This window comes from Bos mutus, chromosome 3 (genome assembly GCF_027580195.1).
Source record: "Bos mutus isolate GX-2022 chromosome 3, NWIPB_WYAK_1.1, whole genome shotgun sequence".
Classification (NCBI taxonomy): Eukaryota; Metazoa; Chordata; class Mammalia; order Artiodactyla; family Bovidae; genus Bos; species Bos mutus.
The window spans coordinates 30,954,676-31,026,764 of NC_091619.1; the positions used below are offsets into that span (position 1 = coordinate 30,954,676).

A 72,089-nucleotide genomic window follows, 5' to 3' on the forward strand; every position below is an offset into this window, starting at 1 on the left:
ATAGCTGAATTTCATTGAAAATTTCCTCTTTTAGATTCATGGAGATCTGGTATTATGTGTGTTCCTCCAGAAATTGTGTGTATTTTTCATCTGCGAAGGCTCTAGATAACTGTTCATTTGGAACTATGTTAAACTAAATTTTTAGTTTGTGAGTCTGGATTTGGACAGTATAAATTTTTACCTTAAGTCAATATGATAACCAGACTGTGAATTCAGGTTTTTTTGTTGTTTGTTTAGAGTGTGATTTTTTGTTTTGTTTTATTTTAATTTTATCTACTTATTTATTTTTTGCTGTGCTGGGTCTTTGTTGATGCTGAGGCTTTTCTCTAACTGTTGCAAGTGCAGCTAGTCGCTTGTTGTGGAGCCTGGGCTCTAGAGTGTGAGGGCTTCAATAGTTTTGGCTCCAAAGCACTAGAGAACAGATTCAATAGTTGTGACGCTCAGGCTTATTCATTCCAAGGCATGTGGGATCTTTCCTGGATCTGGGATCGAACCCAAGTCTCCTGAATTGGCAGGTGAATTTTTTTTTTTAAGCACTGAGCCACCAGAGAAGCCCCTGAATTCAGTTTTTAGGGCTGTTGCCTTCCTCTGTTATACTGCCAAGTTTCAGGCAAATTTCATATAAACTTTGGTGAAAGTGAACAGTATTTCTAGTTCTCTGTCACACTAAAGTGGAACCCTTTGGGGTCTTTGACTTAAAGGAGGAAAGGTCTCTTCTTATACTCTCCACCATGAGCAGATCCCCAAGTTTTCCTCCTGTACTCCATGTGCCATGAGACTATGAAACTGATACCCAAGTTCACCTAATTTGGCAAAGGCCCTCAAATTCCTCTTATTTCTCTGATTCATACCATCACTATGTCTCTGACTTGAGAATTCTTGCTTTCTTTGCAGCTCAACAGTGTTTGTTTTCTGTCTTTCTTTCTTTTTTTTTAAATGAAAGTCTTCATTAATTTTCATATCATCCTTACACAGAGGGCATGCTAACCTTCTCTGTATCATTCCAATTCTAGCATTTGTGCTGCTGAAGAGAGCACTCAAAATGCTCTTAATAAAACATTTTAAAGTTTTTATCTAGCATTTTAGTTATTTAAAATGGAAAGTTTAGTAATATTGCTATTGTCTTATCAGAAACAGAAATCCTCTTTTTATTTTTGAATCAATTTGGATAATTTCTGCTATTTTAGAAACTCATCTCTACCACCTACATTTTAAAAGTTGTTTGACCTATTTTTTTTTAACCGTATTCCCTCAAGGGTTTTGTATCTGTGGTTATGGCCCAATTTTTATGTGTAGTTAATCTGTACCTTTTCCATCTCTTTTTCTAATATGATCAGGCCAATATAATTAATAAAGACAAATAATTGATTAAAAAAGAGAAATAGGTGATAAAAGGAAATGTGATAAGATCTATGAAATTTCTATGTGTGTTATGGAGGTACACACAAGAGACATTTTGGCAAGATTTAAATGGGAAGAATTTAAATGTATGTAAAACTCTCATGCTTGGTAAAGCCTCAAATAGACTGTGATGCCAAAAGCTCGGCCTCTGTCTATCAGTGTCAACTAGAATCTCAAAGATAGAGCTTTGAATGAAGTAGAAAATACATATCATGTAAGGCCTCATAAGCGTAATAAGGTGCAAAAGGGGACACAGCAGATATAGTTTTTGTTGCCAAAAAAACTATATGTCCCAACATGGGATGATTTGTTGAGGAGTTTTATAGCAAGGGTGCAGACTGAAGGCTGCTGATAAGCTAAGAGCAGGGGAGTGCAGGGCCTCCACTCCTCTAATCTGGTCTCAGGTAATCTTGATCAACTTTTCTGCTTCTTTTAATAGAAGCTCAGGTGATCTTTCTCAGGTGAATCAGTTCAGTTCAGTCGCTCAGTGACTCTTTGAGAACCCATGGACTGCAGTACTTCAGGCTTTCCTGTCCATCCCCAACTCCCTTAGCTTGCTCAAACTTATGTCTATTGCATTGGTGATGCCATCCAGCCATCTCATCCTCTGTTGTTGTTGGGAAGCGTAGTGCAAAATAGCCGTAAAAGGAGAAAGTCCTTGGGAAAATGGAGAAGGGCCAGAAGTACCCGGCTTTGCACTGCGGACAGAAAAACATCTCCTGCCTTTGATTATGCTCAGCGCCAAGAGTTAATAGGGATGTTACTTGTGAAAGTGGGTTATGGGATAAGCCCATGAGTCATTTAGAGCGTGCTGTCCTTGAAATGTTTTTACTGATTATGTGTTAACTCCGTATGCACTCTGCTGGCCCTATACTTTAAGCTCTTTGTTCCTGCTTCTATAAAAAAGCTTGACTGCAGAAATAAACTTGTCAGTCCTTGCAAGAGACTGTCCAAGTGTCATTCTTTCAGATTCGTTGCTTCCAAGTCCCAGGGAGAAAATCCCCAACAGTTGTCCCCTTCTCCTGCCTTCAATCTTTCCCAGCATCAGGGTCTTTTCCAGTGAGTGGGATCTGCCTATCAGGTGGCCAAAGCTTCAGCTTCAGCATAAGTCCTTCCAATGAATATTCAGGACTGATTTCCTTTAGGATTGACTTATTTGATCTCCTTGCAGTTCAAAGGACTCTCAAGAGTCTTCTCCAACACCACAGTTCAAAAGCATCATTCTTTGGTGCTCAGCTTTCTTTATGGTAAGAAGAATGCTGACATGTAAAAGAGCTTAGAGACATTGTTACCTGTATACTTTAAGGTGGAATCAGAACCCTGCCTTAAGTCTGCACTATTGTTTCCTGGCTGCCCCTCCCTTTTCTTTGCCTCACTTCCCTTCCCAGATTCAGTCAGTCAGTCAGTCCAGTCACTCAGTCATGTCCGACTCTTTGCAACCCCATGGACTGCAGCATGCCAGCCCTCCCTGTCCATCACCAACTCCCAGAGCCTACTCAAACTCATGTCCATTTGAGTTGGTGATGCCATTCAACCATCTCATCCTCTGTCATCTCCTTCTCCTGCTGCCTTCAATCTTTCCCAGCATCAGGGTCTTTTCAAATGAGTCAGTTCTTCACGTCAGGTGGCCAAAGTATTGGAGTTTCATCTTCAACATCACTCCTTCAGATGAATATTCAGGACTGATTTCCTTTAGAATTGACTAGTTGGATCTCCTTGCAGTGCAAGGGACTCTCAAGAGTCTTCTCCAACACTACAGTTCAGAAGCATCAATTCTTCAGACTCAGCTTTCTTTACAGTCTAATTCTCACATCCATACATGACTACTGGAAAAACCATAGCCTTGACTAGGTGGACCTTTGTTGACAAAGTAATGTCTCTGCTTTTTAATATGCTGTCTATGTTGGTCATAACTTTTCTTTCAAGGAGTAAGCGACTTTTAATTTCATGGCTGAAGTCACCATCTGCAGTGATTTTGGAGCCCCCCAAAATAAAGTCTGACACTGTTTCTACTGTTTCCCCATCTATTTCCCATGAAGTGATGGGGACAGGATGCTATGTTCTTAGTTTTCTGAATGTTGAGTTATAAGCCAACTTTTCCACTCTCCTCTTTCACTTTCATCAAGAGGATCTTTAGTTATTTGCTTTCTGCCATAAGAGTGGTGTCATCTGCATATCTGAGGTTATTGATATTTCTCTGGGCAACCTTGATTCCACCTTGTGCTTCTTCCAGCCCAGAGTTTCTCATGATGTACTCTGCATATAAGTTAAATAAGCAGGGTGACAATATACAGCCTTGACGTACTCGTTTCCTGATTTGGAACCAGTCTGTTGTTCCATGTCCAGTTCTAACTGTTGCTTCCTGACCTGCATACAGATTTCTCAGGAGGCAGGTCAGATGGTCTGGTATTCCCATCTCTTTCAGAATTTTCCACAGTTTTTTTGTGATCCACACAGTCAAAGGCTTTGACATAGTCAATAAAGCAGAAGTAGATGTTTTTCTGGAACTCGCTTGCTTTTTCGATGATCCAACAGATGTTGGCAATTTGATCTCTGATTCCTTTGCCTTTTCTAAATCCAGTTTGAACATTTGGAAGTTCACAGTTCACGTATTGTTGAAGCCTGGCTTGGAGAATTTTGAGCATTCCTTTGCAACTGTGTGAGATGAGTGCAATTGTGCGGTAGTTTGAGCATTCTTTGGCATTGCCTTTCTTTGGGGTTGGAATGAAAACTGACCTTTTCCAGTCCTGTGGCCACTGCTGAGTTTTCCAAATTAGCTGGCATATTGAGTGCAGTACTTTAACAGCATCATCTTTCAGGATTTGAAATAGCTCAACTGGAATTCTATCACCTCCACTAGCTTTGTTCATAGTGATGCTTGCTAAGGCCCACTTGACTTCACATTCCAGGATGTCTGGCTCTAGGTGAGTGATCACGCCATCATGGTTATCTGGGTCGTGAAGATCTCTTTTGTTTAGTTCTTCTGTGTATTCTTGCCACCTCTTCTTAATGTTTTCTGCTTCTGTTAGGTCCATACCATTTCTGTCCTTTATTGTGCCCATCTTTGCATGAAATGTTCCCCTGGTATCTCTAATTTTCTTGAAGAGATCTCTAGTCTTTCCCATTCTATTATTTTCCTCTATTTCTTTGCACTGATCACTATGGAAGGCTTTCTTATCTCTCCTTGCTATTGTTTGGAACTCTGCATTCAAATGGGTATATCTTTCCTTTTCTCCTTTGCTTTTCACTTCTCTTCTTTCCAGAGCTATTTGTAAGTCCTCCTCAGACAGCCATTTTGCTGTTTTCCATTTCTTTTTCTTGGGAATGGTCTTGATCATTGCCTCCTGTACGTCATGAATTATCATCCATGATTCATCAAGCACTCTATCAGATCTAGCTTGTTAAATCTATTTCTCACTTCCACTGTATAATTGTAAGGGATTTGACTTTGGTCATAGCTGAATGGCCTAGTGGTTTTTGCTACATTCTTCAATTTAATTCTGAATTTGGCAATAAGGAGTTCATGATCTGAGCCACAGTCAGCTCTCCATCTTTTTTTTTGCTGACTGTATAGAGCTTCTCCATCTTTGGCTGCAAAGAATATAATCAATCTGATTTCAGTGTCAACCATCTGGTGAAGTCCATGTGTAGAGTCTTCTCTTGTGATGTTGGAAGACTGTGTTTGCTATTACCAGTGTGGTCTCTTGGCAAAACTCTGTTAGCCTTTGGCCTACTTCTTTCCGTACTCCAAGGCCAAATTTGCCTGTTATTCCAGGTATCTCTTGACTTCCTACTTTTGCATTCCAGTCCCCTATAATGAAAAGGTCAACTTTTTGGGGTGTTAGTTCAAGAAGACCTTGTAGGTCTTCATAGAACCATTCAACTTCAGCTTCTTCAGCATTGCTGGTTGAGGCATAGACTTGGATTACCATTATATTGAATGGTTTACCTTGGAAACGAACAGAGATCATTCTGTTTTTTGAGATTATATCCCAAGTACTACATTTCGGACTCTTTTGTTGACTATGATGGCTACTCCATTTCTTCTAAGGAATTCTTGCCCACAGTAGTAGATATAATGGTCGTCTGAGTTAAATTCACCCATTCCAGTCCATTATAGTTCACTGATCCCTAAATGTCGACGTTCACTCTTGCCATCTCCTCTTTCACCACTTTCAATTTGCCTTGATTCACGGACTTAGCATTCCAGGTTCTTATGCAGTATTGTTCTTTACTATACAATATTGTTCTTTACAATTGGACCTTGCTTCCATCATCAGTCACATCCACAATTGGGTATTGTTTTTGCTTTGGCTCTATCTCTTCATTCTTTCTGGAGTTGTTTCTCCACTGATCTCCAGTAGCATATTGGGCACCTACTGACCTGGGGAGTTCATCTTTCTGTGTCCTATCTTTTTGTCTTTTCATACTGTTCATGGGGTTCTCAAGGCAAGAATACTGAAGTGGTTTTCCATTCCCTTCTCCAGGTGACCACATTTTGTCAGAACTCTCCACCATGACCCATCCGTCTTGGGCGGCCCTACATAGCATGGCTTATACTTTCATTGAGTTAGACAAGGCTGTGGTCCATGTGATTAGATTGGCTAGTTTTCTAGGATTGTGGTTTTCATTCTTTCTGCCCTCTGATGGAGAAGGATAAGAGGCTTATGGAAACTTCCTGATGGGAGAGACTGACTGGGGGTGAAAACTGGGTCTTATTCTGATGGGCCAGTCCATAATTAGTAAATCTTTAATCCAATTTTCTGTTGATGGGTGGAGCTGTGTTCCCTCCCTGTTATTTACCTGGTGGAAAATTCTGAAAGAGATGGGAATACCAGCCCAACTGACCTGCCTCTTGAGAAACCTATATGCAGGTCAGGAAGCAACAGTTAGAACTGGACATGGAACAACAGACTGGTTCCAAATAGGAAAAGGAGTACGTTAAGGCTGTATATTGTCACCCTGCTTATTTAACTTATATGCAGAGTACATCATGAGAAACGCTGGGCTGGACGAAGCACAAGCTGGAATCAAGATTGCCGGGAGAAATATCAATAACCTCAGATATGCAGATGACACCACCCTTATGGCAAAAAGTGAAGAAGAACTAAAAAGCCTCCTGATGAAAGTGAAAGAGGAGAGTGGAAAAAGTTGGCTTAAAGCTCAACATTCAGAAAATGAAGATCATGGCATCTGTCCCATCACTTCATGGGAAATAGATGAGGAAACAGTGGAAACAATGTCAGACTTTATTTTGGGGGGCTCCAAAATCACTGCAGATGGTGACTTCAGCCATGAAATTAAAAGATGCTTACTCCTTGGAAGAAAAGTTATGACCAACCTAGATAGCATATTGAAAGGCAGAGACATTACTTTGCCAGCAAAGGTCCACCTAGTCAAGGCTATGGTTTTTCCATTGGTCATGTATGGATGCGAGAGTTGGACTGTGAAGAAAGATGAGCGCTGAAGAATTGATGCTTTTGAACTGTGATGTTGGAGAAGACTCTTGAGAGTCCCTTGGACTACAAGGAGATCCAACCAGTCCATTCTGAAGGAGATCAACCTGGGTGTTCTTTGGAAGGAATGATGCTAAAGCTGAAACTCCAATACTTTGACCACCTCATGCAAAGAGTTGACTCATTGGAAAAGACTCTGATGCTGGGAGGGATTGGGGACAGGAGGATAAGGGGACGACAGAGGATGAGATGGCTGGATGGCATTACCGACTCGATGGACGTGAGTTTGAGTGAACTCCGGGAGATGATGATGGACAGGGAGGCCTGACATGCTGGGATTCATGGGGTCGCAAAATGTCGGACATGACTGAGCGACTAGATTGAACTGAACTGAACTGAACTGAAACTATGGTGGAGGTAATGAAGATAATGGCGACCTCTTTCAAAAGTTGCCATGTATGTGCTACTACACTCAGTGCCCCCAACCCTGCAGCAGGCCACCACCAACCTATGCCTCTGCTGGAGACTCCTGGACACTCACAGGCAAGTCTGGGTCACTCTCTTGTGGGGTCACTCCTCCTTTCTCTTGGGTCATGGTGCACACAAAGTTCTGTTTGTGCCCTCCAAGAGTCTGTCTCCCAGTCCTGTGTAAGTTCTGGCAGCTCTGTGGTGGGGTTAATGGCGACCTCCTCCAAGAGGGCTTATGCCATACCTAAGATTAGCAACTATTCCCAGATTAGCAACTATTTGAATCTTCCCTTTGGAACTCAGGGCTTCCCTGGTGGCTTAGATGGTAAAGAATCTGCCTGCAGTGTGGTAGACCTGGGTTCGATCCTTGGATTGGGAAGATCCCCTCGAGAAAGAAATGGCAACCCATTCCAGTATTCTTGCCTGGGAAATCCCATGGACAGAGCAGCCTGATGGGCTGTAGTCTATGGGGTCACAAAGAGTCAGACACCTCCAAGTGAGTGACACTTTGGAACTCAGGGAAGATCATAGAGGCAGGAATCAAGAAACGGGGACAATTTTGTTCCTTTTTATGGATGAGTAATAGTCCATTGTGTGTGTGTGTGTACATATATACCACATTTTCTTTATTCATTCCTCTGCTAATGGACATTTAGGTTGCTTCCATGTCCTGGCTATCATAAAAGTGCTGCAATAAACATTAGGGTGCGTATATCTTTTGCAATTATGTTTTTCTCTGGATATATGCCAGTAGTGGGATTGGTGTGTCATACAGTACTTCTATTTTTAGTTGTTTAAAGGAACCTCCGTACTGTTCTCTATAGACTGTAGTCTACCAGGCTCATCTGCCCATGGGATTTTTCAAGAATACTGGAGTAGGTTGCCATTTCCTCCTCAAGGGGATCCTCCCAACCCAGGGATTGAACCGTGTGTGTCTTGCATGTCTCCTGCATTGGCAGACAGGTTCTTTACTACTAGCGCCACCTGGGAAGCCCACTGTTCTCTATAGTGGTTGTAAAAGGAATGAAATTGTTCCATTTGCAAAGGTGTGGATGGACCTAGAAGCTGTCATACAAAGTGAAGTCAGAAGGAGAAAAATAAATATCATATATTGACACATATATGTGGAATCTAGAAAAATGGTACAGATGAGCCTATTTACAAAGCAGAGTTCCTTGGACAGCAAGGAGATCAAACCTGTCAATGCTAAAGGAAATCAACCCTGAATATTCATTGGAAGGACTGATGCTAAAGCTGAAGCTCAAGCTCCAATACTTTGGCCACCTGATGCAAAGGGCCAACTCATTGGAAAAGACCCTGATTCTGGGAAAGATTGAGGACAGGAGGAGAAGGGGATGACAGAGGATGAAATAGTTGGATGGCACCATTGACTCAAAGGAAATGAGTTTAGCAAACTCCGCGAGATAGTGAAGGACAGGGAAGCCTGGTGTGCTGCAGTCCATTGGGTCACAAAGAGTTGGATATGACTTAGTGACTGAACAACAACAACAAAGACAATTAAATTTAGCTTCTCCTAACCCAAAAAATCATGGTGTGGCTGGTCACCTCTAAGACAGCTCCCAGTGGTCTCTACCCCATAGTTTCTATATGCTGTATAATTTCCTCCCTTCAAGTGTAAACTTTTCAACTTACTTCTAAGGAATAGTGTACAGCAGGACAGTTTGATGGCACTTCTGAGTTAGCTTATAAAAGGATTTAATGGCTTGTTTTTGGTGCTGTATTTCATGCTGTCTCTTGAATGTCTTGCTCTGGGGAGAATCAGTTGCCATGTCATAAGACAGTGCTGTGGATAGGTACATGTGGCAAAGAACTGATGCCTACCAGGAGCCATAATGAAATTGTGTAACTCAGACTGAGATTTGAATTCAATATTTTAACTGAAATCCACACCTGGTTTCAGGAGTTAATGAAGTTCGGGTTCTTGATGTCTCATCACAGAAAGAATTCAGTGAGAGACAAAGTGATAGGTAAGAAGTGGATTTATTTAGATAGAAACACACTCCACAGACAGAGTGTGGGCCACCTCAGAAGGCAAGAGTGGCCTCACAATGTTGTGTGGTTAGTTTTCATGGGATGGGAAATTTTTTAGGCTGATGAGTGGGAGGATTATTCCAATTATATTGGAGAAAGGGCAGAGATTTCCAGGAATCAAGTCACCTCTAACTGTTTGATCTTTGATACTCAGGCTCAGAACTGTCATGGCACTGTTGAATGTGTCACTTAGCTTATGTTAATGTATTACAATAAATGTATAATGAAGCTCAAAGTCCACTGGAAATCAAATACTCCACCATCTTGGACCTAGTTGGTTCTAACCAGTTTTTGTCATATCATATGTTTATGTCATTCTTTTAAAGGCTGTGTCCTGCCCCCTTCCCTCCGGTTTCAATATGACAACTTAGAAGTGTGTCCTCTTCTAGTTGAGACTTGAGATGACTGCAGCTGACATCTTGACTGTAGTCTTGAGGGAGATCACAAGCCAGAATCAGCCAGTTAAGCTGCTCTCAGATTTATGATCCACAAAAAACTGCGAGATAATAAGTATTTGTTGTTGTCAGTGACAAATTTTGTAGTAATTCATTATTTAGCAATAGATAACTAATATCCCTAACTTGCAGGCAGGACAATCAGGCTGGGTCATGAAAACTATACTTGAGACAAAGAAATAAGAATGTAGTGATTGAGAGATCATAAGCTATTTTATTTATTGAAGAATTAAAATATTACATTAAGAAAAAACTTATCTAAAAAAGAATTAACACCAGAACTCTTTTGAATGTGATTATTACCTCAACCACCAGAAATAATAACCCTGCTGAATTAGTTCCTTGATAGTTATGTAAATCAAAATCTAAGCAATTGGCTGAAATCAGAATGTGAGTCATTGGACAGTTCCTCTTAGGAAGACTTAGATGAATCAATAAAGAAATTGAAATGAAACCTAACCTTTGGAGAAAGAGTATTTTTGTCATTCCTGTAGCCAAGGCCCCTAGTCAAAAGGAAACAGAGGATTGTGATAATGATCCAGTGAATCTGCCCCTGGAGCTCCCTTAAGCTTATCTCTTGTTTGACTTTGGAGAGTGGACTCTGTGTGATTTAGAGGCCAGAGACTTTTTGGCAATGGAAAGATGCAGAAAGCCAAGCTATAGACCCATCCTTTGATTTTGAGCCATTAGTACCACAGGTTCTCTTGCCCTTTCATGTCTGACAAATGCTCAGGTATTAAAGAATGATAAGGCTACCGCCATGAATGAGTAAAGGAATTTCTTGCTGTCTGTCAGGGAAGTGCCTGACCAACACCCTCTTCTCTGGTTGTATAAGACAGGGACCCCATAAGGAAGAGATGGGAGGGAGAACAAAGACACCAATTCAAGAGGTGGTCATTTAGGACTTCATGATACAAGTTGTTTTGGATTTCCAGCGATGAAAGAAGTCTCTCCAGCACATGGCAGCAGCAGGTCAGAGTCCTAGGACCTGACTGGTTTTGTCAATCTGGCAGTTCAAGGTCAGTGCAAAGGACATCCCTAATACCTGAAGAAAGAGTTGGTAAAAAGTGAGGTCTTTACAGGTAAAACATCTCACCCACAGACCCTAGGATGAGTCCCAGAGGAAAAGAAAGTGTCCATCACACTGAAACTACCCTTTCTACTATCACTTCTAATTCCTTCTCAAGAGTTTTCTCCTTTAGCTTTAGAATGGCAGTGGGGAGAGAAATGAGGGTGATGATGGCAAGATAGTGGAATATTAAGAACTGGAACATCTTTTTGTCTTTTTAAGAAACCACAGAAATCCTGCTGCTGGTATAATCAAGTTCTGCACAGGTCAATACTTTGTGCAATGAGTCTTCTCTACCCATGCCTTAAGCCTCTTTGGTTTCCAAGCAGAGAAAAATCATTTCTCTTTGAGCTTCCTAAGTAGATTTTAGCTAATCTGTGATACACTCAAGACACTTGGGTATAAAAATAGTAGGAATATAACATAATAAAAAAGAACAAGAAATTATCCCCATTTACCCCTGACTTGTCAAGATAAGCAGAGAAGCAATGAGGAAATTGATTATAGTTTCATCATCAGCTCCTCCTTAGCACACAAGGCCAATTTTTCAAGTGAAATGTTTTATTTAACAGGCTTTTCCAGATGAGCTGAATGAGGAATCAAAGTAAGGTTCCACTTAGTGGCTTTTAATTTGACCATGATACACTCATTTCTATCAGGAATAAATTGACCAGATAGATCTTACAGCATTATTTTCTGTATGCCTTAAACTGGTAATACATAACTTTCTACTTGAATAGGGGAGCTCATATTTATCAAGAACATACTTTAAAAATTACATGACTTAATTCATTTAATTCTCAAAATAGTCCTCTGATTAAGCTCTTACCTGGATTACACATACACAGATAGTGGTGATTCCAATATACAGGAAATTAGAGTGAAACCACTGTTTTGCTTGTATATAGCAACCCTAGAAAAAATTACATGTACAAATGACACTACTATATTACTCAACTTTATCAAGAGGCTTATTTGGGATAATAGTTTGTCTCTTGCCAAGACACTTAGGACAGGCATTATATATATATATATTATATGGATGAAGAAATGAGCATGAAGTAGAGAACATTAAACTAGAGACTTTTCCAGTATTATTATAATTACAGTGGAAGTAAACAAACTAGAAGTCTTATATATTTACACAGTGCATTAAACTAACTCCCAAGAGGCAGGTCAACAACATATGTCCTTGTATTGTTTGAACATTCACTACTGTCTTGGTATTGACAAATAGGAATATAGGCTATGCAATCCTATGACTGGTTGCATTTCAGCTTCTGCTTCAAAAGCCAGTAATCATATCATAGCCCTACCAAGCTGCAGGGCAGTTGCTGGTTGGTGGGTGTCCCAGTCTTTCTTCACAGACTGCCCACCCACCCAAATTCCAGAGATTTCCAAACAATATCAAGTGGGTGACATGGGTAACAGGACCTTAGGGACTTGGTCTAGTTGGAAGATGATTTGGGCTTCTTCCCTGGGTCTAGTCAGAAGTTCCATCAACTTTCTCACCCTCAGCTCCTCACTCTTCACTTATAATTAATTCTGCTAAGGGATTGGATGCTGCCATCTCCAAGGAATAGAAAGAGAAGCTTTTCTGCTTCTACCTTGCAAATTTCAACCATAAGAAGACCTAATTATTACTCAAGAAAAATCTAGACATAGTCTTCTGCCACTATCACATAAACTTTTCCCCTCTAATATAATAGTTCAGAGTAGCAAGATTCTTAATGGCATCTCTAGTCTAGATAAACTTGTTCTTTTTTTTTTTTTTGCTTATTTTTCTTTTTTGTTTTTCTTATTTTCTAGTTATATGTTTCCCTAGTCTCTCTTTTGTTTGAGGTTTCCTGTTTATGGATGGGATCCAGTCCTGTATGACTGGATTTCTAAGGGAATTAAAGGTTTAATCACAGTGGCCAATAGCAGAAACGTTTCCAAAAATAAATTACCTTAACAGCTGAGCCTTTGGGGCAAGATGCTGGTGGTCCAGATGTCCAGTCACTCGTGCCATTTACACCACAACATTGCAGCTGAAAGCCAAAGCCCCAAAAAGCAATGGTTAGTCAGATAACAGAAAGAAAACATGGGCCTTGGAGAAAAGGTGAACCTTTCTGATTTGACTCTATAGCAGAAAATACAGAACTGACTTGTTTACTATGGCTCCATAGAACTGAGTACTTTCAAACCTGTTATACCATTTTACTCACAAACCTGTTATACCATTTTATTCACATAAAACTTCTTGAAGTGGAGAGGGCATATTTAACTTATTCACATTTAATAGATCAAAAATTAGGCACACAGGGGACTTTATAATGGAGGGATCAGGCTGACCACACCTAGACCCACTGTATGTCTGTTAGCATAGCTGATGCCATCTTGGGCCCTTACAGTTTCTCCCTGTCCTACACAGACCCTACCCCTGTGCAGTGAATCACCTCTATGTCATTAAGGGTTTTATAAATAATAGGTATTGTGGCCTTTATGCTCCATTAGTTCCCAAACAATGATGAAAACTTTTGCTGATGTATTTTTGGCACCCAGACGACTAGTTACCATTCATCTTGACTAGGAGTGCGTGTCCTGTTTCCAAGCATCTACCTCCATACCCTAAGTTAACTATCAAATCCTCCTAATAGCCCCTTGGCAATATGGAGTGTACATGTGAATGCTTCCAGATTGTTGTCCACCTGATCCTGATACCACCCTATGAGTAAGCTACTCTTTAATAAACTCACCCAGTGATTATATGGAGCTACCCAGCTTGTTTTTGTCTCAAGATGCCTTCTCAGTTCACTGGGCATTTTCTGTTCCTTCCATCCTTAGACAATTGGCAAGCTAGGCAGGAGACTGAAAATGATGCAAGAATGGGTGAAGGGGCCAAGCAGGGAAAAGCTTGCTGTTGTGGGAGAAATCCCAGGTTGGCCAGCCATTTCCACGTGGGGTGATCTGGCTAAATTTATGGAACAATTCAGGCTGATGCAAGTGTACAGGGACACAATGGAAACACCAAAGGACTTACTAAATACATTAACCAAAGAGGTAGCAAAGCAAAAGTGGAGGGGGGGGGGCAAAAGTGAGCGATCTATTGCAGCTGTTGCATGGCCTTTGTTATGCACTCTAAAATTTAGCACAGAAAAGGAATTACAGCTCAGTTGGGCACTAGAGAGAGATGTATGGATGGCATGTTCTGCAACTTAGGACATTATGTCAAAGAAAGTACAACAGGAAGAACCTACTGAAATGATAGAATGTAAGATGGCTAGATGTAGGGCCCTAGGCTACCCCATTCAAAGGTGAGGACTATTATTTCACAGGACAACTGGGACCCCAAGAAGTGGAATTCTTGGGCTCATGACTCCTCAGAAGATGAGGACATAATTATAGAAGAAGAAGAGGACCTGCAGTCACAACCTCTGATTCAAACTAAAGCACAGGATGCTAGAGAACCGAGAGATAATAGGAAGGAAATGGCAACCCACTCCAGTATTCTTGCCTGGAGAATCCCATGGACAGAGGAGCCTGGCAGGCTACAGTCCATGCGGTCATAAGAGTCAGATATGACTTAGCAATTAAACCACCGCAAGAGCTGAAAAACAACCCCATGAGATTTTTCCCTCCCTGAACTAGTAGAAATAACCAGAATATTTAAACAAAAAGTAGAAAGGGCATTGCAGCCTAGGTTCTCCATTTGTGGGATACTGGGGACAATGGCATTGTGTTAAATGGGCCACAAATGTGTAAAATGGCTTCTGTTATAGCACCAACTGCCTTCTGGCAATGTTTGTATGGGGCTGGGGTGGGAGAAAAATGAGGGCACCCAGCCAACTTAATTAAAAGGATATTTGCAGGTATACCCTGGATTCCTAAGGATTAGAGGTGGGGTTAAGGGTGCTCCTTGGTATGCAGGTCCCAGGTTGAACAGACTATTTATTGGTCCTGCACCAATAAACAGATTGTTCTAGCAAATACTGTACAAATGCACCATGATTTATTGACATCCATCTAAGTTCCAAAGGGAAGTAGCAACCATTGATGGGATATGAGGTCAAACATTCTAAGGTGAAACAAGTGAGCTTGTATTTACAAATCAGAAGATTGCCTCTCCCTCCTTTTCTGGTTTATCTTCACCCATATCTGAGTATATTTTGGGTGTGTATGTCCTATAGGACCTGGACCTCAAACCACCATGGGTGAGTTCGACTTATGGATCAGACACTCAAGTTTATGATGGTTAGTCATGCTAAATTGGAGTTGTAAAGTTGCCTATCTCCCCAGAGAGTAGTAGCAATAAAAAACAATAATGGGTACCTGAGGGATAAGAAAAAATAACTTCTACCATTAAAGAATTAGAGAAAGTGGTGGTTATAATACCAGCACAAAGCCTGTTCAGTAACCCCATGAAGCCAGTGAAAAAAACCAAATGGTACCTGGTGTATGGCAGTAGACTGTAGAGAATTAATCAAGGTAATACCCTCTATCTATGCAGCAGTTACAAAAACTCTTGGATAAAATTGCCACTTCTCTCAAGGCATAGCCTCCTCTCAAGACAGTGTCTTAGATTTGTCTAATGCCTTTTCTTAGCAAACACTTAGATAAGGGGTCCCAAGACCAGTGCACCTTCATGTGGGAAGTGGGGGGGGGGGTGCGGAGGACAATGGTCTTTTACCATCCTACCCCAATGTCATCTCACTATATGTCATGGGATGGTGGCCCTGGACTTGAAGAAATGGACTCTCTTTCTTTCTGTAGTTCTCTATCATTACATTACACTGACAATACTAGGTTAACCTGTTATGACTTGTTTTCTCTTTCCCAAGCCTCTTCTGGAACATTTAAGCATAAAGATGGGAGTTCAACACCAATAAGCTACAAGGACCTGGACAGTCAGTAAAGTTGCTAGGAGTTATCTAGTCTGCCAAGACTGAAGGGATGCCCAAAGCTGCTGTTGATAGAATATAGATAAACCATGTCCTACAATAGAAAAGAACTACAATCCCTTATAGGTGTGCTAGGGTATGGGCGGCCTTTTATTCTCCACCTTGTCCAAATATTGAGACCCCTATATTCTTTGGGGCTTCCCAGGTGACTCAGCAGCAAAGACTTTGCCTGCAGTATAGGAGCCATGCGAGTTGTGAACTTGGGTTCGATCCCTGCTTTGGGAAGATCCCTTTGAGGAAGAAATGGCAACCCACTCCAGTATTCTTGCTGGGAAAATCCCATTGGACAGAGGAGCCTGACAGGCTGCCATCCACAGGGTTGCAGAGTAAAAACACTACTGAGCACACAGCACATATGATTTAGTGAAAAAGGGAAATACCTGGGTTAGGAATACCCCACCCCACAAGCCCACAAGAGGCTTTTGAAAAGGCAAAACTGATTGTCAAATAAGTCCAAGGACTGGAGGTGTTAATGCCAGACACAAGTTGTGAGTTGGATGTAAGTCTGTACCCAGGAGGGTTTGAATAAGGACTATGGTAGCGACAAAATGGGAAATGAGTCCTACTAGGATTTTGGTCTCAGTTTTGGGAAGGGGCAAAGAATTGATATAGTACTATGAAAAAACAATTGTCAGCAATATATCTAGACTTACAACAAACTGAGTGTCTAGCCACTGACTTACCTGTCAGTGTACAGACATCCCTGCCTGTGGGGGGATGGATTAAGTAGTAGTAGTAGTAGTAGTAGTAGTAGTAGTAGTAGTTAAGTCGCCAAGTTGTGTCTGACTCTTGTGACCCCACAGACCCTGCCAGGCTCCTCTGTCCATGGGATTCTCCAGGCAGGAATACTAGAGTGGGTTGCCATTTGCTTAGGATGGATTAAAGACATGTTTTTAAAGCCTATGAATGCCTGTGCACAACTGAGTACCTTACAAAAGTGGCATGCATACCTTCAAGAGAGAAGCACTTATAACACTGGTCCACTTATGCAGGAGTTGCATATAGTGACCTATATCTACCCACCAGAGACCCCAGTGACATCACCTGTTGGACCCGATTTACTTCAAGTACAGGAAGGTACCTGGATGCCCCTTGTGGATACATGGTACCCCGAGGACAGCTGTAAGGGTGATCTACCTTGGTGATCACCATAGCTGTTCTTCTGGATTCACATGTCATCTGATTCAAGGAAGGGACTGGACATAATAGTCATTGGGCAGAACTCAGAGCAGGATGGCTGGTGATTGCTTACAATCCCATGCCCCTCAACCTTGCCACTGACATTTGGGCAGTATGGAAAGGCTTGACAATATGGATGTCTCAATGGCATCAAGATAATTGGAAACAGTAAATGAACCTCTGTGGGAGTCTGAGTTATGGGCTGATATCTGAACTGCTTGCACATAACCTTGTGCCAATGTGACCATATGGCATGCTTTCGCTCACTCACCCTCAACTCTGCCAGGAAATTGCAAAGCAGATACATTAGCAGGGACAAGAGGCTTGTGTCTGCAAGAATTACAGACCTCCTCCAATGCAGCAGAACGACTCCACCGAAAGTCAGACATAGAATTCCTGAAACAACTTGGGAAATAGTAAAAAGGCTTCATTTGCCTCTCAAATCTATGGGCCTCCAAGTTACAGATAAGGACTGCATTATGCATCATTTGAGGTGGTGCCCTCTTCTGGTTACCAGATGGCAAGTGGACCACATAGGCTTTTGCCTGTGTCAGAAGGGTATAAATATGCCCTTACCTGTGCTGATACAGCCTCTGGGTTGGTGCTAGCCTTTGCTAGTAGGAAAGCCAATCAGACTGCTATTAATACAATCAAAGGCAAAATTGTCAAACTACCAAAACTGGAAGTTATGTGTGGAACACCAGCCCAAATTGGCAGTGATCAGGTGACTGGACATGAAAGATAAGAGTGAGCAGAAGCCCAAGAAATTCCCTGGACTTTCAATCTGCCATATAACCCCACCATTGTTCAGTCACTCAGTTGTGTCTGACTCTTTATGACCCCATGGACTGCAGCATGCCAGGCTTCCCTGTCCTTCACTATCTCTGAGGGTTTGCTCAAACTCATGTCATCCAGCCATCTCATCCTCTGTCGTCCCCTTCTCTGCCTGCCCTCAATCTTTCCCAGCATCAGGATATTTTCAAATGAGTCAGCTCTTCACAGCAGGTGGCCAACGTATTGGAGTTTCAGCTTCAGCATCAGTCCTTCCAATGAATATTCAGGATTGATTTCCTTTAGGATTGACTGGTTTGATCTCTTTGCTGTTCAAGGGACTCTCAAGAATCTTCTCCAACACCTTAGTTCAAAAGCATCAATTCTTTGTCATTCAGCCGTCTTATAGTACAACTCTCATATTTGTACATGACTACCAGAAAAATCATAGCTTTGACTATAGCTTTGTCTGCAGAATGATGTCTCTGCTTCTTAATATGCCAAGTTTGTCACAGCTTTTCTTCCAAGGAGCAAGAGTCTTTTAATTTCATGGCTGCAGTCACTGTAGCTGGCTTTATAAAATGTGTCAACCAGATAGATGTTAAAAGCCTTATTTCCTGCTGCTGCTGCTAAGCTGCTAAGCCGCTTCAGTGTCCAACTCTGTGCGACCCCATAGATGGCAGCCCACGAGGCTCCGTCATCCCTGGGATTCTCCAGGCAAGAACACTGGAGTGGGTTGCCATTTCCTTCTCCTATTTCCTGAGGGCACATTAAAAGTTTGGTCCTGAGGGCTGTCTGAAGCTATCAGACTATTAAATGCCTCGGGCCAACAATCTGCATATGAATGGCTGGCTGGATGGACAATAAAACGGAGGCTGAGAGTGCAGGTTCAAAAGGGAGGTCTTGTCCTAACATATAGCACAGGGACTCTGCTCAATGTTATGTGGCAGCCTGGGTAGGAGGGGAGTTTGGGAGAGATTGAATATGTGTATATGTATGGTTGAATCTCTTTGCTGTTCACCTGAAATTATCACAACATTGTTAATCAGCCATGTTGTTATTCAGTCATTAAGGCATATCTGACTCTTTGCAACCCCTTGGACTGCAGCATGCCAGACTTCACTGTCTCCACTGTCTCCTGGAGTTTGCTTGAATTCATGTCCATTTGAGTCAGTGATGCTATCTAACAATTTCATCCTCTGCCACCCCCTTCTCTTTTGCCTTCAATCTTTCCCAACATCAGAGTATACACCCCAAAATAAATTTAAAAGTTTAAAAAAAAGGAAGCCTTGGGCCTGTCAGGTGGGATGAAGATCTTGTGGGTTTTTTTGTTTGTTTGTTTGCTTTTTAGGGGGAAGCTACGGGACATCCCACCTGGTGTTACTAAAATTCATTGGTGTTTAAATTGTTCTCTCCATTCCAAGTGGCTTGGTATCCTAACCCCTTGGGAGACAGGATTTGCTTCCAGTATCACCTTCAGTCCAGATGGACAATAAAAAAGTTTTATAGAAAATATTTATATAGAAAGTTTATATAGAAATGGGACCCCTTCGGGCCCAAATCACCTCTCCAGAAGCATTAGTACAGTGAGCTAAACCCACAAGAAGTAGGTTTACTCAGGTGGATTCCCACTGAGCCCCTATCTGCAAATGGTGGCGGCCGGGAGGAGCTACCCCACGCCCCCACGCCCCCATGCCCAAGGCCAGGGGTGGCGGCCGGGAGGAGCAATCCCCACGTCCAAGGAGCGGTGGCTGCCCGGGCACGGGAGGGCCTAGAGGAGCTATCCCACGTTGAACGTCAAAAAGGGCGGTGGTGAGGAGATACCCCTTGTGCAAGGTAAGAGAAACCCAAGTAAGATGGTAGATGTTGCAAGAGGGCATCAGAGAGCAGACACACTGAAACCATATTCAAACTAGTCAATCTAATCACACTAGGACCACAGCCTTGTCTAACTCAATGAAACTAAGCCATGCCCATGGGGCAACCAAAGACAGGCGGGTCATGGTGGAGCGATCTGACAGAATGTGGCCCACTGGAGAAGGGAATGTCAACCACTTCAGTATTCTTGCCTTGAGAACCCCATGAACAGTATGAAAAGGCAAAATGATAGGATACTGAAAGAGGAACTCCCCAGGTCAGTAGGTGCCCAATATGCTACTGAAGATCAGTGGAGAAATAACTCCAGAAAGAATGAAGGAATGGAGCCAAAGCAAAAACAATACCCAGCTGTGGGTGTGACTGGTGATAGAAGCAAGGCCCGATGCTGTAAAGAGCAATACTGTATAGGAACCTGGAATGTCAGGTCCATGAATCAAGGCGAATAGGAAGTGGTCAAAGGAGAGATGGCAAGAGTGAATGTCGACATTCTAAGAATCAGAGAACTAATATGGACTGGAATGGGTGAATTTAACTCAGATGACCATTATATCTACTACTGTGGGCAGGAATCCCTCAGAAGAAATGGAGTAGCCATCGTGGTTAGCAACAGAGTCCGAAATGCAGTACTTGGATGCAATCTCAAAAACGACAGAATGATCTCTGTTCGTTTCCAAGGCAAACCATTCAATATCACAGTAATCCAAGTCTATGCCCCAACCAGTAATGCTGAAGAAGCTGAAGTTGAACGGTTCTATGAAGACCTACAAGACCTTTTAGAACTAACACCCCCAAAAGATGTCCTTTTCATTATAGGGGACTGGAATGCAAAAGTAGGAAGTCAAGAAACATCAGGCAAATTTGGCCTTGGAATACGGAATGAAACAGGGCAAAGGCTAATAGAGTTTTGCCAAGAAAATGCACTGGTCATAGCAAACACCCTCTTCCAACAACACAAGAGAAGACTCTACACATGGACATCACCAGATGGTCAACACCAAAATCAGATTGATTATATTCTTTGCAGCCAAAGATGGAGAAGCTCTATACAGTCAACAAAAACAAGACCAGGAGCTGACTGTGGCTCAGATCATGAACTCCATATTACCAAATTCAGACTTAAATTGAAGAAAGCAGGGGAAACCATTAGACCATTCAGGTATGACTTAAATCAAATCCCTTATGATTATACAGTGGAAGTGAGAAATAGATTTAAGGGCCTAGATCTGATAGACAGAGTGCCTGATGAACTATGGACAGAGGTTCGTGACATTGCACAGGAGACAGGGATCAAGACCATCCTCATGGAAAAGAAATGCAAAAAAGCAAAATGGCTGTCTGGGGAGGCTTTACAAATAGCTGTGAAAAGAAGAGAAGCGAAAAGCAAAGGAGAAAAGGCAAGATATAAGCATTTGAATGCAGAGTTCCAAACAATAGCAAGAAGAGATAAGAAAGCCTTCCTCAGCGATCAATGCAAAGAAATAGAGGAAAACAACAGAATGGAAAAGACTAGAGATCTCTTCAAGAAAATTACAGATACCAAGGGAACATTTCATGCAAAGATGGGCTCGATAAAGGACAGAAATGGTGTGGACCTAACAGAAGCAGAAGATATTAAGAAGAGATGGCAAGAATACACAGAAAAACCGTACAAAAAAAATCTTCACAACGCAGATAATCACGAAGGTGTGATCACTCATCTAGAGTCAGACATCCTGGAATGTGAAGTCAAGTGTGCTTTAGAAAGCATCACTATGAACAAAGCTAGTGGAGGTGATAGAATTCCAGTGTAGCTATTTCAAATCCTGAAAGATGATGCTGTTAAAGTACTGCACTCGATATGCCAGCAAATTTGAAAAACTCAGCAGTGGCCACAGGACTGGAAAGGGTCAGTTTTCATTCCAATCCCAAAGAAAGGCAATGCCAAAGAATGTTCAAACTACCACACAATTGCACTCATCTCACATGCTAGTAAAGGAATGCTCAAAATTCTCCAAGCCAGGCTTCACCAATTCGTGAACCGTGAACTTCCTGATGTTCAAGCTGGTTTTAGAAAAGGCAGAGGAACCAGAGATCAAATTGCCAATATCTGCTGGATCATGGAAAAAGCAAGAGAGTTCCAGAAAAACATCTATTTCTGCTTTATTGACTATGCCAAAGCCTTTGACTGTGTGGATCACAATAAACTGTGGAAAATTCTTTAAGAGATGGGAATACCAGACCACCTGACCTGCCTCCTGAGAAATCTGTGTGCAGGTCAGGAAGCAACAGTTAGAACTGGACAAGGAACAACAGACTGGTTCCAAATAGGAAAAGGAGTATGTCAAGGCTGTATATTGTCACCCTGCTTATTTAACTTATATGCAGAGTGCATCATGAGAAATGCTGGACTGGGAGAAACACAAGCTGGAATCAAGATTGCTGGGAGAAATATCAATAACCTCAGATATGCAGATGACACCACCCTTATGGCAGAAAGTGAAGAGGAACTAAAAAGCCTCTTGATGAAAGTGAAAGTGGAGAGTGAAAAAGTTGGCTTAAAACTCAACATTCAGAAAACGAAGATCATGGCATCTGGTCCCATCACTTCGTGGGAAATAGATGGGGAAACAGTGGAAACAGTGTCAGACTTTATTTTTGGGGGCTCCAAAATCACTGCAGATGGTGACTGCAGCCATGAAATTAAAAGGCGCTTACTCCTTGGAAGGAAAGTTATGACCAACCTAGATAGCATATTCAAAAGCAGAGACATTACTTTGCCAACAAAGGTCCGGCTAGTCAAGGCTATGGTTTTTCCATTGGTCATGTATGGATGTGAGAGTTGGACTGTGAAGAAGGCTGAGTGCCAAAGAATTGATGTTTTTGAACTGTGGTGTTGGAGAAGACTCTTGAGAGTCCCTTGGACTGCAAGGAGATCCAACCAGTCCATTCTGAAGGAGATCAGCCGTGGGATATCTTTGGAAGGAATAATGCTAAAGCTGAAACTCCAATACTTTGGCCACCTGATGCGAAGAGTTGACTCATTGGAAAAGACTCTGATGCTGGGAGGGATTGGAGGCAGGAGGAGAAGGGGACGACAGAGGATGAGATGGCTGGATGGCATCACTGACTCGATGGACGTGAGTCTGAGTGAACTCGGGAAGTTGGTGATGACAGGGAGGCCTGGCGTGCTGCGATCATGAGGTCGCAAAGAGTTGGACACAACTGAGCAACTGAACTGAACCTGGAGATATTAAAGGACAATTTGTGTAGTGTTGTTAGGTAGTTAGAATAGGAAAAAAGAGTCCAAAATGGCAGTAGCTAAAAGACAAAGAAAGGGAGAAGCCTGAGAAAATGGAACAAAAGAAAATCCGAGGACTGGCGTGAGAACCTGAGGTGAAACAAACAGCCTTCCTGGCTATCCCAGTTTACATACGGCAGGTTCATGGGGAGGAGACAAAACATACAAAAAGAGGAGCCAGGATTGATCCTCCCTTTTTGGGTTGGCCCCTCCTCATGCCTCAAGGATGTACTATCCTTCGCTTGCCAAATAAAACTAAACTGTAACAGAGCTGTAACACTCGTCCATTGTTTCAAATCTTTGCTGCAATGAGACAGAACCAAGGAAATTACACACTCCCCTGACAGTATCACCCACTGGGAAAAAAGCCAAAATTGGGGATAGTTTTCTCCAATGCTACTCATGAATGAGATTTTGTCTTATCTTTTACCCCTAAAACATCTCTGTTGTCACCCACAGTGTTTGCCTCATGGACTATTTGGCTCTAGTTACTGGAAATATGTTCCTCTCCTGTGGCCCAAACATACGCAGAGGTCCACAACTATCCTTACTTCTGGGTCTGTGGCCTATCTCCAGTACCAAGGGGATTCTGTGAAAACTTCAGCCACTCATCTGCACCAAATGTATACAGTGGCTTGGGCTGGTGACCAAAAATCCCCTTGCTATGTGACTCCTGTTTATGGAACCTCTATGTTTAACTATAGTGACTCTAAATAGTATGTTTTTCCCCTGCTGTGAAGTAGATCAAATAATCTCCAGATTCCCAAGGTTTGTCAAATTTGGGATGGCTTAGGGTAGATGAGAGGTGAGTATGGAGTCTTGATGTCCATAGCCCCCATCTATATAGAAAGGAGCAATCATACCCAAACAAGGGCTTCCCTAGTGGCTCAGATGGCAAAGAGTCTGCCTACAATGCAGGAGACCTGGGTTCAATCTCTGGATTAGGAAGATCACCTGGAGAAGAGAATGGGAACCCACTCCAGTATTCTTGCCTGGAGAATCCCATGGACAGAGGAGCCTGGTGGGCCATGGGCCATGGGGTCACAAAGAGCTGGACACAACTGAGTGACTTTCACTTTCAAACTTTCATACCCAAGCAAATCATAGACACATGGAGGTGGCGGGGGTGGGCAGCTTCCCTACTGTCTGTCAAGTAACTCACAAGATATTGCATTCTAAATGGACAGGAAAAGAAGAAGCTCCCTACAGAGCAGGTGCCTCTCTGGTTCACAAACAAGAGATCTGAATATGTGGAGTCTCTGTGGGCTTTTCCGCCCTATGAGTGGACAGGTTGATGCACCTTGAGATTTCTTTCCCTCTGGGCTGGTATATATACCCCTTTACTGGAAGTTCCCCATAACCTTCTTGCTATTAAGTTCAAGTGGTAGGCCTGTGGTAGTATGTCATGGTGGGAATGGCCAACATTTGTTTTCCTTCCCTAAAATGTAGGTATAAGTGCTAAACTAGAAATCCAGGAGTTAGCATACCTCACCTCCCCTCAGAAACACATCAAAATTACATCTACATGTGGAACAATTCTCACTGAAAACTAACTTAAAAAGCGCAGAAGGACTCCTGTACAACTAAGGCTGTAAGAAAGATACACATGTAATCAGGAGGTCAGGACCTGTGACCCTGGGAGGGGACTCAGAGTAAAAAGGAGTGTACATGGGTGGGACACCACCCACTCTGGGGAGTGAGAAGTTGAGAGCCACAAATCTGGAGCCCCAGTCCTGGGGTCCTACACTGGGGAGACAGGGTCCCTTTGTTGATTGGCGGACTGTTTGAATTAACAAGAGAGCTGTAGAAACCTGGACTCCACCATGAGGAGCACAGGCATGCTGGCTTTCCTCTAAGGCAAGGTGGAGAGAGGTCTGCTTTAGTGGGTGCCAGGTTGCTTGCAACTACCTGTGGGCATGCCCCAACCCGAGTCGAGCAAATGCTCTTTCCCCACTCATTCCATGTCACACTGCAGCAAGTGATCTGGGGTGGCCATGACCAAAGAAATGATTCAAACCTTAGAATACAAAGGTGACCCAGGGCCTGGGTGGGGCAGCAGGTATTGGTGAAAGAACAGACAAATAGATATAGAGAGCCCAGAAGCAGGCCTGCGTAAATACAGTCAACTGATCTTTGACAAAGAAGCAATACAATGCAAAAAAGATAACTCAACAAATGGTGCTGGAAAAATTAGACATTCATATACCAAAAACAAAAACACAAAAACGAACAAACAAAAATAAACAAACAGAGACAGAGAACCCAAACCACTCACAAAAGTTAACTCAAAATAGATTATAGATCTAAGAGTAAAATACAACACTACAAAAATCTTAGAAGATAATACGGGAGAAAACCTACATGACCTTGGTTATGATGATATCTTTTTAGAAATCACACCAAAAGTATGATTCATGAAAGAAATAATGGATAAGTTGGACTTGGCTAAAATTAAAAACTTCTATTCTGCAAGAGACAGTATCTGGAGAAATAGAAGACAAGCCACAGACTTGGAGAAAATATTTGCAAAAGACACATATGATAAATGACTGTTAGCTAAAAATCTATATATAAAAGAGAGAGACAACCCTCTTAAAACTGAGCAATAAGATAACAACTAACCTGATTAAAAAATGAACCAACAAACTTAACAGACACCTCACCAAAGAAGATATAGAAATGCAAAATAAACATATGAAAATCTACATCATATGTCATCAAGGAAATGAAAATTAAAGTAATGAGCTACCAGTACACACTTATGAGGATGGTCAAAATCTGGAACACTGACGCTAAATACTGGTGAGGATGTGGAGCGACAGGAACTTTCATACATTGCTGGTGGGAATGAGAAGTGGTACAGATGCTTCAGAAGACCATTTGGAGGTTTCTTACAAATTATGCATACTTTTACTAAATGATCCATCAACCACACTCTGGTATTTATGCAAAGAAGTATAAAACTTATGTCCACAAACAAAAATGCTGCTTATTAATGATTATGGAAGCTTTATTCTTAATTGCCAAAACTTGGACACTATCAAGATGTCCTTCAATAAGTGAATGAGTAAGTAAGCTGTGGTATATACAGACAATGGAATATTAACACTAAAAAGAATGAAGCTATCAAGTCATGAAAAGACAAGGAGGAATCTTAAATGCATATTACTAAGTGGAAGAAGCCAATTTGAAAAGCTTATAAACAGTATGACTTCAACTATATGACATTCTGAAAGAGGCAAAACTATTGAAAAATAACAAGATCAGTGGCTGTGAAGGATGAGGGGAGGAGGAGGAGGGAACACAGAGGGTTTTCAGGAGGGCAAAGCTATTCTGCATGATATTATAATGATGCATATATGTCATTATAAATTTTTTCAAACGCATAGAATGTGTAACACCAAGAGTGAACCCTAATGTAAACTATGGACCTTGGGTGATAATTATGTGTCAATGTAGGCTCAGCCTTTATTTTAAAAAAGTACCATTCTGGTGAGTGATGTGGATAATGGGGGAGACTATACATGTGTGGAAGTATATGGGATATCTCTGTACCTCCCTTTCAGATTTGTTGTAAACCTAAGACTGCTCTTGGACAATGGACATGAGTTTGAGCAGGCTCCAGGAGATGTTGAAGGACAGAGAGTCCTGGCATCCTGCAGTCCATGGGGTTGCAAAGAATCAGACACAACTGAGCAACTGAACAACAACAAGACTGCTCTTTAAAAATTGTTTTTTTTTTTTAATTTATTTATTTTAATTGGAGGCTAATTACCTTACAATATTGTATTGGTTTTGCCATGCATTGACCTGAATCTGCCACGGGTGTACATGCATGCAAATAAAGCTGCTAACTAAGCCACTAATCTCATTAGGTAAGAATTAAATCTTTACCATTATTTACGGTTTCAACAACTTAAGTCACTATTGGAAATTTGTCTTTTGACCAAAAATGATCAGTAAAGAGCTTACTTGTTATTATATTATTTTAAAAATGGATATACATATGTTTGTTAAATTCCATTTGCTAAATGTGTACTTAAATGCTATGTAACTTTTATTAAACCAGAGAAAAGGGAAAACATTTTTAAAATGCAAGGAGAAATGTGAGTTTAAGATAACAAAATGTTCTGTCTTATTTCAACACAGTTTCAAATTCTCACCTTCTTGAAAAAAATTGATTTTGATTACTTTGACTAGAATGCCAAAGTTGCTCTTTCCATATATGGAATCACCTAGGTGATTTTGCATCACTTTATGGTTTCTCAGAGCTTAAACACACACACACACACACACACACACACACACAAATTGTTTTTTTTAAACAAAGTTATTATCTTCATATTTAATTTTGAAATGATATATCTATTATTTGCTTTAAAAAGTTCTAGCAAAAAATGCACAGAGGATTAGCTAAAATAATATTGCCAAAATGTTAACTGTTGAAGCTGGGTGATATGTACCCACAGATTCATTTTACTATTATTTGCTTTTCTCTTATATCAGCCTAGAAATTCTATAATAAAAGGTTTATAAACTGGATCTTTAAAAGAAAGAAGAATAGGGATCCAGAAAGTTAAGTGACTTTCCCAAAGCCACCCAATCCCGGTCTCTGGACTTTAATTCCTGTGCTATTTCTTTTACCCCACGCTAAGCAGGCATGGCAGGGCCACAGGTGGCTCCAAATGGTCATAATGGTATTGTCTGAGACACAAACTATGCCATTGTCAGACTGGCTCCCTGACCCCAGCACACCAAGGAAGGAATGCTGAGTTAAAATATATGTTTGTGGCGGGGAGGGGCATGAGAAATGGGGTTCTGGTGAGCTAGGTAAAAAGAATGTGTTGGGCTACTCAGGAATTCAAAAGAGATTTTCTATATTAAATAATTTCTGTTTTCAGAAAAAAAAATTGGAAAATACATAAACTAATCTAGTATGACATGTTTGGGTCTTTCTTACATCTTACTAGGGCTGAAACAATGAGCCAGAGTGGGTAAAGGGTAAAAGAGAGAATGTATTAATAGACACCTTTGTACCAACCAGGCTGATTCTCATGCTCTCCTGTTTCTGACAGCCAAGCATTATTCTGAACTTAGAGGCTGTGGACCTTAGATTTTGAAGGTTTCATGAAAGAGAGACCCTTCCAGTGCCCAGGGACTGGGGCTGGGAAATTACATCTGGGCTGAGCTAAGGAGGATTTTGTACTCACAAATGACTGGATGGAGTCCCACGCTGCCTTGGTGCTGTTGTCTGAGTTGTATCGCTGGATGCTTTCGGTCAAACCCTCAGCCACGTATTCTTTCAACTGTATGGGGCACATTCCAGCAGAGGAGGCATTGTAAAAAGCAGGTGAGTTCAAGGAACAGGGAATTTCTAATGCAGGCTAATAAAATAGTTCCATTTGCTCATCCCTTCCAAATGATCTCTTCAGAACTAAGTCAGGGGAGGGAGCTTATATATAGGAAGAAATGCTGAGGATGGGATGGCAATGAAGGAAGAAACATACAGCATTTTCTTGACCTTCCAAAACCCTGGGTTTACAAAGGATGCAAAGGGGCAAACCAAACATGGGTTCTCTTAGGCACTTAGACACTTTAGACACTTAGACACTGAGGCACTGGAGACTTTACTTCCAGATAGATGGAGAAAAGTAAATAGGTAAATAAGGGGAAGATAAACTTGATTTTTACTGTTCTTCCCATTCATCCTTCAAAGCACCACTCAAATACAATCACCTTCATAATTTTTTTTTCTCCCCAATTACAATCTCTTTTTCCTTCATCCTTCCACTTTGACTCTAGCTCTATCATAGGACTTACTTGTGCCAACTTCTCCTCCCCACACCCCCTGTCCCCTCTTAGCAATCCAACATGAATTGTGTTTTTTATAACTTACCTTCTGTTCGTACACAAACAGCAGGATGGCCAAGGTCACCTCAGCAAGGAGGATAATCAGCAGCAGGACAAAGAACTGGGGCAAAGCAAAGAGATGCTCACAGCACTGAGCCCAGCTACTCCCCCACTCCCACTCTACCCTGGGAGCATAAAGGCAGATCTCTGTACATGGGCAGAAGTTCCCACCTACTCGAGCTTTCATAGGCTTTTTCATGTTTTGTGAGGAATATCTGTTCTTTTCCTACAACCAGACTTCAAGACTCTAGAGGGCAGATCAGCTGTCTTCCAGCTTCTCTCTCTTCTTCCCATTGCATCTACTGAGTTCCAGGTGCATAGTGAATATGGATTACCATTTGTTGAATCAGTGAAGCAGTTTTGACATTAGCTAACTGAAACAGTTGAGCAAAAGACTAGTAAACTAAATCCTGTGTCTTCTGCACATGGGACCTGGTTCTTTCTGCAAGCAGAGGGCTATTTTGGGGTGGAGGAAGGTGATAATAGAGATTGAGAGGAGCCCTGTACAGACAGGGAGAAGAGGTGCTCCAATCATGATCTTCACTCATATTCATCTCCAATTTTAGATGTTTGTGCTAATCACACTTAACAGCAAACACATTTTCACTTTTTCATTTTCTTTCATTGTTTTACCCCAACACAAACTTTGATTATTTAAAACCTTTTTCCCACGTCTATTATCTTCCATCTTTTGCTAATGGTCTGGGAACTATCTGAGAACAAGGACTTTCTTATTCTATCTTTTGGCTTCAGTTTAACACATAAAGGAAAGAAGATTAACCACATGACTTGAGGAAGAAGAAAAGTGATTGGGAACCTGTATTTATGGATAGAGTGGTGCTTTATTATCGAGCTCTGTGTGGGCACACCAGAGAAATGAGAAACTCTTCTTTCATAGAGCTTATAGGCAAAGCCTAAGTCTAAAGGTGCTCCCGAGGCTAGTTAGCCAACAGGGAGAAAGTGAAAAGCTCTAGTATCATCTCACGTTAGACCCCGATGGCCTCAGCCTAGGCTCTCACCCAGCTGGGCCACTCACACTGTGGTGTAGCTAGTATAGATCTGAGACAGATACACATCCTCTGCCATCTTAGGAGGGTCACAGTACTCAGAAGAATCTAGAGACTAGATTTTCCACCAGTGAGTGACTCTGAGTCAGATCCTGGGAATATATACTAATGTGAGGAAGATTTAGGTAGATGGATGATGCTTGATTTCAACCATATATAAAGAATAAATAAAAAGCTATGAATGCAAATTATACTGATAAGGGTCATCATTAACAGTGTAAAATGGATACTAAGGAGGACAGTGGTATCTTCTCTTATTTATCCCTCTCAGAAACAAAATACTATGGGCCTAGACCCACTGGACTGAGCTGAGGAGCCAACCTCATGTTCCAACAATTTTTTTGCACTCATAGATGAGCTACCAGAAAACGTCTTGCCTGTGGTTTAAGGCATCATGCCCACCTCCCCCACTTAGGCGCATCAGCTGTGAGAGTCACTCACCGACATAAGCAGGCACTTATTCTCCTTGATGGATCCCATGCAGCCCAGGAAGGCAACCACCATGATGACGGAACCCACAATGACAAGCACATTGCCCAGCGTGAGAGAAGGGAGGTTATGGAAGAGTACTCCAAACTTGCTGTGGATCAGGAGGTAGATCCCAAGGCCCAAAATGCAGCAGCCACAGAACTGAAAAGAAGAATCACATAACATTCTGAAATGCAAGGTGGTTCTTAAATATCTCCTCATACCCCCTTACTTGACATTAGAATCATTTTTCCCCATTGGCCCTAGCCAACAAACTCTTCACCCAGATTTCTCCAAGTGCCTAAAAAATAGGTATCATCTCCTGTGATGTCCCACGCATACCTCATCCTATTCATATCAGATATCAAAAAGGTCATTCCTATGGATAACACAGTATTTTCATGATTCAGATTCCTACTTCTTTTTCTAGATCTTCATGATTCAGATACCTACTCCTTACTGGCTCAACTGCTTATATGTGGTCTTCCCTTTGTAAAGGGAATACACTGGTTGAGAAGTTCATCTTTCTTGGCAGAAGATTAGAGAAGCCAAACTTTTAAGAATCTTCTCATAGAAACATGAGTTACAACTCAACCTATGTCTGAAATTCAATTGCTAAATTTGATACAGTGAAAGTGTTAGCCTCTCAGTCCTGTCCAGCTTTTTGTGACCCCATGGATTATACACTGCTCCCCCCGACCTCCCCCAGGCTCCTCTATCTATCCACAGAATTCTCCAGACAAGAATACTGGAGTGGGTTGTCATTCCCTTCTCCGGAGGATCTTCACGACACAAGGATTGAACCCTGGTCTCCTGCATTGCGGGCAGATTCTTTACTGTCTGCATCACCAGAGAAGCCTTAATATAGTGAAACCTCCCCAGAAAAGGGGACTTCCTTTTTGATCAGCTATTTTTTCCAGGGATTCAGGGTTGGGGTCTGGGGAGCAAGAAAAAAAGGGGCATTCAGTACAGGGAGTGTAGAATCTTAGGTTTCTCACCCATAGATGTCAGCAGTGAGCAAAATAACCTAAAGCTCCCAGAGAAACAGCTTCACCAATCACACTGGTGTCTTTCAATTTTGCAGGCTTTTCTTACAGCAGGATGGGAATAGGAGAGAAAATTATCATTCCCTTCTTCTTAGGCTGGGTGTACTGCACATGACCTTTGCACGCATGAATTGCACTCCACATCAGGCTCTTCAGGAGAGGAGAGAGAAGTAGAGTGTAGCTAGGAAGAGGTGAGCTTAATCATGCTCAGAAAAGACACACTTACCCAAAAGATCAAATTGAAGAAAAACAGGACAAACTTCAGCAATTTCAAGCTACTCATGCCCATGCTTGAGATATTCTTGCCCTAAAAAGTAGAAGGAAGAAGAGAGGATGTGAGTGACCTGACTCTGCAAAGTGGCACCAGAGATCAGAGGACACAAATGTTCAGGGTTCAAGGGTCTCCAGCATCACTGTGAGTTTTAGCTGTGAATCTTCTCTGAAAAGTTTCCCCAAACTTCTTGCTCTTTTAGTCTCTGAATCGAGGTACCAATTAGCTCATCTTGGACATTCACTTTTGCTTCAGTTCAGCAAGCCAGAGTGCTTAACATTTAATTAAGCACTCTAGAAGTACATAGTAAAGCCATTCTTAGAGGAGGGTGAATTACAGTGACACAAAGCAGGCATCTGGGGGATAAGGGATAATCTGGTCAATCATCTGGGGAGGTCAGTGACTTGATCCACCAGTTTCTTAAATACCCTGAGATGCATATACACTCTACATTTGGTCTACGAACTTCTCTACATGAAAGTGGAGGGAGCATACCTATGCCTCAGTCATTCTTTTACCAAAGAAACATATATGATGTTTTCTGTTCTAGGTGCTGTGGGAGATATAACCATTACTAAGCAATAACTATCTTCCAGAGAATGTCAGTCTTACAGCAGAGATAAAACTGACCAACAGATATCCAGTGAAGAAATGAAAAGAGATTAGCAATGAGAGCTTGAATTTTTTAAAAATAGAATTTAATTTTTCAGTAGAGAACATCAATATTCAAAGTCTGGTCCTCAATTCTAGAGATCCAGATACACAATTTTTAAATTTCTTTCAGAATTAATGAGGTTATATAGAAGGACTCATATTTTAAAACTGCACATAAGACTGATACATAAAGCAGAATGTCAATTTGTTGTTTTTCTCCCAATATAACTATGCCTTTTCTAGTTCATGGATTGCTTTTATAATCCATTATACTGTCCTTGCAGTATCAAGATGCCCAGAAATGAGATGATCTTAAGGGATAGTTCATTTAGGCTATAAATAAGCCTAAGGGTTTTATATTATCTGGTCTCACATTCAGGGCTTCCCTTGGGGCTCAGCTAGCAAAGAATCAGCCTGCAATGCAGGATACCTGGGTTTGATCCCTGGTTTGGGAAGATCCCCTGGAGAAGGGAAAGGCTACCCACTCCAGTATTCTGGCCTGGAGAGTTTCATGGACTACAGTCCATGGGGTCGCAAAGAGTTGGACAAGACTGAGCAACTTTCACTTTTTTTCTTATATTCAGGCCTTTAATCTATTTTGAGCTTATTTTTGTGTGTGGTGTTAGGGAGTACGGAGATTCCTTTAAAAACTAAAATAGAATTGTCATATAACCCAGCAATCCCGCTACTGGCATATACCCAGAAAAAATCATAATTCCAAAAGACACATGCACCCCAATGTTCACTGCTGTAGTATTACAATAGTCAGAATATGGTAGCAACCTAAATGTCCATCAACAGAGGAATGAATAAAAAAGTTGTAGTACATATATACAACAGAATATTACTCAGCCACAAAAAAGAATAAAACCAGGTCACTTGTAGAGACGTGGATGGACCTAGAGACTGTCGAACAGAATGAAGTAAGTCAGAAAAACAAATATCGTATATTAATGCGTATATGTGGAATCTAGAAAAATGGTATAGATGATCTTATTTGCAAAGCAGAAACAGAGACACAGATGTAGGGGGCAAACATATGGGGACCAAGAGGGGAAAGGTGAGGGTGGGATGAATTGGGAGATTGGGACTGACATATGAACACTATTTTTTTGCTTTTTTAAAATTTATTTTTAATATGTATACACTATTAATACTATGTATAAAATAGACAACTAATGAGAGCCTACTGTATACTTGGATAACTCTACTCAGAGCCTTGTGGTGACCTAAATGGGAAGGAAATCCAAAAGAGAAGCTATATATACATATATATATATATATATATATATGTATATATACAGGTATAGCTCATTCATCTTGCTGTACAGTAGAAACTAATACAACATTTTAAAGTAACTATATTACAATAAAAATTAATTTTAAAGAAGTGTGATGATTTACTACACAAACTTTGAAGTCAAATTTGATTTCAGCTCTCACATATACCACCAAACAAGTATGTGAGATTTGGAAACTTGCTTAACATTTCTAGTCACAATTTATTCCTATGTAAAATGGGATAATACTTATACCTCACAGGGTAGAAGTGAATATTAAATCATCTTATCACAGAGACTGATATACAACCAGTACTTGGTAAATGGAATCCATGCTTATTAACATGAATTTGAGTGTTTTCCAGGCCTCATAATCAAGGGTTAGCTGCCCAAAAGGACTACACTCATTTGAATGTGTCCACTGAAATGTTACCTCCTTTATCAATACAGCTGAAAATCTTTGAATTTCCATAGCATTTAGTGCTGTTCTTTGGGATTTGATAGCCACACACTGGAAACAACCTGTGATATTGTGGCTTATAAGAAACATATTATGATGACTAAAATATATTTCTCAGAAACATTTGATCTTCATCCATAGTTCCTGGCTCACAGCTCCCAAAACTCTTGGGAATACACTGAGCAATAAGAACAATCAGAACATTTTTTGATATATAGTATTTGGTCTCTCATCCTCAACTCCTGAAAATAATTCAGAACCATAAATGTATCTTGTTATTCATAACAAGCCCTTACCGCCACAACTGGGTTAATGCTAATGAAGGTGACTTATTTTTTATTGACATATAGTTAATTTACAACATTGTTTTGGTTTTACATGTACAGCAAACTGATTCAGTTATGATATATATATTTTTTTTTTCAGTTTCTTTTCCATTATTATAAGATATTGAGTAGAGTTTCCTATGCTAATAGTAAGTTCTTGTTGTTTACCTATTCTATATATAGTAGTGTATATATGTTAATCCCAAACTACTAATTATCTCTCTCCTTTCCCTGACTGTATCATATTAAGTGAAGTAAGTAAGACAAAGACAAATAACATAGATATCACTCTTACATGAAATATAAAAAAAATGACATAAACTAACTTATTTACAAAGGAGAACAGATTCATAGACAGAGAAAACAAACTTTCCAAAGGATGTTCAAACTACCACACAATTGCACGCATCTCACATGCTAGCAAAGTAATGCTCAAAATTCTCCAAGCCAGGCTTCAACAGTATGTGAACTGTGAAATTCCAGACATTCAGGCTGGATTTAGAAAAGGCAGAGGAACCAGAGAGCAAATTGCTAACATCTGTTGAATCATTGAAAAAGCAAGAGAGCTCCAGAAAAAACATCTACTTTTGCTTTATTGACTTCACCAAAGCCTTTGATTGTATGGATCACAACAAACTGTGGAAAATTCTGAAAGAGATAAGAATACCAGACCACCTTACCTGCCTCCTGAGAAATCTATATGCAGGTCAAAAAGCAACAGTTAGAACTGGACATGGAACAAGAGACTGGTTCCAAATAGAGAAAGGAGTACATCAAGGCTGTATATCGTCACCCTGCTTATTTAACTTATATGCAGAGTATATCATGCAAAATGCCAGGCTGAATGAAGCACAAGCTAGAATCAAGATTGCTGGGAGAAACATCAATAACCTCAGATATGCAGATGACACTGTCCATATGGCAGAAAGCAAAAAAGAACTAAAGAGCCTATTGATGAAAGTGAAGGAGGAGAGTGAAAAAAGTTGGCTTAAAGCTCAACATTCAGAAAACTAAGATCATGGCATCCGGTCCTATCACTTCATGGCAAATAGATGGGGAAACAATGGAAATAGTGACAGACTTTATTTTCTTGAGCTCCAAAATCACTGCATATGGTGACTGCAGCCATGAAATTAAAAGATGCTTGCTCCTTGGAAGAAAAGCTATGACCATATGAAGCTATGAGCATATGAAAAAGCAGAGACTTTAACAACAAAGGTCTGTCTAGTCAAAGCTATGGTTTTTCCAGTAGTCATGTATGGATGTGAGAATTGGACTATAAAGAAAGTGGAGCACTGCAGAATTGATGCTTTTGAACTGTGGTGTTGGAAAAGACTCTTGAGAGTCCCTTGGACTGCATGGAAATCAAACCAGTCCATCCTCAAGGAAATCAGTACTGAATATTCATTGGAAAGACTGATGCTAAAGCTGAAACTCCAATACTTTGGCCACCTGATGCAAAGAACTGACTCATTGGAAGAGACCCTGATGCTGGGGAAGATTAAAGGTGGGAGGAGAAGGGGGGCAACAGAGGATGATAGGGTTGGAGACGGACATGAGTTTGAGCAAGCTCCAGGAGTTTTATTGACATACAGTTTTGTGTATAGTGATGGACATCGAAGCCTAGCATGCTGTAGTCCATGGGGTCGCAAAGAGTCGGACATGACTGAGTGACTGAACTGAACTGAGGTCCATTCAAGTTGCCACAAATGGCATTATTTCATTCTTTTTGTGGCTGAGTAATATTACATTGTATCCATGTGCCATATCTTCTTTATCCATTCGTCTGTTGATGGACATTAAGGTTGCTTCCATGTCCTGACTATCCTAAATGGTACTGCTAAGATCATTGAGGGGCATGTATCTTTTATGAAGGTGAACTTTGCAAAGCACCAAAGGATAGAGCCTAGTTGCCAGGAGAACCAACTGTGAATAGAGGATCGAAACTTGGTCTCATTCCTTGATTTTCAAGGAGGGGAGAGGGGAATAGAGGTTGAATCAATCACCAAGTGAATTAGTCAATCATGCCTCCACAAAAAAAAAAAAAAAAAAGGAGTTCAGAAAGCTTCCACTTGGGGGAGAACCAGAACATTTTTATGTGCTATCATTCTGGTTCCAAGCTTCATACAGACAGAAAGACCTTTTGTTAGGACTTCATCCTATGTATCTCTTCATCTGACATTACATATTGTTTGTATTAAAGCAGTAGTCTAGTGAGTAAATGGATTCTCCTGAGTTCTGTGAGCTTTTTTGGTAAATAAGTTGCACCCAAGGATGGGGTTATGGGAACCTCTGACTTATAGGAAGTAGGTGGGTCAGAAGCTTGGGTAACACTTGGACTTGGGGCTGGTATTTTAAATGGACAGCAGCCTTGTGAGACTGAGCCCTTTGCTTGTGGAATCTGATTCTATTTCTGGGTAGACATTGTTAGAATTGAGTTGAATTACTGGACACTCTGCTGGTATCCAAGAATTGCTTGCTGGTTTGGAAAAGCTGCCACCCACATATATATTGGAATCAGGTCCAGGAAGCTAATCTATAGCCTAAAGCTCTAACAATAGGTGAATGGATGAATAAATGGTGGTAAAACTATATAATGGTATACTTCTTGGGAATAAAAAGAAGGAACTGTTGCTACATGTTAGAATGTAGGTGAATCTCCAAATGATTAAGGTGAGTGAAAGAAGTTAGCCAAAAAGGAGTACCTAATGTGTGGTTAGACTATATAAAATTTTAGAAAATGAAAAGTATAAGAGCAGAAAGCAAATGAGTGATTCCCTAGGGTAGAGGAGTGTGAGAGTGGGGGTAAATAGAGCAGGGAAGAACAAGAGGCGAGATCACAAAAGACCATGCACAATCTTTTGTGAGTGGTGAACATATTTGTTACTTTGATTGTAGTGATGGTCTTTTTTTTTTTAATTTTGAGGAAAACTTACAACTTCATTTTTCTCTATCTGTTTGGGTTTTTTTTAATTGAAATATATTTGCTTTACAATGTTTGTAGTCATGGTTTTATGTGTGTATTCAGTTCAGTTCAGTTCAGTCACTCAGTCGTGTCCGACTCTTCGCGACCCCATGAATCGCAGCACGCCAGGCCTCCCTGTCCATCACCAACTCCTGGAGTTCACTCAGACTCAAGTCCATTGAGTCAGTGATGCCATCCAGCCATCTCATCCTCTATGTGTATATGCATGTCAAAAGGCCCTTCTTAATTTTCTCCTCTCCATCTCTCCAAATTCATAGTAACATTCCGAGGCTTATACTTTAAAATCTAGCAAGTAATGTTGGATACTTTTCTCCGTGCTTCCTTTCTTTCAATTGTTCAGTGGCACTTTCCTGGAATTTGCCCCTTTATTTTCCTCTGACCCCATAATTTGATTAGTTACTCATCATTCCAAGACTCGGGTGACTAGAATGTCAGCTCCTTGAGGGTAGGAGGTAGTTTATTCATCCTTGAATCCTTGAGTCTTAACACAGTAACTGATTACACTAAAAAAGTGAGATTGTTGAAAGAACAAATGACTGGAACTTTGCTCGTTAATTCTGAATAATCTGATGGAGTGGAATGAGCATGACACTATAGAGTGAGGAGCTTTGGACTTGAGATTTACTGTGCCACTAAACTAATCTTCTGGACATGAGAAAATAACTGACCCAGAAGGAGATTGGGCCAGGTGCCTCCTAGAGTCACCTCATGTCCAATATCCTCAGAGCCTGTGACAACTGCTTCAGGCCCTGTAATCTAATTGTCCACAGAGCACCCACTAATGAGGTGCCCACAAACCGGGGGATGTCCCCACTGATCCTTCCCTTCACAGACAGGAAAGAGAATCTCTTTCTCCTTCCCTGATTTTCCACATAGTCTTGCACTGAATTAAAGGAGAACAACTGCCCATTTTGTGAAGATTTTTAATACTTTTACTGTATTCAATGATGATCCCAGTTTTCACAGAGAGAGTGCCACCTCTTCCCTCTTTCCTTTTTTCACTGTGGCTAGTCAGTTATGGAGTTACCACCCCTGCCAACCCCACTGGAAAAACTGACACCCTTCTGCAGTCAAAATCTGTGACTCATGTGGTCCTGTGAAAAAAATCCCTGACGTCAGCTTCCAGGAAACCTCTGTGACTGAACTGCCGTTAGGTGTGGTACCTCCCACACCCCACTGTGGAGGCCAGAAAGGAAGTTCACCCTTTAGTTTTCTCCAAGAAAAGAGCTCTTGGGCTGATAAACTGTCCCATTAATTTCTAGTTCAATCTCTTTTTCTCTGACCCATACTTATGGGTCATCGAATATAGTCTTGAATCTAATCAAGCCTAGAAGTGGCTAAGGTCAGACAGGAGTCCCAAGAAAGTATCACTTCTTGCTCTCCAGCCTTATCTGATTCAAGTTCAATCAGAACTTTGGATACACCCAAAACAGCTTTGGTGTTAGACTACTATATTTATGAGATGTTAGTAAGTATTCCTAAAACAAAAACAAGCAAAACCATAGGGACTGAGAGGAATCTATGGTTAATTGTTTCAGAAGTGAGATAAAATAAAATAAAACATAAACAATGAAGTTTTTTTTTTTTCTGATCAACTTCTGAGAAAACTGTTATATACTAATGTACATTGTGAGTCTCTAAGAGAAACGTCTACTTATATAACTACAAACCTATTCATGTATTACAGATTACTTATTAACAGCTCATAGTATTTCATAGCTCAGAGAATATTGCATTCCATGGAACAGTTTGGCAAACTCTAGTACTGGACTTGGGTAGGTTTAGTTTTGAATTCTAACATTTGTGCTTACCAGAAGTATGGCCCTGGGCAATTTCCTTAACCTCTCTGACTTTCCCAATTTCTTCTTCTTTAAAGTGGTGATACAATAATTCATACCTTATTAGCTACAGGACATAATATTTCCTGGGTGGCTCAGTATCAGACTTCCAGGTTCAGTGAAAACTGAAAGATCAAATCTAGAACTTCCCTAACAGTCCATTCTTAAGGGTGACTCTGAAATTTCTGCTAGATCTTTTTTTTTAATTTTAATTTTTTTAATTAATTAATTAATTAATTTTACTTTACAATATTGTATTGGTTTTGACATACATTGACGTGAATCCACCATGAGTATACATGTGTTCCCCATACTGAACCCCCTCCCACCTCCCTCCCCATACCATCCCTCTGGGTCATCCCAGTGCACCAGTCCAAAGCACCCTGTATCATGCATCAAACCTGGACTGGTGATCATTTCACATTTGATATTTTATATGTTTCAATGCCATTCTCCCATATCATCCCACCCTCGCCCTCTCCCACAGAGTCCAAAAGGCTGTTCAATACGTCTGTGTCTCTTTTGCTGTCCCACATACAGGGTTATCGTTACCTTCTTCCTAAATTCCATATATATGTGTTAGTATATTGTATTGGTGTTTTTCTTTCTGGCTTACTTCACTCTGTATAATAGGCTCCAGTTTCATCCACCTCATTAGAACTGATTCAAATGTATTCTTTTTAATGGCTGAGTAATATTCCATTGTGGATATGTACCACAGATTTCTTATCCATTCATCTGCTGATGGACATCTAGGTTGCTTCCATGCCCTGGCTATTATAAACAGTGCTGCAATGAACATTTAGGTACACATATCTCTTTCAATTCTGGTTTCCTCAGTGTGTGTGCCCAGCAGTGGGATTTCTGGGTTGTATGGCAGTTCTATTTCTAGTTTTTAAAGGAATCTCCACACTCTTCTCCATAGTGACTGTCCTAGTTTGCATTCCCACCAACAGTGTGAGAGGGTTCCCTCTTCTCCACACCCTCTCCAGCATTTATTGTTTGTAGACTTTTGGATCGCAGCCATTCTGACTGGTGTGAAATGGTACCTCATTGTGATTTTGATTTGCATCTCTCTGATAACGAGTGATGTTGAGCATCTTTTCATGTGTTTTTAGCCATCTGTATGTATTCTTTGGAGAAATGTCTGTTTAGTTCTTTGGCCCACTTTTTGATTGGGTTGTTTATTTTTCTGGAATTCAACTGCAGGAGTTGCTTGCATATTTTTGAGATTAATTCTTTGTCCGTTGCTTCATTTGCTATTATTTTCTCCCATTCTGAAGGCTGTCTTTTCACCTTGCTTAGAGTTTCCTTTGTTGTGCAGAAGCTTTTAATTTTAATTAGGTCCCATTTGTTTATTTTTGCTTTTATTTCCAATATTCTGGGAGGTGGGTCATAAAGGATTCTGCTGTGATTTATGTCAGAGAGTGTTTTGCCTATGTTCTCCTCTAGGAGTTTAATAGTTTTTGGTGTTACATTTAGATATTTAATCCATTTTGAGTTTATTTTTGTGTGTGGTGTTAGAAAGTGTTCTAGTTTCATTCTTTTACAAGTGGTTGACCAGTTTTCCCAGCACCACTTGTTAAAGAGATTGTCTTTTCTCCATTGTATATTCTGCTAGATCTTGAGGAATAAAATACATTAGGTGCCAGAAGTCCTTTTAGTAATCCTTTGCCCATTTCGTTTTTTGTAATATCTTTAAGTTTTGTGTGCTCTTGTTAAAAAAATTCAAACAATATAGAGAATACAAAAAAGGAAATAAAATCTCTGCAACCCCACATCCCAGAGATAACCACCTTTAACATTTTTGGTGAACATCTTCCCAGACATTTTTTTCATATACAGATCTATTTGACAATTTACATAGAAGAACATGGTATCCAGCAAGTAGTTATCGGTTTCCCATTTATTCCTATACAGAGTCTGTAGAGGTCTTTTATTCATCACTGGGGCCATAACTAACACAAGTTTTTTTTCTAAATAAGAGAAGAAATCTGTTCTCTATAAGTGCTCCCAAATTATGGCCCTCATGACAAAATAAATTTAGATAAATGATATAGTTCATCAAACTCTGCAAAAGGCCAAGCTCTTCATAAATAAATTTTATCTATAAATTTAGCCCCACTTTTCAAACAGGAAGTCCAAGGCTCAGACAGCCTACGTAACCAGCATAAGATCACCCAGCTAATAATCAACAAAGACAGGGCATAGGCCAAGGTCTTTCATCCTCCCAAGCCTACGTTCCTTCCATTGTCCCACGACCTGGGTACCCATCTCCCACTTCATCATTCAACTCCCTCCCTGCAATGTGATGAACCTCCAGGAGGACTCTTTTCATTTTTCACAGTTCAAACCCCTGTGAACAGTGGCTGAGGTAGGATGTGGGTTTGCAAGTATGTCTATTTATGGAGTAATAAGCATTTATGGGTGGAGGGGTGTTACTAAAATCAAATAAAACCATCAACTTTATGCATTAATTTCTTCTCATGTCTACATCACTTCATCAAAAGAATGTGTCTGTCAGTTTATTCTTTCCTTAAATCGTGTTCTGGTGAAAATTTCCTTTCAAGGCTGCTCTCCAGGGAGAGGAATCAGTGATTTATAAAAGAGAGAAAGAAGGAAGAAGCAAAGAGAAGAGAAACAAATGAGGAACACAAATCCAGATGATCCTGGGGTCTCATTTTCCTCCATTTGGGAGCTTAGCAAGGTCATCACTCAACAGAAAAACCACAGATGATCCTAGTGGCTGAGCTGAGACAGGACCTATATAACAAGGTGGCTCTCAAAACTGGAACAGTTACATAAAACAGCTACAACTTCTCCAGAGTCAATGGACTAGTAATTCTCTTTCCTTAGCATAAAATATGTAGAATTTTGATGCAGAAGGTCCCTGTCCTAGAGACTTGTCCATGGTGTGTTCAGCAAGCTATGTCCACAGTGGGCAGGACTCTCTGTGAAATAATGAAAGCTATTTTTATAAGTATTCCTGTTAAAAGTTGGAATAGCCTGAATCTAGTCATGAGGAAACATCAGACAAACCAAAATAGAGAGACAATCTAGAAAATATTTGCCAGTAGTCTTTACTCTTGCCTGGAAAATCCCATGGACAGAGGAGCCTGGTAGGCTGCAGTCCATGGGGTCGCTAAGAATCGGACATGACTGAGCGATTTCACTTTGACTTTTCACTTTCCTGCATTAGAGAAGGAAATGGCAATCCACTCCGGTGTTCTTGCCTGGAGAATCCCAGGGACGTGGGAGCCTGGTGGGCTGCCGTCTATGGGGTTACACAGAGTCGGACACAACTGAAGTGACTTAGCAGCAGCGGTCTTTAAGAATATCAATGTCATGAAACAAAGAAAGACTCAGGAACCATTCCAGATAGGAGAAAATTACAGAGACAACACTTAAAAGCAATATATGGTCAGAGATTCTAATAGCCAAGAACAGCAATGCCACAGAATGTTCAAACTACTGCACAATTGCACTCATTTCATGTGCTAGCAAGATAATGCTCAAAATTCTTCAAGTTAAGCTTCAGCAGTACATGAACCAAGAATTTCCAGATGTATAAGCTGGATTTAGAAAAGGCAGAGGAACAAGAGATCAAATTGCTAACAGTTATCGGATCATAGAGAAAGCAAGGGAATTCCAGAAAAGCATCTACTTCTGCTTCCCTGCCTATGCTAAAGCCTTTGACTGTATGGATCACAACCAACTGTGGAAAATTCTTAAAGACCACCTGACCTGTCTCCTGAGAAATCTGTAAGCAGCTCAAGAAGCAAGAGTTAGAACAGGACATGGAACAATAGACTGGTTCCAAATTGGGAAAGGAGTACGTCAAGGCTGTGTATTGTCACCCTACTTATTTAACTTATGTGCAGAGTAAATCATGTGAAATGCCAAGCTGGATGAAGCACATGCTGGAATCAAGATTGCCGGGAAAAATATCAATAACCTCAGATACGCAGATGACACCACCCTTATGGCAGAGATCAAAGAGGAACTAAAGAGCTTCTTTATGAATGTGCAAGGAGAGCAAAAAATCTAGCTTAAAACTCAACATTCAAAAAAGCAAGATCGTGGTATCCAGCCCCATCACTTAATGGCAAACAGATGGAGAAAAAGTGGAAGCAGTTACAGATTTTTTTCTTAGACTCCAAAATCACTGTGGATGGTGATTGCAGCCATGAAATTAAAAGACTCTTGCTCCTTGGAAGGAAAGCTGTGACAAACCTAGACAGCATATTAAGAAGCAGAGATACCACTTTGTCAACAAAGTTCCATATAGTCAAAGCTATGATTTTTCTAATAGTCATGTACAGATGTGAGAGTTGGATCATAAAGAAGATTGAGCACAGAAGAACTGATGCTTTCAAATTGCATTGCTGGAGAAAATGCTGGAGAGTCCTTTGGACTGCAAGGAGATTGAACCAGTCAATCTTAAAGGAAATCAACCCTCAATATTCACTGGAAGGACTGATGCTGAAGCTGAAGCTCCGATACCTTGATCAACATCTTTTGGCCATAACTATGATGTATTTTCATTGGAAAAGACCCTGATGCTGGGAAAGATTGAGAGAAGGAGGAGAAGAGGGCGACAGAGGATAAAATATTTGGATGGCATCACCAGCTCAATGGACATGAGTTTGAGCAAACTCTGGGAGATAGTGAAGGACAGGGAAGCCTGGTGTGCTGCAGCTTAAGGCTGCAACTCTCAAAAGTTGGACACAACTTAGCAACCAAACAACAACAATATAGAATATTAGTGGGCCAAAAGGGAGAGGATAAATGTATACATATAGGTGATTCACTTCATTGTACAGCAGAAGCTAACGCATCATTGTAAAACAATTGAACTCCAACAGGAAAAAATAAAAAGAAAGAAAGAAAGAGTATTAGTGGGGCAATTGGGAGAATCTAATAAAATCTATGGAGTGGTAATAGCATTATATCAGTGTTAAAATCCTGATTTTGATCATTGTAAAGTGGATATATAAGAAAAGGATTTTGTTTTTATACACCCTAAACACTTAAGGGGGAAAGATACCATGTCAGCAATAGCTCTCAAATGAGAAAACTGGGAAAACATAAAGAAAATGTGATAAAATGTTAATATTTGAGAAATCTGAATGAAGGGGGTTCAGAAATTTGGGGTATTGTTTTTGTAACCTTTCTGTAAGTACAAATTTTTGTCAAAATAAAAAGTGAAAAAAATTGAACGTAAGTAAATACCTAAGGAATTCTGATCTTGAAATCATTATAATTTAAGCCCCTCATGGTATAAATATTGAGATTCTACAATAGTTAATTTCAGAAGAATAAACCATAGGTTGTTCCTGATATAGAATAAATATGAAACTATGAGATCAAATTTGCCTGAGCAAATTTTAAAACATACACAATATCAAAATCATTTCTCACCTTTATTTCTCCATCAAGTTCTGAAATATAAAATGTCAAAAAAGTTTGGCAAATTAAATATTTGACTTGCTAGCCTATTGATTCGGAGAAGGCAATGGCACCCCACTCCAGTACTCTTGCCTGGAAAATCCCATGGACGGAGGAGCCTGGTAGGCTGCAGTCCATGGGGTCGCAAAGAGTCGGACACGACTGAGCGACTTCACTTGCACTTTTCACTTTCATGCATTGGAGAAGGAAATGGCAACCCACTCCAGTGTTCTTGCCTGGAGAATCCCAGGGATGGAGGAGGCTGGTGGGCTGCCGTCTATGGGGTCACACAGAGTCGGACACGACTGAAGCGACTTAGCAGCAGTAGCAGCAGCAGCCTATTGATTTCAGATATTTAGGATTTATAGTTAAGTTGTATTCTCATGTCTGTTTATGTTAAAACACACTGGAAATTTCTTTATGTGAACAAATAACACAGTTCAATGATGCCTATTTAATACGTCTGAAAGAAAAGGATGTAGTGTGGAGAAAAAAACATTTCTTAGAGAATCAAGAAACATTCTATATAACTAGTTAAGTAATTTTGTGATTTTGAACAAGTTGTCTGACCTAAAAAATAGGCAGATTGGAGTGTTATGGTAGCAAAACTGGGCTCTCACTATGAGTTGACGTTTTATTTGAACATTTATATAATCTCTAAGTTCCCTTTAAGTATCAACATTCTAACACTTAAAATATATCACATTTATTTTAAATTGTTATAGAAATGTATTGCTGTGGCGAAACAACTTTTGGTCATAGCTATGATGTACTGATGCTACTGCTGCAGTGGGAACTCTACCATGAAGCAGGAAATGAGGAGAAGACTTGCCTCTGTATTCCAACACAGAGATGCATGGCCTCCCCTCTGAGTGCCCACACACTCGCTTTGTAAATGCATTGTCTTCCTCTTTCTGAAAGCCTACTTCCAGACAGCTTTCCCAAACTGACCACCCAGCCTCCAGTTGCAATCCTTTCATTCTGTGCCCCAGAGACCACCCTGGAGGCCCATTCTGTCTAATATCTCTGCATTTGTTTCAGTGTTCTGCACCTGATGTGGCAGCTGGGTCCTGGACCTTCCTGAAGCCAGGTATCCAACCTCTAGGCCCAGGGTGATCTGCTCACACTGAACGCTCACGTGGTACAGGAAGTACTGTGTGCTGACTAATTCAGGAAAGTAAACCAAACCACTGTAAGTAAATCAACACAGCATTTTCGGAAACAGAAGCTGAAAGAAAATGGCTGTAACCTTGCAGAAAAGCTCCAGCCTTCACTAAAATCTAAGGGGGAAACCTAGGTCAAGGAGAAAGAAATTTGCCTCTCATTCTCATTTCAACCCATATTCCATCAAGTCTGTTAAGTGGATATTTCAGGCATAGCTCTGTCCGTGGCTAGCTTGGAACTTGCCTAATTAGTGAGCTTGCCTTCCATTTTAGGTTCTGGAGTTCTAGAACCAAGTAGAAAGAATTTCCTACTTCTTGTGGTCCTGCAACCATGGCTTGTTATACTCCAGTCTCATTTGCTTACTCTCATTTCCAACATGCCTGGGTGTTCACATTTCTTTAAGTTTGCATATTCTGTTTGAAATGCTGTTACCCCTAGTCCCCATACCAAATTCATCCTTCCCTGAAAATGAACCTGAGCAATCATCTCTCCCAGGGAGTCTTGGGCACACTCCTAAACTCCTCCTACATTTTGTGCACAGGACTGTTCCATTATAGAAAAGATTATATTGTATTGCTGTGTATATTGCTGTGACTGTCCTCATGCTACTCTACAAATACCACATCAGTTATCCTTGTGTCTCCTGTGCTTAGCACATGCCTAGCTCCTGGTCTGTTGCAAGGTAGGATTGAGGAAGGTGAACAGACTTCACATGCTAGTCTGAAGCCCCCTGGACAGTCAAAAATCAATCTGAAGTCGTAAGAAGCTAAAGACCAACAGAGTGAGGTTTCCAGTGTGTGCCTTTGTCCATTACCAAGTGTGAGGTCACTTCGGTAGTAGTAGATGTGAAAGGTGAAAGGCTGGGCTTTGACTAATTCCTTGCTGGTTTAAATGTGTCAAATCCTTTTATTTCAAGGCTAAATACTCTTAATTGGCCCACAGAGGAAATCATGCTACAGTTCAGCCTCTGCTCTAATTTAACCACAGTTTCGAAACAGTGCAGATTCTAGTGGAGATTGAGAAAGCAAAACTTTGTTTAGCCAGCAGCTAAGATTCTGTTTTGTTCAGTTCTGTTCCCTGGCAAGCATATCTGATATTTCTTATCTCCCAAGGGAGTTCCTTAAGGGCAAGACTGTTTGCAGGACAAATACGTTCCTTCTATTATCCCCCCACACCCCCACCTCCCACCCTTACCAGGCATAGTACCTGGCCCTGCTGCTGCTGCTAAGTCGCTTCAGTCATGTCCAACTCTGTGCAACCCCACAGACGGCAGCCTACCAGGCTCTGCCATCCCTGGGATTCTCCAGGCAAGAACACTGGAGTGGGTTGCCATTTCCTTCTCCAATGCGTGAAAGTGAAAGTGAAGTCACTCAGTCGTGTCTGACTCTCCGTGACCTCATGGACCGAAGCCTACCTTCGTCCATGGGACTTTCCAGGCCCTAGGATGTGCTTAACATCTGATTATTAAATGAATTCATTACAAAGTCTGATCTTTATTTTGAAATTCAAAGGTCAATAGCCCCTGAGATGCTTATAGAATCTATAGCCCTTTGCCCCATTCCCGTGTCTCATTATTAGGTGGATGAGTGTGGTTCTACAGAAATTTCCTTTCCATTCCCTGTATGATTCTTGCAGATCTTGGAAGGAGAAAGCTTTCATCTAGAGTTCCTTGTGGTAATCTGAACCCCAACGACTATAGTGGTTACAGAAAGCCAGGACCAAAGCTTGGCTATCACTTTCTGAGTCCATAATACTGCAGTTATTAGTTATGGGGCCCAAATTAGAAATCCTTGCAATATTGTTTTGTTTTCCAAGTCATCCAGATTTGGTACATGTCATATTATATTTATCAATATTCTTGTTTTGAATACTAAGGGAAAGCGTTAGTTGCTCAGTCATGTCCGACTCTTTGAGACTCCATGGACTGTAGCCCGCCAGGCTCCTCTGTCCATGGAATTCTCCAGGCAAGAACACTGGAGTGGGTAGCCATTCCCTTCTCCAGGGGATCTTCCTGACCAAGGGATCAAACCCAGGTTTCTCACACTGCAGGTAGATTCTTTACTGTCTGAGTCACCAGGGAAGCCCATTGAATACTAAGGATAAGTTTATTTGGGGGAATCCTGAGGATCACAGTGCTCTTCCTGCTCTTTTAAAACAACTAATCTATGCAGCTCTTAGCAATGTCTATCTTTTACCTCTTTTTTTTTTTTTTTTTTATAATAAAGTTTCATTAAAGTATAAAGGAGATAGAGAAAGCTTCTGACATAGGCATCAGAAGGGGGTAGAAAGAGTACCCCTATCTTTTACCTCTTGAAACACAGGTTCTGAACATGTCCTGTGTCCTTGACTCTGAGCTGGGTGTTAAGATTAATCACAGTCCTTCTGTTTAGTGTCTCTGAGGAGTCACTAACTTTACTTTTGAAAATTTCTCAAATTAAGAAGATCTGCATCTCCCAGTTGCCTTTTAGAATAGTTCTAGCTGTTGGTTCTCTGCTCACTTTAAAATTACAAGACCAATCTTCTAAAAACCAGATCAAGTAGGAAATCTTCCAGTTTCATTTCACATAAATGGCTCTGGTCATCGGTAATGGCCAGACAGAGAAGTTCAAGTTCTGAAGCAATTTAAGCACATGAAAACCATGACCCATCAAATAATTGGAACCCAGTTAACTGAAAGTCTTTCTGGGCAGATTGCCTTTTGAAGGCCACTAGAATCTTGCTTATAATTTTACTACCTGCAGTAAACATTTGCAAAAGCTTCAGGAAAGTTTACAGTCTACTAGAGAGATACACAGAGACTCCTAAGAAGATACCTTAGCCCACATAATATGGTTTAGTTCTCTGCTTTCAAGCCAAATTAAAATGTCACCAATCTTACCTTTAAGCAGGCACTTTTCCTCTCACCTTTAGACAGAATTGGTGATTATCAATGAAGCGCCAAAACAAGACTGGTAACACAGATGTCAGGGCTATTTGTGTAAAAGGAGAAGTGAAGGGGGAATAAATGTGATCACACTGTGACGACAGGAAGCCCAGATGAGGAGAGGGAGGAAGTGAGGCTGGGCCCACCCTCTTTAACCACAGAAATGCAATCCTTCCCCTGTGGCTTTTCAGACACCTATCTCACAACTCACCCAAATATCTACACCAGTTTCCATGAAAAACAGGAAAACTCGAAGACCAAGTTGATTCAGGCAGGAATCTGTGAGAATTGGTGGGTTGTGGAGTGATCTGACATTGATTTTTGCCTAGAAAAGGACAACGTTTCTTAATCAAAATGACATCTCAGAATTACCTGTGGATCTGATCAAGAATAAATATACCTGACCCCACCATACTGACTCAGTCCCAGTTAGGTAGATAGACAGGAATGGAACCCAAGAATCAATATTTTGAGAAGTTTCTAGGAATGAAAATTAGGAATGTCTCCTAAGCCACTTCACCTTCTCCTCATTCTTCCTCTGGCCACCTTCTGGAAGCTTTGTAGTCTCCAGTTTGATTGAGTCACTACTTTCAGACTTCCATGTCTCAGAAGCTAGACTGCCCTTACGGAAGTGTATTGTCAGGGGCAGACTCCAAGGCACAGTCCAAGGGCACTAGTAGAATTGATTTGATTAGTAGAGAGAGCCCCAGATTCAGAGTCCCAAGATCTGGGTTTCAGTCCCAGCTTTATTAGTGTTAACTGTGAGATACTGAGGAAATCTCAACCTCTCTACTTCAGCTTATTAACAGTAACATCCAATAATTACTGTCTTCCTTCACCCTAAGACTTTAAAATTCTAGTATAACTTCTGAGCGGGGTTGGCTTATGGGGAAAACTGAGTTAGAAGAAAAGAAGAAAAGATTCTTTACTGCAGACTGTGTCTTATCAGTCTTTAATATTCTGTGTGTGTACATGTGCTTAGACCCGTGTGTCTGATTCTTTGTGACCCCAAGGAGCCCACCAGCCTCCTCTGTCCATAGGGATTCTCCAGGAAAGAACAGTGGACTGCGTTGCTATACCCTCCTTCAGGGGATCTTCCCAACCCAGGGATTGAGCCCAGGTCTCCTGTATTGCAGGTGGATTCTTTACCATCTGAGCCACCAGGGAAGCCCAAGAATGCTGGAGTTGGTAGCCTATCCATTCTCCAGGGGATCTCCCCAACCCAGGAATCAAACTGGGGTCTCCTCCATTGCAGGCAGATTCTTTACCAGCTGAGCTACCATGGAAGCCCAATATTCTCTTAACATTCTCTAAATATGTAGATTTCCCCAAATTTGCTTGATTATATAACAGTGTGTGTGTATGTGGGAGAGAGAAAGAGGGAGAGAGAGATTTCTCAGGAAACTGTTTTTCAGTGTAACTATACTTCAGGAAATGCTGTTACAAACTTTCCTCTCTTCAGCTGGCATCACTCTGAGAAATCACTGCCCCTCACCTGGGACTGCTGTCATACTGACAGGCCACTGTAGTGGAGTAATTGAGGAAAGACCTCTTGATGGCTTTCATTACTATCTCTCTGTGTCAAAGATGCACATCCCTATGTACAACCTGGTCTCTCATTTGAGTGCCACATAGGCACCTCAAGTACAGATCCAAAAATCAGCTTAGTAAACTCAGCAACCTCCCACTCAGCCTGCTCTACACCCCCACCACCCCCATTACCATCTCATGGAAAGCTTGACTAAACTCTCAGTTGCCCAAGTCAGAAACAAGGCATCCTTTTAGGTTACTGTCTGTCACATACCGCCACATGTCATTGTTAATAATGATTAAGGAAGACAATTTCGGTGACAAGGACAAACTTTATCTAACACTTCATAAAGTAGACTGTCTCCATTCAGAGAACTGCAAAGTCGGACAGAAGGCAGGAAGTTTTTATAGAACAGAAAATAAAAAGGAAGGAAGATAAAAAGAGAAAATGTCTGATTGACCATGGCCACATAGTCAACTTGATTGCAGTGAGAAGGAACAAGGAAATAATTATGGTGCCTACAGTTGATGTGTTGACTGCTCAAGCAAAGCATTTACAAGAATACAAAGTTATAAAAAACTTCAGTGTGCTGATGTGGTGCTTGGAGCAAGAGCAGCTCTATCCTGGGCCTTAAGAACTATGTCAAAATTATCAACCACTCAGTCCTTTAAATTATTGTTTTTGTTCTTTAGTCACTAAGTTGTATCCAACTCTTTTGTGACTCCATGGACTATAACCCACCAGGCTCGTCTGTCCATGAGATTTCCCAGGCAAGAATACAGAAAAGGGTTGTCATTTCCTCCCCCTGGGGATCTTTCCAACCCAGGGACTGAACCCATGTCTCCTGCATTGCAGGTGGATTCTTACCACTGAGCAATGGGGGAAGCCCAAAAAATACCCCATAAAAAAGGATTATGCAGCAGAAAAAAAGATAGAACTTTAGGAATATCAGGAGACTAGAGCATAGAGTCTAGTCAAGACTAGAGTTCTGCACAGCAGAAATAATGATCATTTTAAGTGAGAAAACATTTTCTTTAATGTACTCCTCTCTGTCATCCTACTGTGAAAGGCTAATCCAACTGTTCCACCACCAGAGGCAACTGTCCCTGGTAGTCAGAAAAGGACAGGGAATTGTAAACCCACTCAGACCCAAACCTACAAGATTTCATTGAGAACTAATGTTGTTTCCAACCATTAGATGTTTACTATCCATTTGGAGAAACAAGGGGAAAATTGGAGAACAAAACAATGTCAGGGCAGACCATGTTGTTAAATAATCCAGAAAAATGCTCAAAAACTTAAAAAAGACAAAAAAAACCCTAAATTAGAGAAGGGATTTAGCAGAAGGTCAGACTCATGCCTTTGTTTTCTCAGTGCATGATATTGATCAAGCATCATAGGTGATAATGGAATCCAGGAATTTAGGAGACTTACAGTTGGCCAGACAAGGAGTTGGAATACAAAATATGGATGCTTCATTATCAAGCAGTAGTGCCTTTCAAAATGCTTCCTGAGTGAACAAAGCCTCACATAAACATGGAGAAATCATTGAGTTCTCATTTAGGCTTTTTTTTTTTTAATGAGTTAGTCTGTTTTTATTATTAGAAAATAAATACTATAGAGATATGAGGTGAATACAGATAGAATCCTCAAGCTGAGGGTAGACAGTATTTTTTTTTTTTTTTTTACAGCTACAATAACCAACAGTTATATGCCTTTCCTTTGAGACTTAATCCATTGTGGCCTGGATTGGCAAACTTTCATCTACAGCAGCCCCCTACTGGCATCATTGTCTCAGATACTACACTGCCAAAAAGTTTGACACTTTTTAACATAATGTCTGTGATATATTGTGGCTACTTGATTTAGGCCCTAGGGGCTGTAGAAGTAGAAATACATTGTTGTACACACAAAAATTATGTAGTATTATAAACCAATGTTGGTGCTTCCTAGGTGGCATTAGTGATAAAGAACCCGCCTGCCAATGCAGAAGACATAATGAGATGCTGGTTCAATCTCTGGGTCAGGAAGATTCCCTGGAGGAGGGCATGGCAACCCACTCTACTATTCCTACCTGGAAAATCCCAGGGACAGAGGAACCTGGTGGGCTATAGTCCATAGGATTACAAAGAGTCAGACGAGACTAAAATGACTTAGCACATAAACCAATGTTAACTCAATAAAAAATAAATTTAAAAATTAAAAAAAAAAACTGTCTTAGGACATTCAGTATGCTATAACAAAAATACCATAGATTCAGTAGCTTATTAGCAACAGAAATTAATTTCTCATGATTCTAGAGGCTGGGAAGTCTAAGATCAAGGCACTAGTAGGTTTGGTATCTGGTGAGAACCTGCTTCCTGATTGATAGGTGCTCATTTCCTCCCTGTGTCCTTACAAGGCTCAAGGGAGAGATGGAGAGCCCTGGGGTCTCTTTCATAAGGGCACTAATCCCATTCATGAGTGCCCCACCCTCATGACCTAATTACTTCCCAAAGTCTCCATCTACTAATACCATCACATTGGGGATTATGTTTCAATGTATGAATTTAGGGAACACTTTCAGTTTATAGCAGTAAAGGAAGTAAACAGGGTTGGAAACTAGAAGGCACTCAGAGAGAGACTTTAAGTCATTTAACATCTTTGAATCTTACTTTCTTCATCTATGCTGTGGGGATCATTTCTACTTCATGGCCAAATGAAAACCAAATAAGAAACTATGTGGAAGAGCTTTATAAAATTTAAAGTATGATATGAATGTTAGTTGTTATCCTCAGCATATTCCTTAGATCACTCCTGGTCTATCTTCCAGATATTTCAGATTTAGAGCATAAGACCTAATGTGCTGAAGAGACTTCCTCAGGTCTCTCAGCTAGGGAAGAGCTCAGCAGATACCACAACCATCCACTCCTTCAGTCATTAGGGGGATGGTCAGACCCCAGAAGGTTGCACAAAAATGGGCCATGTGTGCTAAAGACTCTTGATTTTTGCCTGAAAGTTGTGACTCTTATTAAGGTCCCATCTTCTTTAAGCTCATGCAAATATGGACCAGGGAGAAACCACCAAGATTATATGACTGTAAACCATGCTAGATGGACTTGTCCTTCTGCCTGAGCTCAGAGAGAGCAAGGTGATAGGTCTCTGTGAAAACGCAGTTACTCCCTGTGCTTCCAAGAGTAGCTATCTTCTCTCCTAATTCCATCTGGTCTTGGCTGTACATCTATATCCCTCCTATTCATCAATAAAAGCCTGCACAGCTCTGGGACAAGAATCAGAAACTTAAAGTTCATTGTGTAGCCTTCCCTTCATTTCTTCTCAGAAGGAATATAAGTCTGCAGGTGAAAGAGGCTCTTTTTGCAGAACAGCCCACTCCTGAGTCTAAAGGTACAAATATGACAGGGTGTGGTCATGCTACCTGGAGGTTTCCAGTGTCCCACAAAGATGGGCCTCCCTCATAAACCTAGGAAAGTCACTGGCAAGAGTTGCTTTGAGACTCAGCCTTGTAAGAGGCAGTTATGAAGATTCAGAGGCTTAAAAATACAGTGCAGGTAACTGACACATAAAATTTCCTGCAGAAGCCCATCATCCTAGAAGGTGTAGTCTCCTCTAAATGTATTCTCCATCTTGTCCTCTCAGTCAGTGATACCAAGTGTCCTTGACTTTACAGGACATAAAACTAATCCAAATATGAACTTCATCTTTTTGTAAATTTTTTCCAGCAGGGAAAATAAAGGAAGCTATAAGATAGGAAAGGTCTTGTTAAAAAAAAAAAAATTTGTGTGTATGTGTGAACACATATTTAGCAGTAGAAGCCTTTATTCAAATGAAGCTTTAAATGGAACAGCAATAAATAAGATACATAAAAACAGAGCTGCTCGGTAAGCACAAGGGTGGGTCTCAGAGACTGCTCATTTTCTTCCTTCCTATTGTGGCTTCTCAGGCACCTTTGTCCAACTCTAAGGTCAGAAAACCACTGGTCTGAGTGAGACCAGACCCCTGGGTTCCTCACCAGTGTAGGGGCTCATTTTCAGCGGAGGGACCAGGGCTGTGGCTGCCTTGAGTCCTGCAGTCCTCACTAACTTGGAGACTCTTCAGGTTTCGTGTTTCATTGCCATGTCTCAGTAGAAAAAAGAAGCCAGTTCTGCCATTAATATCTCCCCTTCCCCATCTGAGAGGTTGGGAGCTATGGCTTCCTGCAGAAGGAACGGTGGGGAAGTTTCTAGTGCTGGCCACAAACATCCTGAGGTTTTGTTACCTGATTGGAGTTGCAGGCTTATGGTAGGTGCAATGTGGGGCTTGGGGCTGGAGGAGTTCCATGGCTCTGGCATGTGCTGTGATACACTACATGCTCTTCTGGCTGAATATAACCAAACAGTAATGCTGGCGTATACAGGAGTGCTCCTTATGTGTCCCCAGGCAAGAAGAAAAGTCACTGAGTCAGTAGGTAGTGTGGTACAGGGGAGAGAGGCCTGGACTCAGATATAGAAGTGCTGGATTCTAGTCTGTGTTGCCCAGGGAAAGTCCACTTAATCCACTGGGGGATCATGTTTTGTTTAAAAAAAAAAAGTGTTGGATAATTCATACATTCTCTCTGGGCCTTAAACTTTCTGAATATTTATTACTTCATAATATAAAAAATGAATTTCTACTACATAATAATTTTGTCTGAGATTGGGTACAGAATCTAGAGGAAGAGTTACGAGAACTACCATTTATTGAGCACTTGCTATGGGCCAAACAGTGCACTTAGGGACAGTGTGAGATGGGCATGGCATTTCCTCCTTTACAGATGAGAAAGGCTAAAATCAGTGAGTTTAGGTGACTTGATGAAAGCACACTGCAAGAAAGTGGCAGAGCTAGAATTAAAAACTTTTCCATGACACAAGTACCTGCTCTCCTACTCAACTTCCTGCAGAGCTAATCTGATGTTAACACCTGCTGCAGGTGAGTCACCTGTGGATAAATGAAAGCTGATGATACTTTCACCAGGAGTACCCTCAGATGATCTCACAATATTTTCTTAGTTTACAAGAGGAGCAAGAAGAGGGCAATTCTCTCTTTATAAAGCAAAACCTGAGAATGTTTGGAGATACCCAGTCTTGTATCTGTTGTTTCCCAACTACAGTTTTGAGTAACTCCCATGCATAGTGAACATAATCTCTTTGCTTAAAAAAAGAAGAATTCTTAAAAAGAAAGTTTAGACAAGAGATAATCCTATCCTCAATTGGGCTTCCCTGGTGGCTCAGAGGGTAAAGCGTCTGCCTACAATGTGGGATTGTATCCCTAGGTTTTGATCCCTAGGTTGGGAAGATCCCCTGGAGAAGGAAATGGCAACCCACTCTAGTACTCTAATCCTCAATTAGAGGAGCCTAATTTGCAGGAGCCAGAAAAGAAGGCAGGCAGCAACTGAGTGTGCAATGCTGATCTCAGCTTTTCTACTCTGAAGTCAACTCAGCTCTTTAGAGTTGCACAGGACAAGGAACACATGCCCACCATACCCTATGTTTCTAACTACTGAGAACGTGTGTCAGCAAGAGGAGGAGCAAGTACAGACAGGAGCATGACAGGAAGAGTTGGAACTCAAATACAAAGCTCCAGCTCCAACTGAGTCTGCCACCATAATAGCAGAGGAGATGGAGCACCACAGATTCATCATGGGTCTTCTACAGAGCCCTAATTTCCCCAAATCTTTATTTCCCACTTCTAAATCTTGAGTGCAAAGGATTAGAAAATGCTTTGCTTATGCCAAATTATTCCAGAGAAAGGAATTAAAGTTCCATATTCTTGATATATAATTAACACCTTATAATAATTATTATTATTTTTATTAAATGTATTTTTAGAGTAATTTTAGGTTCTGAGCAAAATTGAGTGGAAAATACAGAGATTTCTCATTCACCCCCTTCCCCCACACTTTCATAGCCACCCCACCCCTATCAACATCCCACGACAGTGTAGTACATGTACCACAATCAATGAATATACATCAGTACATCATGATCACTCAAGGTCTATAATTTACATTAGGATTCATTCTTGTTATTGTACATTCTACTGGTTTTGACAAACATATAATGACATATATCCACCACTGAAGTAGCACAAAGAACAGTTCCACTACCCTAAAAACCCTCTGTGCTTGCCTATTTATTCCTCCCTAAAACCCTAAGCTCTGGCAGCCACTGATTTTTTTTACTGTATCCAAAGTTGTGCCTTTTTCACATCATACAATTGGGATAAAATGCCATATAGCCTTTTCAGATTGACTTCTTTTACTTAGAAATATGCATTTAAGTTTCCTCCATGTATTATATTTTTATGGCTTGATAACTCATTTCTTTTTAGCACTAAATAATGTTCCATTGTCTACATACCACAGTTTATTTTTCCATTCATCTGTTGAAGGACATCCTGGATGCTTCCAAGTTTGGGCAATTATAAATAAAATTGCCATAAACGTGCAGGTTTTTTTGTGTGTGAATACAAGCTTTCAACTCATTTGGGTAAATACCAAGGAGTATGATTGCTGAATCATATCAAAAGTACGTTCAGTTTTGTAAGAAACTTCCAAACTGTCTTTCAAAGCATTTGTACTATTTTGTATTCCCACCAACAAGGAATGAGAGTTCTTGTTGCTTCATATCCACATTGGTGTTGTCCATGTTCTGGACATTGGTCATTCTAATAGATAAGTAGTGGTCATTTTATTATTATTTTAATTATTTTATTTATTTAGGCTGCCCCAAGTCTGAATTGTGGTACATGAGATCTTCAATCTTTATTTGTGGCATGAAGGATCTAGTTCCCTAACCAGGGATCAAATCTTGGCCCCCTGCATTGATAGCTCAGAGTCTTAGACACAGAGAAGTCCCTTATAAAAAATCATTTATTTTATTTAAAATTTTGAATCATAAGTGTAATTTTATATTTATATATGTAGTTTTACATTGGTTATTTGATTAATGTTTGCCTTTCCCCTAGAGGCTGTGAGTTTAGTGAGAGAAGGGACTGATTCTATTTTTGTTTATTTTGTACTTACATTTCATACAATACCTTGAATATAGTAGACCCTCAGTGAATATTTGAATGAATTGTGACCAGTCTTATCAGCTCATCTTGGAGATAAGTTTTTACACAAGGATCCAGGTCTACTGAAGATAATAAAGAAGAATCTGACCTGTTTAAACCATTCCCAGGATACCAGCTCACATGAGGCTTTCAGAATTTAGCAGTGGCCTCAGCTATACTCACAGGTGTCTGATAATTAGTCTTTGGTAGTTATTGATTTAGGCTGTTGCTGTTCATGTAGAAACCAAATTACTCAGTCTAGTTAATAAACCATTAGACAAATATAGCTATTTTTCTTTTTGCATCATCTAAGGAAACCTGGCTTCTTACTCAAGCACTTCTTCAGGGCTTCATGGATGTCTCTGTTTCTCAGGCTATAGATGATGGGGTTGATAATGAGCAATGTTGAGAATCTTTTCACATGTTTGTTGATCATCTGTATGTCTTCTTTGGAGAAATGTCTGTTTAGATCTTCTACCCATTTTTTGTTTGGGTTCTTTGTGTTTTTTGGTATTGAATGCTATGAGCTGCTTTTATATTTTGATGATTAATCGATTCTTAGTTGTTTCACTTTGCATTGGAGAAGGAAATGTCAACCCACTCCAGTGTTCTTGCCTGGAGAATCCCAGGGATGGGGGAGCCTGGTGGGCTGCCGTCTATGGGGTCACACAGAATTGGACATGACTGAAGTAACTTAGCAGCAGCAGCAGCGGTTGTTTCACTGCAATGATTTTTTCCCATTCTGAGGGTTGTCTTTTCATCCTGTTTATAGTTTCCTTCACAATGCAAAAGCTTTTAAGTTTAATTAGGTCCCACCTGTTTATTTTTTTTAAATTTCCATTACTCTAAAAGATAGGTCAATGAGGATCTTGTCTGTGTTTCCAAAGAGTGTTCTGTTTGTGTTTCCTCTAAGAGTTTTATAGTTGCAGTCTTACATTTAGGTCTTTAATTCATTTTGAATTTATTTTTGTGTATGGTATTAGGAAGTGTCTTTAATAATGATTCTGTATATGTAAGATCTTTGCAAAGAACTTTAAATTTAATGATTGAAAATGTATGATTATGTTATATTTTGGTTCAGTTCAGTTGCTCAGTTGTGTCTGATGCTTTGCGACCCCATGAATCATGGAAAAAGCAAGAGAGTTCCAGAAAAGCATCTATTTCTGCTTTATTGACTATGGCAAAGCTTTTGACTGTGTGGATCACAATAAACTGTGGGAAATTCTGAAAGAGATGGGAATACCAGATCACCTGATCTGCCTCTTGGGAAATTTGTATGCAGGTCAGGAAGCAACAGTTAGAATTGGACATGGAACAACAGACTGGTTAAATAGGAAAAGGACTACGTCAAGGCTGTATATTGTCACCCTGTTTATTTAACTTATATGCAGAGTACATCATGAGAAACGCTGGACTGGAAGAAACACAAGCTGGAATCAAGATTGCCGGGAGAAATATCAATAACCTCAGATATGCAGATGACACCACCCTTATGGCAGAAAGTGAAGAAGAACTAAAGAGCCTCTTGATGAAAGTGAAAGTGGAGAGTGAAAAAGTTGGCTTAAAGCTCAACATTCAGAAAACGAAGATCATGGTATCCGGTCCCATCACTTCATGGGAAATAGATGGGGAAGCAGTGGAAACAGTGTCAGAATTTATTTTTCTGGGCTCCAAAATCACTGCAGATGGTGAATGCAGCCATGAAATTAAAAGACGCTTACTCCTTGGAAGGAAAGTTATGACCAACCTAGATAGCATATTCAAAAGCAGAGACATTACTTTGCCAACAAAGGTTCGTCTAGTCAAGGCTATGGTTTTTCCTGTGGTCATGTATGGATGTGAGAGTTGGACTGTGAAGAAGGCTGAGTGCCGAAGAATTGATGCTTTTGAACTGTGGTGTTGGAGAAGACTCTTGAGAGTCTCTTGGATTGCAAGGAGGTCCAACCAGTCCATTCTGAAGGAGATCAGCCCTGGGATTTCTTTGGAAGGAATGATGCTAAAGCTGAAACTCCAGTACTTTGGCCACCTCATGCGAAGAGTTGACTCATTGGAAAAGACTCTGATGCTGGGAGGGATTGGGGGCAAGAAGAGAAGGGGACGACAGAGGATGAGATAGCTGGATGGCATCACTGACTCGATGGACGTGAGTCTGAGTGAACTCCGGGAGTTGGTAAAGGACAGGGAGGCCTGGCGTGCTGTGATTCATGGGGTCGCAAAGAGTCGCACACGACTGAGCGAATGATCTGATCTGATCTGATCTAAACTGCAGCATGCCAGGCCTCCCTATCCATCACCAACTCCCGGAGTTTATCCAAACTCATCTCCATTGAGTCGGATGCCATCCAACCATCTCATCCTCTGTCATCCCCTTCTCCGTCTGCCCTCAATCTTTCCCAGCCTCAGGGTCTTTTCAATGAGTCAGCTCTTTACATCAGGTGGCCAAAGTATTGCAGTTTCAGCTTCAGCATCAGTCCTTCCAATGAACACCCAGGACTGATCTCCTTTAGGATAGACTGGTTGGATCTCCTTGCAGTCCAAGGGACTCTCAAGAGTCTTCTCCAACACCACAGTTCAAAAGCATCAATTCGAAGGCAGTCCTAAGATGGTGGAGGAATAGGATGGGGAGACCGCTTTCTCCCCCACAAATTCATCGAAAGTACATCTGAACGCTGAGCAAATTCCACAGAACAACCTCTGAATGCTGGCAGAGGATATCAGGCACCCAGAAAGGGTGCATAATGATCAAAGGATCAATCCAAGGAGAAGATATAACAATTATAAATATATATGCACCCAACATAGGAGCACCACAATATGTAAGACAAATGTTAGCAAATGTGAAAGGGGAAATTAATAATAACATGATAATAGTGGGAGACTTTAATACCCCACTCACATCTATGGATAGATCAACTAAACAGAAAATTAACAAGGAAACACAAACTGTAGATGATACAATAGACCAGTTAGACCTAATTGATATCTATAGGACAATTCACACCCAAACAATAAATTTCACCTTTTTCTCAAGCACACACGGAACCTTCTCCAGGATAGATCACATCCTGGGCCATAAATCTAGCCTTGGTAAATTTAAAAAAATTGAAATCATTCCAAGCATCTTTTCTGACCACAATGCAGTAAGTGAAGTGAAGTCGCTCAGTCATGTCCAACTCTTTGCGACCCCATGGACTGTAGCCTACCAGGCTCCTCCCTCCATGGGATTCTCCAGGCAAGAGCACTTGAGTGGGTTGCCATTTTCCTTCTCCAGGGGATCTTTCTGACCCAGGAATCGAACCCGGGTCTCCCTCATTCCAGGAAAACGCTTTAACCTCTGACTATATGTCAATATAGACTTCCCTGGTGGCTCAGACAGTAAAACATCTGTCTACAATGTGGGAGACCCGGGTTTGAGCCCTGGGTTGGGAAGATCCCCTGGAGAAGGAAATGGCAATCCACTCCAGTATTATTGCCTGGAAAATCCCATGGACAGAGGAGCCTGGTAGGTTAGAGTCTATGGGGTTGCAAAGAGTCGGACACGACTGAGCGACTTCACTTATATGTCAATTAGAGGAGAAAAACTATTAAAAATTCCAACATATAGAGGCTGAACAACATGCTGCTGAATAACCAACAAATCACAGAAGAAATCAAAATATGCATAGAAACGAATGCAAATGAAAATACAACAACCCAAAACCTGTGGGACACTGTAAGAGCAGTGCTAAGGGGAAGGTTCATAGCAATACAGGCTTACCTCAAGAAACAAGAAAAAAGTCAAATAAATAACCTAACTCTACACCTAAAGCAACTAGAAAAGGAAGAAATGAAGAACCCCAGGGTTAGTAGAAGGAAAGAAATCTTAAAAATTAGGGCAGAAATAAATGCAAAAGAAACAAAAGAGACCATAGCAAAAATCAACAAAGCCAAAAGCTGGTTCTTTGAGAAGTTGAATCAAATTGACAAGCCATTAGCCAGACTCATCAAGAAACAAAGGGAGAAAAATCAAATCAACAAAATTAGAAATGAATATGGGAGATCACAACAGACAACACAGAAATACAAAGGACCATAAGAGACTACTATCAGCAACTATATGCCAATAAAATGGAAAACTTGAAAGAAATGGACAAATTCTTAGAAAAGTACAACTTTCCAAAAATCTTAACAGACCCATCACAAGCAGGGAAATTGAAACTGTAATCAGAAATCTTCCAGCAAACAAAAGGCCAGGACCAGATGGCTTCACAGTTGAATTCTACCAAAAATTTAGAGAAGAGCTAATACCTATCCTACTCAAACTCTTCCAGAAAATTGCAGAGGAAGGTAAACTTCCAAACTCATTCTATGAGGCCACCATCACCCTAATATCAAAACCTGACAAAGATGCCATAAAAAAAGAAAACTACTTGCCAATATCACTGATGAACTTAGATGCAAAAATCCTTAACAAAATTCTAGCAAACAGAATCCAACAACATATTGAAAAGATCATACATCATGACCAAGTGGGCTTTATCCCAGGGACGCAAGGATTCTTCAATATCTGAAAATCAATCAATGTAATACACCACATTAACAAGTTGAAAAATAAAAACCTATGATTACCTTAATAGATGTAGAGAAAACCTTTGACAAAATCCAACATCCATTTATGATAAAAACCCTCCAGAAAGCAGGAATAGAAGGAACATAACTCATCATAAGAAAAGCTATATATGACAAATCCACAGCAAACGTTATCCTCAATGGTGAAAAATTGAAAGCATTTCCTCTAAAGTCAGGAACAAGATAAGTGTGCCCACTCTCACTACTACTATTCAACATAATTTTGGAAGTTTTTGAAACAGCAATCAAAGCAGAAAAAGAAATAAAAGGAATCCAGATTGGAAAAGAAGATAGAAAACTCTCACTGTTTGCAGATGACATGACATCCTCTACATAGAAAACCCTAAAGATGTCATCAGAAAATTACTAGAACTAATTAATGAATATAGTAAAGTTGCAGGATATAAAATCAACACACAGAAATCCCTTGCATTCCTATACACTAACAATGAGAAAACAGAAAGAGAAACTAAGGAAACAATTCCATTCACCATGGCAATGAAAAGAATAAAATGCTTAGGAATATATCTACCTAAAGAAACAAAAGACCTATATATAGAAAACTATAAAACACTGATGAAAGAAATCAAAGATGACACAAATAGATGGAGAAATATACCATGTTCATGGATCAGAAGAATCAATATAGTGAAAATGAGTATACTACCCAAAGCAATCTATAGATTCAATGCAATCCCTATCAAGCTACCAACGGTATTTTTCACAGAGGTAGAACAAATAATTTCACAATTTGTATGGAAATACTAAAAACCTTGAAAAGCCAAAGCAATCTTGAGAAAGAAGAATGGAACTGGAGGAATTAACCTGACTTCAGGCTCTACTACAAAGTCACAGTCATCAAGACAGTATGGTACTGGCACAAAGACAGAAATATAGATCAATGGAACAAAATAGAAAGCCCAGAGATAAATCCACGCATCTATGGTCACCTTATTTCCGACAAAGGAGGCAAGAATATACAATGGAGAAAAGACAATCTCTTTAACAAGTGGTGCTGGGAAAACTGGTCAACCACTTGTAAAGAAATGAAACTAGAACACTTTGTAACACCATACACAAAAATAAACTCAAAATGGATTAAAGATCTAAATGTAAGGCCAAAAACTATGAAACTCCTAGAGGAAGACATAAGCAAAACACTCTCCGACGTAAATCGCAGCAGGATCCTAAGACCCACCTCCCAGAATATTGGAAATGAAAGCAAAAATAAACAAATGGGACCTACTTAAAATTAAAAGCTTCTGTACAACAGAGGAAACTCTAAGCAAGGTGAAAAGACAGCCTTCAGAATGGAAGAAAATAATAGCAAATGAAGCAACGGACAAAGAATTAATCTCAAAAATATACAAGCAACTCCTGCAGCTCAATTCCAGATAATAAAAGACCCAATCAAAAAGTGAGCCAAAGTACTAAACAGACATTTCTCAAAAGAAGACATACAGATGGCTAACAAACACATGAAAAGATGCTCAACATCACTCATTATCAGAGAAATGTACATCAAAACCACAATGAGAAACCATTTCACGCCAGTCAGAATGGCTGCTACCCAAAAGTCTACAAGCAATAAATGCTGGAAAGGGTGTGGAGAAAAGGGAACCCCCTTACACTGTTGGTGGGAATGCAAACTAGAACAGTCACTATGGAGAACAGTGTGGAGATTCCTTAAAAAACTGGAAATAGAACTGCCATATGACCCAGCAATCCCACTGCTGGTCATACACACCGAGGAAACCAGAATTGAAAGAGACACGTGTACCTCAGTGTTCATCGCAGCACTGTTTGTAATAGGCAGGACATGGAAGCAACCTAGATGTCCATCAGCAGAATAATGGATAAGAAAGCTGTAGTACCTATACACAATGGAATATTACTCAGCCATTAAAAAGAATACATTTGAATCAGTTCTAATGAGGTGGATGAAACTGGAGCCTATTATACAGAGTGAAGTAAGCCAGAAAGAAAAACATCAATACTGTACACTAATGCATATATATTGAATTTAGAAAGATGGCAAATATAACTCTGTATGTGAGACAGCAAAAGAGATACAGCTGTATAAAACAGTCTTTTGGACTCTGTGAGAGAGGGTGAGGGTGGGATGATGTGTGAGAATGGCATTGAAACATGTAAATTATCATATGTGAAATGAATTGCCAGTCCAGGTTTGATGCATGATACAGGGTGTTGGGGCTGGTGCACTGGGATGACCCAGAGGGATGGGATGGGGAAGGAGGTGGGAGAGGGGTTCACAATGGGGAACACATGTACACCCACGGTGGATTCAAGTCAATGTATGGCAAAACCAATACAATATTTTAAAGCAAAATAAATAAGTAAACAAACAGAAAAAAAAGCATCAATTCTTCAGTACTCAGCTTTCATTATAGTCCAACTCTTACATCCATACATGACTACTGGAAAAACCATAGCCTTGACTATATTTTGGTAGAATGGATTAAAATAACTTTTTGAAGGAAATATTCATGGTTTTTTTATCCTCAGGAAGAAAAATTACTGTCCCTGTCCTGAATGTGTAGTTTTGGTAGACTCTGAAACAAGCATTGATAGTAGTAAACATTTATTGCCAAAGCCATTCATTAGGATTCTAAGGAACATATGTCATCTTGGGTTCTTGTTATTGATTAAAAATAGTAACCAATGTTAGTCCTGTTCTAGGAAATGCACATTTGTGAGTGGCAACCTTATGGAATTAAAGTTATCATTTATTTATAGGTATTAACAAACTGGAAATAATAGCTCAAACTAAAAAATTAATACAGCTGTCCAATAAGTATAACAAATCAAACAATAATAATCAATGAATTGAAACTACCTTATTTGTTCTTTAGAACTAAAATACTTTTCTATGAGTTAATACCTAGACTTCCTGAAACCCTGGTCTTTGCCACTATTTCAACTCACAAATAAATATCTGAATATATGGAGTCTCTGAGACTGTGAAGAAAGCTGAGCACCGAAGAATTGATGCTTTTGAACTGTGGTGTTGGAGAAGACTCTTGAAAGTCCCTTGGACTGCAAGGAGATTCAACCAGTCCATTCTGAAGGAGATCAGCCCTGGGATTTCTTTGGAAGGAATGATGCTGAAGCTGAAACTCCAGTACTTTGGCCACCTCATACGAAGAGTTGACTCATTGGAAAAGACTCTGATGCTGGGAGGGATTGGGGGCAGGAGGAGAAGGGGATGACAGAGGATGAGATGGCTGGATGGCATCATGGACTCAATGGACGTGAGTCTGAGTGAACTCCGGGAGTTGGTGATGGACAGGGAGGCCTGGCGTGCTGTGATTCATGGGGTCACAAAGAATAGGACACAACTGAGCGACTGAACTGAACTGAACTGGATAGGATGTCCTTATTGAAATCTATGAAGTAACCACTGTGTGCTAAGCCTAGTATCTGAAATTCTTGCAACCCTTCTACATATTGCTAATTTTGTCACGAGGAAATCCTGGCTTTTAGAGGTGAAATGACTGTTCAGAATTACTCACGCAGAATATTAGAAAACTGGAATTGGACTAAAAGCTTCCTGATGACACAGCATATCTCTTTTAGCCACTACTCTACCTCAGAGCCCAGCATGTATAAGATTTTTAATAAATATTCATATATTAATGAATGAATAAATATATAAGCAAATGTCTGACTTCATATAAAATGTTCTTTCTGTTGGTCAAGCCCCTTCTTCCAATCTTCAAAAAATGATACTGTGGCCCTGTTAAGTGAAAGGTGGGGCCCTAGAATCTGAATTGAGGCTGTCTAGGTAATGGGAGTAGTTGAGAAAAGTGAAAGTGTCCAACTCTTTGCAACCCCATGGACTGTGGCCCTCCAGGCTCCTCTGTTCATGGAATTCTCCAGACAAAATTACTGGAGTGGGTATCCATTCCCTTCTCCAAGGGATCTTCCCAACCCAAGGATTGAGCCTGGGGCTCCTGCATTGTGGGCAGATTCTTTACCATCTGAGCCACCAAAGATGGAAGAAGTTACTGATGCTAAAAAAATTTCAATTTCATTTTTTTATACCTAAAAATGTCAAAGGCCACTGCAAAAAAAAAAAAAAAAAGACTATTTTACTTACAGAAAAGTTGTTTAGGAGAAACATGATTCAGTATTTAAGCTAGCTAGTTATTTTTCAGAGACCACTTCTCAATTTCTAAGAGGTTGTGAAACCATTTTCTACTTTTAAAAAGTACAGATATTTATTTTTGAAAAACATGCCAATGATGCAAATTTATTCAAGAATGCAAGCTTCAGATATGCTCTGCTGCTGGTACAGATTAGTCAAAGCTAAACGCTTTGGGCACTCAAGCCATATACCACAGCACAATGAGCAATTATAAGGCTGATCCTTTGACTTCAAGAAGACTTTAAAGTATAATGTCTACATACTGTAAGTCTAAAAAAGGTGAAAATTTCTAAAAGGAAAATAAAAAGTTTTAAAATAATAGCATGTTTGAGCCTACTTGTTAAGTTCAGTTATTCAACACAATTGGGAAGGTGACATGGTGGACATAATGGTGGATAAAGCTAATTATGTATTTGGCTATCTATTACTTATTCTCTTTTACTATCTTGTCCCCATCCCTTTGGAACCCCAAGGCCCCTTCTGTCTCAACGACTGTGATTGTTGACTGTATCTAGACTATGCCTTGTTTTTATTTCTTTGTGTCAGGTATCACTACTTCATTTCATTTTTCTTGTTTATTTGGTTGTTGACCATCTCCCTCTTAAGACTATAATCCTACAAGAGCAGAAACGTTTTCTATCTTGTCTTCTACTGTATCTAGTGTAAATACTATGTATATCTCCACACAGGAGATAATAACTGGCACAAAGAAGATAATAACTGTTTGTAGGAAATGATGAAAACAAAATCCTATAGTGTTACCATGAAGTTTGCAGTTATTCTAAGTGATTGGATTTTTAAGGCCAGCCCTTTAGGGGCTGGTTATTTTCTTTAAGAACTTTGCCCATGGGGAGAAAATGGTACTTGTGTGACTGTTGTGACTTTGTTAAATGGATATTTGTTAAGTAGAGCCCTGGGTGTCTGATTGCTGAGCCACACTTCAAGAAAGACCACAAGAGAATTGAAATAGAGAAGTTTATTGCTCACAGGTCCTGGAAGGGTGCACTGTATACCTCAATGGGCCATTCAAGCAGGGCAAGGCAAGATTCAGGCAGAGAGAACGTGGCATGACCTGGGGCACATGTCTTTATCAGGGTCTACATGTGGAGGGCCTAGAGAAGCTATCCCACGTTGAAGGTCAGGAAGGGCGGCAGGGAGGAGATACCCCTCATCCAAGGTAAGGAGCAGTGGCTTCGCTTTGCTGGAGCAGCCATGAAGAGATACCCCACGCCCAAGGTAAGAGAAGACCAAGTAAGATGGTAGGTGTTGCAAGAGGGCATCAGAGGGCAGACACACTGAAACCATACTCACAGAAAACTAGTCAATCTAATCACACTAGGACCACAGCCTTGTCTAACTCAAAGAAACTAAGCCATGCCCATGGGGCAACCCAAGATGGGCGGGTCATGGTGGAGAGATTTGACAGAATGTGGCCCACTGGAGAAGGGAATGGCAAACCACTTCAGTATTCTTGCCTTGAGAACCCCATGAACAGTATGAAAAGGCAAAATGATAGGATACTGAAAGAGAAACTCCCCAGGTTAGTAGGTGCCCAATATGCTACTGGAGATCAGTGGAGAAATAACTCCAGAAAGAATGAAGGGATGGAGCCAAAGCAAAAAGAATACCCAGCTGTGGATGTGACTGGTGATAAAAGCAAGGTCCAATGCTGTAAAGAGCAATATTGCATAGGACTCTGGAATGTCAGGTCCATGAATCAAGGCAAATTGGAAGTGGTCAAACAAGAGATGGCAAGAGTGAATGTCGACATTCTAGGAATCAGCGAACTAAAATAGACTGGAATGGGTGAATTTAACTCAAATGACCATTATATCTACTACTGTGGGCAGGAATCCCTCAGAAGAAATGGAGTAGCCACGATGGTCAACAAAAGACTCTGAAATGCAGTATTTGGATGCAATCTCAAAAACGACAGAATGATCTCTGTTCGTTTCCAAGGCAAACCATGCAATATCACAGTAATCCAAGTCTATGCCCCAACCAGTAACACTGAAGAAGCTGAAGTTGAACGGTTCTATGAAGACCTAGATAGCATATTCAAAAGCAGAGACATTACTTTGCCAACAAAGGTTCGTCTAGTCAAGGCTATGGTTTTTCCTGTGGTCATGTATGGATGTGAGAGTTGGACTGTGAAGAAGGCTGAGAGCTGAAGAATTGATGCTTTTGAACTGTGGTGTTGGAGAAGACTCTTGAGAGTCCCTTGGATTGCAAGGAGATCCAACCAGTCCATTCTGAAGGAGATCAGCCCTGGGATTTCTTTGGAAGGGATGATGCTAAAGCTGAAACTCCAGTACTTTGGCCACCTCATGCGAAGAGTTGACTCATTGGAAAAGTCTCTGATGCTGGGAGGGATTGGGGGCAAGAGGAGAAGGGGACGACAGAGGATGAGATGGCTGGACGGCATCACTGACTCGATGGACGTTAGTCTGGGTGAACTCTGAGAGCTGGTGATGGACAGGGAGGCCTGGCGTGCTGTGATTCATGGGGTCGCAAAGAGTGGGACATGACTGAGCAACTGATTTGATCTGATCTGATCTGACCAACTGAAGTGATGTGAAGCCAGTTGGAAGAAAACAAAACAAAACTGTGTAAAGGCCAAGTTTCCTCTAATTTGCTCTTTCCCAGAGAACAGTACCTTTTGAAATCTTGACTCATTGAAAAGGGGGTATTTTTTTTTTTTTTTTAGACTTCTTATTGATCTAACCCTGGAAATGGATTTCTGTATCCTCTTGCTTCATAAGACTCCTAAAATCAAAGTTTAAATTTTCCAGCATTGGCAAGTACTTGCAGGGTAAAAGAGGATTTCATTTTTTGCTTAATTGGATGAGTTCCTTTTCCCTTCACTTTTGGCTTTAAAAAAATTTTTTTAATATAATTTTTTTTTAGTGTCTTTATGAGAGAGTTTGATCCAAATAACCTAAACCACCACTATGAGAAACTAGCAGTCTTTATTCATATGTCATTGTGCACTTTGCCTGATTATGTAGTTTGGATGTGTGTGTGCTAAGTTGTTTCAGTCGTGTCCAACTCTTTGCCATCCTATGGACTGTAGCCAACCAGACACATATCTCCATAGGATTCTCCAGGAAAGAATACTGAAGTGGGTTGCCATGCTCACCTCCAAGGCAATCTTCCAGACCCAAGGATTCAACCCACATCTCTTAGATCTCCTGCATTGACAGGCAGGTTCTTTAGGTTCCTAATAAACTAAAATTTCTGGATGACAGGGAAAACATATTGTTAATGCTTTGGATACACATTAATAAATTTTGCCCTACATAGGTTATTTACTTTAGTTTTCCAACAATAGTACAAGAGAGCTATTTTCCCATATTTCAGCCAGTACTATTATTTTTTTCTTCTTTTTTTGTGTTCATTTTTTACATTTATTTTTTATTGAAGGATAATTGCTTTACAGAATTTTGCTGTTTTTCTGTCAAACCTCAACATGAATCAGCCAGAGGTGTACATATGTCCCCTCCCTTTTGACACTCCCTTCCATCTCCCTCCCCATCCCACCCCTCTAGATTGATACAGAGCCCCTGTTAGAGTTTCGAAAGCCATAGAGCAAATTCCCGTTAGCTATCTATTTTACATATGGTAATGTAAGTTTCCATGTTACTCTTTCCATACATCTCACCCTCTCCTCCCCTATCCCCATGTCCATAAGTCTATTTCTATGTATGTTTTTCCACTGTTGCCCTGTAAGTAAATTTTTCAGTACCGTTTTTCTAGATTCCGTATATATGTGTTAGAATACAGTATTTATTATTCTCTTTCTGACTGACTTCACTCTGTATAATAGGTTCTAGGTTCACCCACCTCATTAAAACTGTTTCAAATGTGTTCCTTTTTATGGTTGAGTAATATTTCATTGTATATATGTACCATAACTTCTTTATCCATTCATCTGTCACCAGACGTCTAGGTTGCTTCCATGTTCCATCTATTGTAAATAGTGGTGCAATGAACAATGGGATACATGTGTCTCTTTCAATTTTGGTTTCCTCAGGGTATATGCCTAGGAGTGGGATTGCTGGGTCATATGGTGGTTTTAGTCCTAGTTTTTAAGAATCTCTGACTGTCTTCCGGAGAAGGCAATGGCACCCCACTCCAGTACTCTTGCCTGGAAAATCCCATGGACAGAGGAGCCTGGTAGGCTGCAGTCCATGGGGTAGCTAAGAGTCGGACACGACTGAGCGACTTCACTTTCGCTTTTCACTTTCATGCATTGGAGAAGGAAATGGCAACCCACTCCAGTATTCTTGCCTGGAGAATCCCAGGGATGGGGGAGCCTGGTGGGCTGCCGTCTATGGGCTCGCATAGAGTCGGACACGACTGAAGCAACTTAGCAGCAGCAGTAGTAGTACTGTCTTCCATAGTGGCTGTATCAATTTACATTCCCACTAACAGTGCAAGAGCATTCTCTTTTCTCACACCCTCTCCAGTATTTATTTATAGACTTTTTGATGAGGGCCCTTCTGACTGGTGTGAGGTGATATCTCATTGTAGCTTTGATTTGCATTTCTCTAATAATGAGTGGTGTTGAGCATCTTTTCATGTGTTTGTTAGCCATCTGTATGTCTTCTGTGGAGAAATCTCTGTTGAGGTCTTTTCCCCACTTTTTGATTGGGTTGTTTTTTCTGACATTGAGTTGTTTGTATATTTTGGAAATTAATCCTTTGTCAGTTGTTTCATTTGCTATTATTTTCTCCCATTCTAAGGGTTGTCTTTTCGCCTTGCTTATAGTTTCCTTTGTTGTGCAAAAACTTCTAAGTTTAATTAGGTCCCATGTGTTTACTTTTGTTTTTATTTCTGTTACTCTAGGAGGTGGGTCATTGAGGACTTTGCTTTGATTTATGTCATCGAGTGTTCTGCCTGTTTTCCTCCAAGAGTTTTTATAGTTTCTGGTCTTATATTTAGGTCTTTAATCCATTTTCAGTTTATCTTTGTGTATGGTGTTAGGAAGTGTTCCAATTTTATTCTTTTACACGTAGCTGTCTAGTTTTCCCAGCACCATTTATTGAAGAGGCTGTCTTTGTCCCATTGTATATTCTTGCCTCCTTTGTCAAAAAATAAACTACCAGGTACACAAAGGTGCATGGGTTTATTTCTGGGCTTTCTATCTTGTTCCATTGATCTATATTTCTGTTTTGGTGCCAGTACCTTACTGTCTTGATTACTGTAGCTTTGAAGTCAGGAAGTTGATTCATCCAGGTCCATTCTTCTTTCTCAAGACTGCTTTGGTTATTCAGGGTCTTTTGTGTTTCCATATGAATTGTGAAATTTTTTGTCTAGTTCTATGAAAAATGCCATTGGTAATTTGATAGGGATTGCATTAAATCTGTAGATTGCATTTAGTAGTATAGTCATTTTCACAATATTGATTCTTCCTACCCAGGAACATGGAATACCTCTCCATCTATTTATGTCATCTTTGATTTCTTTCATTAGTGTCTTATAATTTGTGTGTACAGTTCTTTTGTTTCCTCAGGTAAGTTTATTCCTAGATATTTAATTCTTTTTGTTGCAGTGGTGAATGGGACTGATTCCTTAATTTCTCTTTCTGATTTTTCATTGTTAGTATATAGAAATGCAAGTGATTTCTGTGTATTGATTTTGTATCCTACAACTTTGCTAAATTCACTGATTAGCTCTAGTAAGTTTCTGATACTATATTTAGGATTTTCTATGTACAGTATCATGTCAGCTGCAAACAATGATACCTTTACTTCTTCTTTTCCGATCTGGATTCCTTTTGTTTCTTTTTCTTCTCTGACTGCTGTAGCTAGCACTTCCAGAACTATGTGGAATAATAGTGGTGAAAGTGGACACCCTTATATTATTCCTGATCTTAGAGGCAATGCTTTCACTTTTTCACCATTGAGAATAATGTTTACTGTAAG

At 40.5% G+C, this 72,089-nt stretch overlaps 1 protein-coding gene and 1 non-coding gene across 2 annotated transcripts; both read right to left on the minus strand.

Moving 5' to 3' along the window:
* Positions 1-930: 930 nt before the first annotated feature.
* On the minus strand, positions 931-1,037 carry LOC138987301 (U6 spliceosomal RNA). The gene has a single exon (XR_011463792.1). It is a non-coding gene; the product is annotated as a U6 spliceosomal RNA (small nuclear RNA).
* Positions 1,038-10,026: 8,989 nt separating this feature from the next.
* CD53 (CD53 molecule) lies at positions 10,027-48,880 on the minus strand. Its single transcript, XM_005891273.3, has 8 exons — positions 48,743-48,880; positions 31,664-31,744; positions 30,365-30,553; positions 28,843-28,917; positions 28,157-28,252; positions 12,851-12,931; positions 11,731-11,814; positions 10,027-10,877 (listed from the first exon to the last, which is right to left on the minus strand). The coding sequence occupies exons 2-8, from the start codon at positions 31,724-31,726 to the stop codon at positions 10,806-10,808; spliced, it is 660 nt and encodes a 219-aa protein (XP_005891335.1). The 5' UTR covers positions 31,727-31,744; positions 48,743-48,880; the 3' UTR covers positions 10,027-10,805.
* Positions 48,881-72,089: the final 23,209 nt, after the last annotated feature.

Bases quoted from the DNA above. Each gene is read 5' to 3' on its own strand.
- CD53 (XM_005891273.3), bottom strand. From the start codon at position 31,726: ATGGGCATGAGTAGCTTGAAATTGCTGAAGTTTGTCCTGTTTTTCTTC. The intron at 12,932-28,156 runs GTGAGTACAAAA...TTTGGCTTTCAG, and splicing joins GGGACTCCATCCAGTCATTT to CTGCAATGTTGTGGTGTAAA. The intron at 10,878-11,730 runs GTAAGAGCTTAA...CTCTTTCTTCAG, and splicing joins TCTGTGTATGTGTAATCCAG to GTATTAGGGATGTCCTTTGC.